The sequence below is a fragment of the Macrotis lagotis genome, chromosome 3, assembly GCF_037893015.1.
Source record: "Macrotis lagotis isolate mMagLag1 chromosome 3, bilby.v1.9.chrom.fasta, whole genome shotgun sequence".
Taxonomy (NCBI): Eukaryota; Metazoa; Chordata; class Mammalia; order Peramelemorphia; family Peramelidae; genus Macrotis; species Macrotis lagotis.
Window position 1 is genome coordinate 41,121,166 of NC_133660.1, and position 72,089 is coordinate 41,193,254.

The following is a 72,089-nucleotide window of genomic DNA, read 5'->3' on the forward strand; positions in this document are numbered from 1 at the left end:
TATCACCCAAATTAACAGTTGAAGATTGTCTAATAAGATTTTTTATACTTAATGATTTTGTGAGCAATTTAATGTATTCTAGGTTTTACTTTTGACATCACAGAGTTTTTGAAAAAACAATTTGCTTTCATTTATTAAAATAATCTATTTTTCTCTGAAAAAAGTTGTCTTGAGTTGCCCATACATTTCACATGCACATTTTCAAGATATAACTTCAATTTATTGTTTCAGGCCATCTGCAGTCAAAACTATTGTGCCAAATAAACACAGTAGCCTTTCTTCTCCATCAATAACAGTACTAGTGAATTGTAATTATAACTATAATGTATTGTATTTTCAGAATTTGGTTTTCTTAGTTTGTCTTTATGCTGCTTAAACTGTGCCTATTGTCTTTTGCATGCATCAGTTTCAAACGTTTCAGTGACATTTCTCCTCAAACTGGTTACATATATATTTGCTCATATTAAGAGAAATTATCTCATCTTTTTAAAAGATAAAAGTTAAAATTTTCAAATCTATTACTCTTCTCAAAACATTTCAATTTCAAACATTTCAGTTTTAAATTAGTTTATTACATAAAAAACCAAAAAATTTTCATAGTTCTAACTTTTACATTAAAATTACTTGTGAATTTACACAATACTTATTCGAATGCAGCAGACAATATGATGACACAAACCATCTGGTGGGAGCCTACTCTGATTGATTGAAGACAGTAATGATGGTGGAACACTCTTGCGTTGAGATTGGACACATGTTGAATAAATTTGATCTTGTTGATGTATATAGTATTAAATTATCATTTCATTATATCCACTGGCAGCTGTAACAAAATCATCATGTTAGTCTTACTTTTCTTAACTTTGGTCCAAACTTTTTTTTAGTCAAAGTCAATGTCTTTCCCTCCAACTTACTCCTCTTTCATCTTTCTGCCAATCATCCAGGTGTATAGTCTTGGAGTTATCCTCAACTTCTCTCCCTTCTTCTTAAGCATTGCACATGCTCAATTAAACTGCCACTTCTTGCTTTGATTTCTATAATAGTTCCCTGGTCATTCACATTGCCTACCTGCTTCAAGTCTGTTCCTATTCCAATGCGTCTTACATATAGATGTCAAAGTGTTTTGTTTTGTTTTGTTTTGTTTTTTGTTTTTGCAAGGCAATGGGGTTGTGACTTTCCCAAAGCCACCCAGCTAAGTAATTATTAAATGTCTGAGACCAGGTCCTCCTGACTCCAGGATCAGTGCTACCCCGGTGGCTTTATGTTTTGTTTTGTTTTTTTTTTCTAAAGTGCCGATCTGACCATCTTTCTCTCCTAATTACCCAATTACCAATTACCCCTAGGTACAAAATATCTGTGGAATTTAAAGCCCTTTACATCCTGGGTCCAACTTCCTTCCCAAGCTTCAGTTTGCATGCCTTCATGAACAACATGGTCCAAACAAACAAGATTCTTGCTGTTCTTTATCCATAGAACTCCATATTCCTTTCCTGTGCCTCTTCGTTGAATACTCATTGTTGGAATGCCTTATACTTCCTCTTCTTCCCCTCTTAGAATCCCTCAATTTCTTGAAGCTTTAGTTCAAGTGTCAGTTTCTACTTAAAATGTTTTTGGATTTTCCCAGTTGTTAATGTCTTCCCTCTCCAAAAAAAAAATCTTATATGAATCTTGTACAAATATTCTATATGCATATACAGGTAATTCTCAAATTAAGTAAGATCACATTGTGCAAATTCAAATTTATGAAAATATTTCTACTTAAGGAGAGGTATAAGAAGAAAGGCTCACACAAGAGTGATAGGTATGTAGCTTGGGAAAAATACCTCAGAAACATGCACTTTCCAAGAGGAATTAAAGAAAAATTTGTTTAAAGAAGAAAAAAAGATGTACAGATGTAATAGAAATGTGTATTAAAAGAATTTGGAAAAGGGTGTTCCTCTAGTTCATTCCAATTTTTTGTTGATTTGACAAAGATGAAACATTCAAGAAGTGAGCAACAAGATTGTAAAATTAGCACAAGAATAGATACTCAAAGTGAATGAGAATATGGAAGAGTTGATTGAGTCCCAATGAAAAGAACTATCAAATAAGGATCTGATTAAAATGTTAGTTGCTAAAATTACAGAAGAAAAAGGAAAGCTCCAGAACCCAAGGTAAAACCAAAAAAGTTCACCATGAAACAATTTGTAGAAGCAATATACCATTCAAATGAATTTTTCTCTTGTATTGAAAATATGTATCCAAATACTTCAAAATTTTTGAAAGTTCAAAGACCAGTGAGGAGAATATTGCTTACAATCGTCAGAGATACAAGGCGGAAAAAGTGCCACTCTTCAAATATCCCTTGATAGCTTAATAAAAATGTTACATACCCGGTCACTAATGATAAAGGCTAGGTTCTGTGGGTGGGGGAGAAGTAGCATACTCCACAGATATGTTAACTTTACTGTACTGTACTTTATCATTAACTTTGTCTTTTATTTCTATATTCTGTTTATTGTCATGATTATAGTTCCAAATTGCTCTCCAGAATGGTTGTATCAATTCATAACTCTACCAACAATGCATTAGTGTCCCAATTTTCCTACCTCTTCTTATCTTTTTCCTTTTCATTTCTCTCTGATCTAGAACACTTTTTCATGTGCTAAAAGCTGCCTGTTCATATTCTTTGACTTTTTATCAATTGGGGATTGCTTTGTACTTTTATAAATTTGACTCAGTTCTCTATATATTTAAGAAATGAGGGGGCAGCTAGGTGGCACAGTGCCCTGGAGTCAGGAGGACCTGAATTCAAATCTGACCTCAGACACTTAATAATTACCTAGCTGTGTGGCCTTGGACAAGTCACTTAACCCCATTTGCCTTGCAAAAACCTAAAAAAAAATGAGACCTTTATCAGGGCCTCTTGCTGTAATAGTTGCTTCCTAGTTTTCTGTTTTTTTTTTTCTAATCTTGGTTGCATTAGTTTGGTTTGTGCAAAGTGTTTTTAATTTAATATAATTCAAATTATCTGTTTTATGTTTTGAAATGCTTTCTTTCTCTTGTTTGATCATGAAGTCTTTCCTTCTCCATGGGTCTGGCAGGTTAACAATTTCTTGATCTTCTAATTTGCTTACAATGCCACCCTATATGTCTAAATTATGTAACTGTTTTGACCTTATCTTGGTAAGCTGTGATGATGTTTGTGTATACCTAGTTTGTGACCTGTTGATTTCTAGTTTTCCCAGTAGTTTTTGAAAAATTATGAGTTTTTATCACAAAGTTTGGGATCTTTGGGTTTTTTAAAACACTAAGAATCTGTGGCCATTGACTTCTGTGTCTTGTGTACTTATTTATTCTACTGATCCATCCTGCTATTTCCTAGTCAGTATCAGATAATTTTGATTATTACTGTTTTATAATATAGTTTAAATCTGATATTACAATGCCTCTTCTTTTGTATGTTTCCCTATTAATCCCCTTGGTATTCTTGACTTTTATTCTTCCAGATGAATTTTGTTGTTTTTTTCTAGTTCTATAAAATACTTTTTTTGATGGTTTGATTGGTATGGCACCCACTAAATAAATCAGGTTAGGCAAAATTGTCATTTCTTTTATATTGACAAGATCTACCCATGAGCAATTTTGGAAGGACTTATTCATACAAAAATATCTATAGCAATTCTTTTTGATAGTGACAAAGAATTGGATATTGAAGGGATGTCCATCAATTGAGGAATGGCTAAATAAGTTATGGTATATTATTTTGATAGAATATTATTATGCTATAAGAAAACATGAGCAGGCTGATTACATAAAAACCTGGAAAGACTTAAATGAACTGATGCAAAGTAAAAGGAGCAGAACCAAGAAAACATTGTACACAGTAATAGAAATACATTATGATGATCAACTGTGAATGACTTAGCTATTATTGGAAATACGAGGATTCAAGACAATTCTAAAGGGTTCATGATGAAAATGCTATTTACCTCCAAAGAAAGAACTATGGAGTTTGAAAGTAGATTGAAGCATGCTATTTTTCACTTAATATATTTTTATGGTTTTTTTCCTTTGCATCTGTGTCCTTTTAGAATATGACTAATATGATTGAACATATGTTACATATAAAGTTCTTCACCATCTCAGAGAGGGGTTAGTAAGGGAAGGAGAGAGAAAATTTGGAACTCATTTCTTTTAAATTGAATGTTAAAAATTGTAACCAGGGGAAAAGAAAATATTATTTAAAAATAAATATTAAATTGACAAAAGAATTACTCCCACTCTTCTCTCCTCTTCTCTCTCTCTCTCTCTCTCTCTCTCTCTCTCTCTCTCTCTGTTTCTTTCAACACAGTAGATCAATGTTTGTTAATTGAGTTAAATGTGTAAAAAATTTACACAATTCTAATTTTAGTTTAGTTTGTTTGTTTTTTTTTTTTTTTGCAAGGCAAATAGGGTTAAGTGGCTTGCCCAAGGCGGTACAACTAGGGAATTATTAAGTGTCTGAGGCTGTATTTGAACTCAGGTACTCCTGACCCCAGGGCTGGTGCTCCATCCACTGCGCCACCTAGCCTACCCCACAATTGTAATTTGTTTGGCAATTGCATTTTAAAAATATGATCATTTTGGCCATTTCTTCGTGCCATCTTACCTCCCTTTCCAGTAAAAGAAGGACTTACATCCTCTAAGTAAGGCATAAACCCAAGTTTGTGAAATCAAGAAAAGCAGAACTTTAGGGAAAATTATTTTGAAGCCTCAAAAGGTCTCTGAGATATTAATATCTTAAAGAAAACCTAAGCTTGTGTTCTTACTCACTTTCATATTTCTTCCGGCTCTGGGAGTCTATGAATCTATACCTAATTTATTCCCTAGGCTGGAGTAATTTTCCCTGTGGACTAATATGAAGAACAATACCATTCTGACTGCCTCAAGTTTATTCAATGATGCTTTGTGAATATAAGGTATTCAATAAATATTTTTTTATTTGATTTGGCTTGAGACCATTTTATATTTACCAAGGTGTTTGACTGATGACATGCACATTTTCGTAGAGAAAATTTTCAAATGAACTGTATAACAAAACATTTCACCAACCTAAAAATAGTATGGCAATAGAAGTGAATTTATGACCCAAGGGCTACACCCATCACTCTTAATTGTATGATTAGGGGTTTTTCATGATTAATTATATATGTATTTGGTTTAGAATGATAATGGCTGCCACTGACTCTCTCCTCCCCATTATTTGCAGGTGAAATATTGATAGAGCAAATGCTATCCACTTTTTCCTAGAAATATACTCAGATCAGATAGAAAGCCAAACAAAACCAAAACCAAACCTTTACTGCTTCTGAGGCTTAGTGTCTTCTTTGGCACATAGTAGGTACCATCCTAAATGCTTCATATTCTTAAAAGACTTTATATCTTGATTATTGTAGGTAGATGTCTAATGTTCTACCCTCTAATGTTCTCGAAGCTACCAGACTTCCATTTCTAGTTTTTGTCTTTGAGGGACTTAGTCACATAAGGAGAATTCCCTTCAGCTGACCACTGGACATTTACTAAGACTGAATTTTACGTCAAGCCAGATAAGAGCTCATCTCACCTACTTGATAGAACTTTGCCTCATCACCCGATTTAAAAAAAAATCCTAATAATTAAAACATTGCACAATAGTTCTTTGTATTTTATCCCTACAAAACAGTACAGACAGTTATTAAGATGATCATTCATACTGCTCTCATGAGCTATCCTGTTCCCTGTACTTTGTGAATAATGATGAGGCTTTGCTTTTCCCCAAAGAGGCGGGTTGATGAAGTCACACTGCAAAAAGGCAAAAGCTATGGAAATTGAGATTTTTGAGAATGACAAACATTACAGGCATTCACTTCCTACCCCCACAATCTTTGTCCTTCCATTTCTGCAGACTGAGAACAAGAGTAGCTCAAGAACTTGGGAAATAGTAACACTTTTGAGATAGCCACCCATACTTACAAACAACTCCTCCCTATGACCTCATGCAAGCCAGATAATATCACGAAGACAATGAAAATCCTTGAAGGCTACATGTAATTCTGCAAACCTCTTGGTCCAATCCAAAGGAAAGGAAGGGATGGCTCTTGCATTTCACTCCCTGCCATAATACATTTTAAATCAAACATTTAAAAAGCACCAAAGTGGAAACAAATTAAAAATCATTTAATGGTATTTAACAATGTTATTTTTAAGGCACATTCTCAGGCAGATGGACTGGTGACAGTTCACCAGGGAGCTGACAAACTAATCAGGAAATGGGAGGGAACAAAATACTGTTAGAAAGGAAGCTTGAATTTCCAGGGGGAAGAAAAGAGACTGTTTACAAAAAGTCAGGGTGCTTTCACATTTAAAAATAAATGAGGGACAACGTGGTGGTTGGTACAGTAGATAAAGCACCAGCTCTGGAATTAGGAAGACCTGAGTTCAAATGTGAACTGTGATACTTATTAGAGTTGTGTGACCCTGGCCAAGTCACTTAACCCTATTTGCCTCAAAAAAATGAGACAGAGACAGATACAGAGAAACAGAGAAAGCCCAGTCTTGAGAGTTTGTAGTATCAAACTACCAAAATAATTTCATGATTTGTGAGCAATAGAGGAAGAAGTCCTGCACTTTATTCCATATTAGATTATGAAATTGGTTAGAGGAGTCTGTGGGTCATGTTATAAAACTACAAGGACAACAGAAATTAGCCCTTTAATCTTTGTTGTCTATCAGAAAGTCCTCTTGTGAATTCAGCCTTTGCTCTTACCTCCAAGTGATATTGTTAGCAATTTGTACCATACTGAGAATATATAACCAACCACCTAGTCCAAAGCTACCTTTGATTCACAGAATCTTGGGTGCTGAAAGGAAACTCAAAGGTCATCTAATATAATCTCCACCCAATGTATTTCATTAATATAAAACCCTTCTCTAAGAGAGACTTGTGTTTTTTTTAATTTTCCACCAGAGATCATCAACCAAGAAGCACAAAATGTCAATGGTTATAAGACATGAATTCAAATCTAGTTTCAGATACTTACTAGCTATATGACCCTAGGCAAGTCACTTAACTGCATTTATTTGTAGTATCTAATGCTTTAGGTTGTTGTGAGAATAAGATTGAGATAATATTGCAAGGCACTTTTTTCCTTAAAAAAACAAAATGATATATATAAATATGAATTTTTATTATTACTATTATCTGCTGTAAATTATTAAGTAGTTTGTTTTTTATTTGTTTTGTTTGGGGTTCACATTCCCTTGGCATGTTTTGTCCCTTGCAGAAAAGATAAAAAAGGTTGTCAACCATATTTAGGGAGTTTCCTGTTTTTCTAAGTATTTCCATGTCTGTTAGTGATTCTAATTAAACCTCAATCGGTTTCATGAAATTTAAATCTTCCCATTTCTCCTGAATTAGAAGCAACTATTTAGAGGTCTTAGCCCTGAGGCAGCTCACCCCCAATCCTCACTAATAATAATCTTCAGTTAAACCAGGGAAAAGTGATATTAGGACGGTTACTTCCCTACCCAGGAATCTTGTGACATCTGAATTAGGGCTTGGTGGCAAATGAAGGAGATTTAAAGTGCTTTCCAGCACAAACCTCAAACTACTTGCTTGGGGGTGACTTCAGTTATAAAAACATGAACTGAGATACAATTGGAAGCCACTCAAATATTGAAATAATTGAAGCAGGAGCGGGGTTATTATACCAGAATTTGGAGGGTTCTAGGGAGATTTGGAAGGGAAAAGGAAGGAAGAGAAAAAAAAACTGCATTCTTCAGTAAGAGGTGCTCTGGTATGGTGGCAATAGCCATCCTGGAGGGAGATGTGGGTAACATCCTCTGGGGGGAAGGGCAAGCTGCTAAAATTTGGACAAAACAGGAAATGGGACTTTTGCCTCAAATGAACAGTACACATTGGAAGCACAATAAAATCTTAAAGACACAGAGCCAGGAAGGAGGGGAACAAAAAGAAATGTAGGCCTTTCCCTCATTTTGAAGTTGCATCTGATTTTATTTTCCCCTTTCCATCCATTTTTTACAGAGATAGGCAAGCCTCAATTATCCCTGCTAAGAAGACATAAGAACGGTTCAAATCCCATTGTCATCAATTCCAAAAAATATCTGCTGTACAGGAATTTCACTGAACCAAATGAATCATGAAATGGGCCTTGGAAATCTGTTATACAAAAAATTCAGAATTATTAAGTAATTTGGTTCTCATTGCCAATATCATGTGCTACTTGAATCTCATTTATAATCATGATTTCTTTTCCTGCCAATTTTCAAGACCATCAATTAAATTACTTTTCAGTTGTTTCTTTCTCTTGATTGTCCTCTGAGGTGGGGGTTAGTTAAATGGTAAAACTGTCAGAAATACAGACTAGAAAACAAGAGATGCAATGTGGCTTGGTTCCTGGGAAAAACTCCTTTGAAAAACTGATAGCTATCCACACTGTCCTTTTCTTATATGGTAACTCATGGACATTTAAACTCTTGGTCCCTATGGTTACTGTGTGACTACTCTTCTATGACAAAAGCCACTGTCTTTGGAAGAACCCCAAGGATTTGACAGAAGAATGATCTTATCCCATTTTTTAACAAAGTGAGAAAGTAAGCCTTCATGGATCCAGTAGTTTGGTTTTATTTTTTTTTTCCTTCAAGGTACTGGAATACATTTATTCTTAAATTTCCTGAGGTTTTCCTCTTAAGTCCTCCAAGGGGACCAATAGAACTTGCAACATTCTGGGACCCAAGAGACTTGTTAGAACCAAAATGTTTTGCACCAAAGTTTATTTCTCATTAGATGATCAAGCCAACACCGGGGCAGACAAGTCCAGACAACAGAGGCACTTATAGATGACCCTCGGCTATCGAGGCTCTAATTTGACTCATCTGAATTGACATGTTCAGCTCGTTTAGGAAATGATTACACAAGCATTTTTGGTTTCACTTACAAATCTGGTTTTTCAAACAAGGGGTCACAAATAGATACATAGGCATGTCCATACAGAATACCATAGGGATTAAGGAGACAAAATTAGCTTATTTTTTTAAAGGATCTGTGAGATAATTTGGAAAGATAAATGCTGAACCCCTTCTGTGTGATATTCTTTCTTGTCTAACAGTTCTCAGGAATACTTTGTTTTATCTTTTCCCTATGGTCATGCTTGTTGGCAGTAGTGTGTTAGTGACTATTGTTAAATTTTCAGTGGGGGGGGGGGCAGCTAGGTGGCGCAGTGGATAGAGCACGGGCCCTGGAGTCAGGAGTCCCTGCCTTCAGACACTTAATAATGACCTAGTTGTGTGGCCTTGGGCAAGCCACTTAACCTCATTGCCTTGTAAAAACCTAAAAAAAATTTAGTGTGAGCATTTAGATCTCAGAAATCAAACAAATATTACAAATCAGGGCTTGATTTATTTATTTTTATTTTCTGGACTTAAGAAAGTGACAGAGAAAATGTGAATAGCACAAATTAAACTTAAAAGAATAACATGCTTTTTTTTTCTTTGTAAAACACCCTGCTTATATGCAAAAATTAATGGAAGGATTAATAAAAGGAATGTACATTTCATACAGTGATTCACCAGACCCAAATTAGGATTCCAAGAATTTTGGGGTTATTAATATTCATAAATTTTCTTTGAAAATTTTTCAAGAGGACTAATTAATCTGATCCTCATTTACATATCGAGAAATCTTTCCTTCAGCAAAGAAAACTGGCAGAAGAAAATTGACTGGAAGGATTATAAGTAGTCAGTCCTAAGAGTTTGAGGGGGGGAATGTGAAAAAAGAAAAATGCAAAGGTCATTTGCAAGCTTTTTACCTCTTGAAAAATGCCTCTATTTCTCCTGGCCACTGAAATAATACTGTTACTTAATATTTTATAAAACATCACAGGGGCCTATTGCTTTACATTTAACTCCATATTTTTGTCCCTCTCTCTTTCTCCTTAACTTCATTCCCATTTTGTCATCTTCTTGCTAGAATCTCCTCTTGGAAGACCCCTTGTCACCTAAAACTCAACATGACTACAATAATACTGGTTACATTTTTTTCAAAACTCATTACTTCTCCAAACTTTATATTGTCTGGCATATTTGATATTGAAGATACTATTGCCCTTCCAGTCATTCAAGTTCTCAAACCCAGGCTCATTCCTGACTCTTTCCTCTCCTGGAATCCACAATTTGAATCAGTTGCCAACTCTAATTAATTCTATCTCCACAATATCTCTCATATCCGTCCCATTTTCTTTACTCACCTTGCCTCTATCTTAGATGAAGCTCTCATCATCTCTTGCCTGGACTAGCCTTCCTCCAATTGTAACCAAAGCTTCAAGCAAAACACATCTCATCATGATGTTTTCGTGTCCAATCCCTCTAAGTATACTTTCTCACTCTGTGTCTATAGTATCCCAACCATTGGTTGTGGCATTATTAAAGAATTTTTAGTTCAACCATTTTAACTTGGATCCTCTTTTAGGCTTTAAAGAGAGCAATAGATTAGGAAAAAAAAGAGGGTGGGGGCAACTGGGTGTGCAGTGAATGGAGCACTGACCCTGGAGTCAGGAGGACCTGAGTTCAAATTTGACCTCAGACACTGAATAAATACCTAGCTGTGTGACATTGGGCAAGCCATTTAACCCCATTGCCTTGCTAAAAAAAAAAAAAGAAACAAAAAATGAAACTTTCAATACCCTGTACTTATTTCTGAACTTCAGTTCTCCTTTTTAAAAAATGATTCAATGATCTTTTCTTCTTTTTTGGTTATTTTATCATTAACTCCTTCTCCCATCTGAATCACCATACCCCTTACTACTCACTTCCCCCATACAGAAAGAAAAACACAATCATTGTTGATATGGAAGTCCAAGCAAGCAAAACAAATCCAAAAAGTGGTGACATCCCCAAAATGAAAACCTAATTCTTCATCTTTACTTCATCGCCACCCTTTCAATAAGTGGATAGTATGCTCCCTCTTCTGTTTTCTGGAATCTTGGTAGGTCACTGCATTGATCAGAGGTCTTAAACCTTTCAGAGTTGTTTTTCTTTTTTCATTTTTTTCAGAGTTTTTTTTCACTATATTATTATTACTACAGAAATAATTCTTCTGACTCTGTTCATTTCATCCTGCATCATTTCATATAAATCTTTCCAGGTTTCCATGAAACCATCTCTTCATCATTTCTTATGGCACAGTAGTATTCTTTTACACTCACATACCATAAATTGCTCAATTATTCTGTGACACACATACTCATTATTTTCAGTTCTCTCTCTATACACACACACACACACATATATGTATATATGTATATATTTATACACATGGGTCTTTTTTCCTCCTTTTATCTCTGGAGTAGAGGAACAACCAACCACATCTCTGGGTCAAGGGAGTATTTAGTGACTTTGGGGGCATATATCCAAATAACTTTCCAGAAATGTTAGTGTCTTCTGAAATTATTTCTAATCTCATATGTCTTGTTTATGTAATCTAAGTCTCAAAACACCCATGATATGGAATTCTCTTCATTGGTGGAGTTCAATGTTTCACAGATGCATGAGGGGCAGAGAAAAAGTGACAAGAGAGTAGAGAGAACCTGTTTCTCCAGGCTCTTCAAGTTCATCTGGCTTTCAGCCTTGAGAGAGAAGATGTGTTATGCCAACCTTTCTTCAGATCACTCAATGACCCGAAGAATGACCCTATGAAGAAGCCAAACAAAGAGAAGCTGTTCAATCTCTATTATGTCTCTAATCCCAGCTAACTACACCAAAGATTTCAAATAATTTCTTCTGGGCTAGATCTGAAACCCTTTGTTTCTCTTGGTGGATCTAAGTTACCTCCCTCCTAATGGGAGAGTTTCTTTAATTTATATTGTCTGGTATATTTTCTTATATATTTCTTATATGTATTTCTTTGATTTATTTTTTGATATGGATAAATGAATTTATCTGCTTATTCTTTAGTGGGAAAGGGAATTAAGCCTTGGATATAAAATTTGGGATCCTCTTTTTCCATTGTGATAAGATAATTAGCTAGCTGTGTGACCTTGGGCAAGTCATTTGACCCCACTGTCTTGCAAAAACCAAAAACCAAAACAAATAAAAAAATAAAAATAAAAAAGAAATAGTGATGGGGAGTCTAGCTTAATATGAAAAATTATATCACCTAAACTAATGATATTTAAGAGAATGGATAGATAGAATTCTATTATTTGTACCTCCTCTCTCTGAGGAGACCAGAGTGACCAACCTTTGGCTGCAGCTTTCTGCTTCACCTCCTGACAAAAATCAAAGCCTCCATTTGAGAAAGACAGACTTGAGATGTCTACGCTTGCCTTCCTGACCCAGATCAATATCTCTTGTTTTATTTACACATGAGTTTTGTATATTATCTACCTCTGTGAGTTCCTTGAGTACAGATGTTTTTGACCTTTGCATTTTCAGCATTTAGCACAATATTTGGTGATAATAGGCACCTAATAAACACTTTTTGACTTGATTTCAATTTATTTGAAGATTTTTACTCAAATCTTTCAGAATTTTATATTTGTAATTGGAATTGTTAAAATAAGCAATATTTATCTTTGAAATTTGGAGAATAAAGTGTTTAAGGTCTTAGAATATAAGGAACATACTTTTATTTGTGTTTCTATATCTTGTGTATATCTATATCTGATTCCATATTGACTGCATTCCCCTTCTCCATTTAAATTGACTTGGTGGGATAATTCCCAATGAGAACATTTGACTCCTACCTCTCTGCCTTTATCCCAGGTAGTCCCATATATCTAGAATGTACTCCCTCCTTGACTCTTAATTAATTCTTAGCTTCTTTCAAAGAATATCTTAAATGCTACCTCCTGCATAAGGCTTTCCCTGATTTGTTTCATTTGTCAGCATTCTCTTCCTTCTGTATTTACTTTGGACATCTTTGCAAATGTTTATTTATTTCCTTATCTATGGATGTTTTGGACACCTGTAGTATAATGTAATTTTCTAAGTCAGAAACCATTTCTTTTTTGTTGTAATAGTCTCAGAACCTGACAGAGTGCCTTGTCCATAGTAGACTTTTTTTTTTTTTAGATTTTTCAAGGCAATGGGGCTAAGTGGCTTGCCCAAGGCTACACGGCTAGGTAATTATTAAGTGTCTGAGGTCGGAGGTCGGATTTGACCCCAGGTACTCCTGACTCCAAGGCCGGTGCTCTATTCACTGCACCACCTTGCCACCCCTATAGTAGACTTTTAAAAAATGTTTGCTAAATTGAACCGAATATAACTCTTACCTTATTTTAACTTCATATCCCTATTTACATGTGTAGAAATATATATAACTATATATATACATATATATATACTATAGAAATGAAAAGCACTGTGATAAGCACTGTGCCTCACACACAGCATGCTCTTGATAAATATATGTTAAATATTCGATGCATGAGTAAATAAGTGAATTAATGTTGATTTTTGAGGCCCAGAAAGCTGAGAGACTTTCCCCAGGTCACACAAGTTAAAGTGTAAGTTGGTGATAAAATTCCGGCTTTCTGATTCCTAATCCAATCTTCCTTCTTCTATGTCATAAAAGTTCTTTCTCCATATTAATGTCACTTTCTTGGTTTTCTGCTGGCTAAAGAAGGCCCTTCATGGTGGACCTAAACTGATGGCCTAGCATAACACTGAACATACCACAAAAGAGTTTGCATTCATTGGCAGCTCTCCCAGGGCTCCCATAGCAATGCAGTGCCAACAGCTATTGTCCTTGACAAGTGACTCTATTGGCAACACAGGATTCCTGTAAACAAATTCTCTACATGGATAGCCAGTAAGGAGTTCCATTTCAAGCAGTGCCCAGTTCTCTCACATAAGTAACGTATTTATTTAATCTTGGAAAATGTACCAGAACAAGTCGGTTCTATGGACATTGTTGTTGTCTAACTTGAAAGGTCAAAGGTTTAAGGTTAGCAAATGCAACTTATTTTTAAGGAAACGTTTTGCTGAATGAGAGGATTTTTCTTTTGAGAAGGCTGAGAAATGGTCCCAGTCTTGAGAAACTAAAAGCAATCTGTTTAATCAAATGACTCAAAGGTGAGTTTCTTAAATGAATAAATTATTTGGGGAGGAGGCATCTATTGCAATAGGTGCTAACTGATTTGTCTCCCACAAATTTCTCCACACTCTAGTCCATTCTCCCCCAAATGTCAAAGTGATCTTCCTAAAGCATAAATCTGACCAGCCATGTCTCTCACCCACCCTCATCCCCATTCAATAAACCCCAGTGGCCTCCAGAATCACTTCTAGAATCAGATATATAATTCTCTGTGTAGTACAGCATGACCTCCAACCACTTTTCTAGTCTCCAGTCTCCAGATATTTTCACTATCTGTCCCTCATCCCTGTAATATTTTTCCTCTTCATCTCTGTCTCTTGGATTCCCTGGCTACCTTCCAGTCTCACCTTTCCTGACCCTCCTTATTGCTGATGCTTTCCCTCTGAGACTACCCCTGGTTTATCCTATCTATATCTTGTTTGTACATGGTTCTTTTCAGATTATCTCCCCACCCCCTCACCAATTAGGCTGTGAGCTCCTTGAGAGCAGGGACTATTTTTTGCTTTTTCTTGAATTCCCAGAACTCATACCAGTACTTGCAACATAGTAAATCCCTGTTCCAATAATTCACATCACTAAGAAAACACAATCCAGGTCCAGTGACAATTGGTTCTTTCCTCAGACTCCAATCCTCTGCTTCTGACTAAATCTTGGAATTTGTCACGAGGAAGTCCAACATAATCTTGGTCATTAATTACTAGGAATCAACATCTTTTTTATTTGTCAGAGCAGTTTTCTGGTGATATTTGTATGCCTTTTGTATGATAATATACAATGAGGTGACACAATTGATAGAGCACTCACTGGACCTGGAGTCAGAAAGACTTATATTCAAATCTGGCCTCAAACACTTACATGCTATATGTGACTTTAGGTAAGTCATTTGCCCTCTATTTGTCTTAGTTTCTTTAACTTTAAAATGAAGATAATAATAGCACTTACCTCCTAGTTTTGGAGAAGATCAAATGAGATAATATTCATAAACCACAGGGCTGGCATATAATAGAAGTTTGATAAATGATAGATCATCTGATAATAAATACTAGAAATATTTTACAAAGAATTTTTGATTGAACCAGTAACCCTACTCTCTCTCTAACTAGAGTAAAACAAAATCTTGGTTCACCATTCAGTTAATGGAAGGAGACTTGTTTTCAACTTACTTTCTTTCCTCCCTTCTCTGTCTTGCTTTACAGACTGTGAAGGAATATTCAGTGAATGAACATATATAATCTCTATCAAATTATTCACAATTTTAAGGAGAGGGTAGGTGAGAGAGGAAGGGGAGAAGATTTTTAAAAATATGACTGTTAAAAGTTGGAAATTTTTTTTGGAAAATTAGAAAATAACTGGAAAAAATAAACTACTATTTAAAAAGAATACTCAACAAATTCTAGAGACAAATTTTCTTATCTTTTACTGAAGACCACCCTCTGATTTTCCTTGTATAGTATTCTCTGACATAGGCACTTGTTCATCTGGAACTTTAACAATACATCTTTTCCTTCAAGTCTGAGTATTATTTCCCCCTTGATCTGCACTACAAAAAATGGTCTCCCCTTTCTTAAATGATCCTTTGTCCAGATTTCACCTGCTGCTCCTTTTCATGTATTTTATTTATCTGTGTGCACTGGACAATGAGGGCCCTGTCTTGAGAGAATACTCATGATTATATTTGGTCAGATTACTTCTGGATGTTGGTGCTGACGTGTAATGAAAGGACTCAGCTCTCCATTTGAGAGCATTTTTGGAGTATACATGGGGATGTTTTGTGATTGTCTTCCAGGATTGGGCTATCTTTGACCCAACTACAGCCCATTTCCCCTCATCACTACCATTTAAATTTGTTTACTTTACTCATCAAACTTGAGAATTTTCCAGAAGGCAGAGGGTGGAGTAATAATTTATATATCAAAATATAGATCAGTTCTACCTAAGGTCCCTGAGAGGCATGAACATTGTGCTTTTATTTGCTTCTTCAATACAATGCAGGAAAGTCACAAAACGGTTAAGATGACATAGACATCATATACCTTATGGTAAAAAAAGCCACTATTATCCTCAATCATAGAGTTATGCATATTGTATTAAGAGGAATTTCCTTTTTCTGATCTATACCTCTGATCTGCCTTCTGGAAAATTCCACCCATCCTTCCTACCAATGTGATTCAAAACCTTATATATGTTACTTAAAATGACTGCTCAGGGCTCAATTGCATACATGTAGGTATCTCTATATCTGGGGATATGTAGGCTTATATGTGTGTATGAAAATATAATAGATATGTGTGGGATAGAGAAAGAGAGATGAGTTTATTCTCTGAGCATAATCAATCAGTTTCTCCATATCTCTATGTCACTGATTATTATGATTGCCCATAGTACCTATCAATGAATCCCTGAATGTAACAACATTCAACAAAAAGAATATTTTATAAAAAATGTAAGTACCTACTGCTTACTTACAAAAGCCTTTCAGTATTAGAAATGGCCATCTCCAACCCAAAGGCAATAACAAAAAAGAAAAAGGCAAAGAAACTCTAGTTTCCTATCTCAGGAAGAAAACTTCCTAGACACATGGAGCTCTTTCCAAAGAGAGGTAGAAAATGGGGATCTCATCTATAGATAAATATGAGAAACCAAATCTATTTGACTGAGTGTTTTCAAACTGACACTGGCTCCTAAATTGCTGGGGCTGAAGCATTATTAAGCTTTTCCCTCTTTGTCCAAGTCCCCCTCCCACCTCTACTCTGAACCTGCACTCACAGATTGAGTGTAATACTGTAAGTCTCCTTTGCAGAATTTGTAGGGATTCTGTGACCATTTCTTATTGCTATGACAATGAAAAGTCTTTTGCCTGACTGCCTAGCCAGAATTGAGGGTGCCTACAAAAGGTTCCAGCAATGAATCTTTTTTTTTCCCCCACTAGGCTTCAAAATGTAAAGATGACCTTTGGAAAGCCTCTCTTCATGGTCCAGCCCATGAGCTCATGGGCAGTCTTGTGTCTGAGATGTGACTATTTGTTTCCTATTTAGATCTTCTTTCCTTTTCTATAGGGCAATACGATATTATTAAAGGCAGAGAGATTTCCCAACTAGAAAATAGGTGTCCTACTCATATTCCTGGGAGCAAGTCCTATTGGCCAGGCTCTTATTACATAAACTTCTCGAAGATGAGGAAAATTTTATTTTTGTCTTTGTAATCCTAGAGCCTAGCATAGCATCTTGTAGGTGGTAGGTGATAATGAATATTTGTTAAATTGAATTTAGACTTAACAAATGAATTCTGCTTTGAAGGGAGTTCAAGACTCTGAGGTAGAGGTAGGAAGGAAGGACATTCTAGTCCCAGAGGATCATCCACAAGCACATTAAACACCTCAAAGACACAAATGTGAATTGGAACATAGAATATATGAAAAGGAGTCACATAAAATCAACCTGGAGAGATAGGTTGGAGTCAAGTCATGAAAACCTTTAAAGGTCAAGTAATGGCTTTTATCCTGAGACAGTGGGGAGCTATAGATCTTTTTTTTGAGAGAAGTGGAAAGATCAGAGATATACTGTAGACATATCAATTTAGCAGCGGGGTGGACAATGAGATGGAGGTAAATGGAAAAATTGGAGGAGAGAGAAATCAATTAGAAGGCTATGGTGGGGTGTCTAGGTGGCACAGTGGATAGAGTACTGGCCCTGGAGTTAGGAGTACTTGAGTTCAAATCTGACCTCAGACACTTAATAATTGCCTAGCTGTGTGGTCTTGGGCAAGCCACTTAACCCCATTGCCTTGCAAAAAAAAATCCTAAAAAAATTATAGGACTACTCAAAAGTCATGACCAAAAAAATCAGACTAGATGTCATATTTCAAGAAATTCTCCAGGAAAACTAAAAGCAGAAGGAAAAATAGAAATTGGAAGTATCCACGCATCACCTCCTGAAAGAGATCCCTAAATGAAAACTGCCAGGAATATTATAATCAAATTTCAGAAATCCCAAGTTAAGGAGGAAATTTTACAAGCATCCAGAAAGATAAAATTCAAATATTTTGGAGTTACAGTCAGGATAAAACAATATTTAGCAGCTTCTATATTAAGGGCTCTTGATATTCCAGAAGCAAAAGAGCTTGGATTACAACTGGAGAATCAACTACCCAGAAAAATTGAACATACTTTTTCAGGGGAAAAGATGGATATTCAATGAAAATAGGGGACTTTCAAACTTTTCTGATGAAATGACCAGGGCAGAACAGAAAGTTTGATCTTCAAATACAGGTGAAGCATAGAGAGGGTAGAAAGGAAGAGCAGATTATGAGAGAACTTAATGATGTTAAACTCTGTGTTCCTGAATGGGAAGGAGATACTGATAACTCATATAAACCTTCTAATTTATTAGAACAGTTAGAAGGAGCATATATAGGCAAATCACAGGATGGTGTTGAATTTGAAGGTAAAATATATTAAAATATATATATATATATATAACATATATATTAAATATATTATATTAAAATATAAAATATATTAAAAAGATTGAATTAATGGGGGAGAAAGGAATGTACTGGGAGAAAAGGAAAGGAGAGCTATAATGGGATGTTAGGTTACATAAAAGAGGCAAGAAATTGCAGTAGGGTGGAAGAGGGGGAAGGTGATGGGGAGTGAGTGAATCTTAATCTCATCAGAAGTGACTCAGAGAGGAAATAATATACACAAACAATTGGGTATAGAAATCTATCTTACCTAAGAGGAAAATAGGAGAGGAAAGGGATGGGAGAAAGAAGACATGGGGAGAATAGGAGGATGTAGGTGATAGATGAGAGGGTAGTTAGATACAACACACTTTTGAGGAGGGACAGGGTGAAAGGATAGAGAAAGAGACTAGAATAAATGGAAGTGGGGCGGGGAATAGGATAGAGAGCAGTTCAGCTACTATTTGATATTTAGAATGCTATTCATTCCAAAGACAGATCTGATGGTGAATACAGACTGAAGTATACTTTTTCCTCCCACACTTTGTTTTTCTTGAGGTTTCTCTTTCTTTGTGTGTGTGTGTGGGGGGGGTATTTTTACTTATAATTTTTTTTAATTTAAAGCAATGGAGTTAGGTGACTTGCCCAAGGTTACACAGCTAGGCAATTATTGTCTAAGGCTGGATTTGAACTCAGGTACTACTGATTCCAGTGCTCTATCCACTGTACACTTAGCAGCCCGTTATGTTTACTTTTACAGCATGATTATGTTTTTTCATGGCTACACATTTTTAACCTACACCAAGTTACTTGCATTCTCAATGGGGCAAGTGAGGTAAGAGGAAGGGAGAGAATTTGGAACTCAAGGTTTTGGAAGTAAATATTGAAACTTGCTTTTGCATGTAGCTGGGAGAAAAATTAAAAATAAAAAAGTCATGAGAATAGTTCTAGGAAGCACCTTTATGATCCTTTAGCATATGAGCAATCTTCATAATCCCATAACCTACTCATGCAAAATGCTAGTCTGTTCATAACTTAAAAAAAAAAGAAACTCTGCTTGTGTTTAAGGATTCCTTGGATAGGTACTAGCCCCATTTCCTTGTTTCCTGATCTTTTGTCTTATGGGCTTTAAGAGTAACCAAGAATACTTTAAACCTAGATCTGAAATTAGAAGGGTTATACAAGTAAGCCTCTGGATTAGAGAGGTTCCAATATGTCAAATTCATTCTTGAGGGACAAGCCAAAAGACCAGTTCCATTCTGTAAACAAACTGGGCATATGGATTGAGTCATGAGTGATCTAAGGATCCAATTTCATTCAACTTAGGAGCATTTCTAATATATTGTTGTTAACAGGCTTTCTTTGAATTGCTCTCTATCTTTTATTCTATGATGATGCTTTCCTTTGCTGTTGTATGACTATTCACCTTAAACAACTCCTTTTGTGATAACTTCCTTGGTATTAACATAACTCAATCTTTTAACACTTACAGGACTCACAGTGGTTTTCAGGAACTCAGCTGACAGTATAAATTAGTTTTTAAAAAATCATGAGCTTCAGTTCCCTGTCTCACTGATTTGAGAAAGCAAGATTGAGAAGTTTGATTCTACCCAACTCCTTAGGAACCTTGCTATTTTTTTGATTTCCCCTCAAAATAGCTGCCTCTCTCCTCTTGCTCCTTTCCTTTAGTGTATAATCATACTTATTTCCTTTAACTTAAAAAATTTCAAAATAAATGTAAATCTGACTTGATTTGGTATGTCTAGGACACCTAACACAGAGGTGCCCTTAAAGGGCCTTTGGAGCATGTCCTGATGTCCAAGTAGGAAGACCTCTTCCTTCATTTCCATATGTCGTTAGTCACTTTTCATTGACTGTCTGCATCTTTGAAATGGGAAAGTCTGAGCCTGTCACTACTCTCTATTTGGCCATTCTTATCTACTGTAATTCAGGGGTAAAGATCCCAGTCCACTCACATCATGGACACCATAAACCGAACTTCTTTCCCCTTAGCTTTGAGAAATGGAACCAGGAATGTTTGTTTTGTTCTGTGTTATTTATCTTTCTCAAGTTCAGATATCAGAAGTGATGCTCATGGGATCTAGGAGTTCAAGGCATGATGACCTTGGAGCCAGGATTGTAGGTGGGATGAGGTAGTCAGGTAACCTGGCAAAGTTTGCAGTTCCTGGTGCCTGAAGCTAGAGTTCAAGATGTGATTATATCTTCTTCATGATGGAGGAGTGAGTTTGTATATTTGTGATATACTTTTTGAAGAAGCATTGCTGTATAAAAGTGAATCAAATTGTCAATTGCTAAATGGAAGTAGGATATAGGTAAACATTCTCTACAATTGAGAAAATAGCATCAATAGGGGCTAGAGTCATTTTCAGAGAGCCTACATACTCCCAAACCCCTTTAAGGGTACCAGATAATAGGGCAAGGAGGAAATCAGGTTTGTCTTTTAAGGAACCAGTCACTGTTATCCTCACTGTTAGATTATAAGTTTCCTGAGCACAGACATCATGGATTTTTTTTTTTTAGTTTTTGTATTCTCAGTCCCCAGTGTGTTAGGAAGGGATTACCAAATATTTAATTGAGTGAGGGAATTCTTTCTTGAGAATAAATAAAAACCTGGATAAGAGACTTAGGAGGAAAGTATTAATTAAGAAGAGGTAAATATGTCTATTTCTAAAGGTACAATTTGACTCAGACTCAGAGGTAAATCTAGTACTTCATTTACTCAATACTTTCCCTCTTTATACATAGATCCTCTCTCCTTCCATAGGAGAAAAATGCAGTACTTTTTGGCATATTTTTTGTCTTGGGAAATTTCCATATGCACTGATGTAGTTGAAGAGAAATAAATTATTTCCTCTGATGAGCTTGACTTCTCTGGTGAGACCTGGGAGAGTTCTTTCAGGAATGGCAAGACTCAGTCAAGTGGAGAAGCCAGAGAAACAAGGTGAATGACAATGTGGAAGCAGGAATTTTCATAGCTTGTTTTGGAAAGGGTATAGCTGAATGCTTTTCTGAGTAAGAAACTGGTTCAGTCAGTTCATGGGTGGCCTAGGAGGTAGGTATACTTAGGTACTGAGCTACTCTAAGGGCAGAAATGACCCATTTTATTATTCAGTCATTTCTCAGTTATATCTGACTATTTGTGACCCTATTTGAGGTTTTCTTGGCAAAGACATTGGAGTGATTTGCCTTTTTCTTCTCCTGCTCATTTTACAGATGAGGAACTGAGGCAAACAGGGTCAAGCCACTTATACAAGGTCACATAGTTAAGTAAGTATCTGAGGCCAAATTTAAATTCACTTAGATGACTCTTCCTGACCTCTGGTAGGTATGACCTTCTTTCCATTGTACTACTTAGGTATCTGAAATAACCAATAGCCATCTCAACTTATATATGTTGGGGAGAGTAGACAAGAAGGGAACTGGAAATGGGACAAGCAAAATTTCCCTTTCAACAAAGAAGAGAAAGTAGGCAGTGGGAGACAGTGGGGGTGGGAGAGATCTAGTCATTATACAAGAGAAAATGAAAATTAAGAAGCAATCAAGAATGAAAACCACAATGGGGGAGAGACAAATCAAGATGAAATGGAAATTAAATTCATTAGAGGAAAGAAACATAGCATTTTGTTGATTAGTCAGAGAAGACAGTTCATATTTGTTTTCAGAGAAAATGATAGTTTGGTGACCTGTTTACTTTAAAAAGGAAGAGGCTTATCCTTTACTCAGCATTAGATGCCATTGCCAATGTACATCTTTCATAATCAAACCAGAAAATATTTGATGGGTTCCTATGAAGTTTCTAGTCCAAGGAAGGGCTATAAAGGATGTGTAAGGTATATGAAACTTGCTCTCTTGTTGGAAAGGCAAAATAATGTGAATAAAGATGACATTAAAGCTCAGAAAAGCTTTCAGCCATAGCCTTTCCAAAACAACCTAAAAGAAATATTATGTACCATAAGAATGCAGAGGAAGGAGCAATCCACTTAGCATATATCTTTTTTGGTTTGTTTATTTGTTTTGGATTTTTGCAAGATAAGAGAGTTAAGTGACTTGCCCAAGGTCACACAGCTAAGTGAGTATTAAGAGTGTGAGACTGGATTTGAACTCAGGTCCTCCTGACTCTAGTGCTGGTGCTCTCTCCACTGTACCACCCAGCTTCCCCCATTCAGCATATGTCAATGAAGGATTTCTAGAGACTATTTAGATATCTTTCTAAATTAGAGAAGTCGACTTCCACTGACATTTTTTTGTCTAAATCTTAGGAGCCAGGATCTGCCAGAAAGTCCCTCTGGAAACAGTATTTACTATTCTTGGAGTAGATACTAATCTAGGTCACTGCAATTGCCAAAGAAAATAATTTGACAGGATTCACAAAGTTCTTTTTCTTGATTGAAGTCTTAGTCATATTCTACCAAGAGTGAGTATGATCTAAGGTTTTTCTGTGTAATGAGAGGGTCCAATCCTTGGATCATGCTAGGAGGTATCTCTCTTGGGGATTATTCAAAGCACGTTCAATATTCCCTTCCTGGTTGACCCAACCTCTGGCAACTTGGTGAGTTAACTTTCAGTCATGAGTTAACTGGTACAATGAATATACAAGAGTTTTCCGGTTGGGTAAGTTCACGATTAAAAGGATCCATAAGTCAATAGCTTGGTTCTTTTTGTGGCCTCTTCCCTATTGACTTTTGATTGAAATAGAATTTCTGTGAGTCAGTGAGTGGGGATGAAGGGCATCTGACTAGTTTTTGCTCCATGGAGATGGTCTGTGTTTCTGATGGCATGATGCCTGCTTCTATTAACCTTTCCTAATCTTAGATGAATGAGAATTAGGAGATGGAGCTGACTAGGTGAAAAACTTGTGAGTATTGAGAGGTCAGAAGAACCATTAAATGTCCCCTCAGCTATCACTAAAACTGGTGGCACCAAAAACTGGGGTTGTTGAGGGACTACCAAGGCAGCTAAGTAACCTACTTTAACCTAGCCCAACTGTGAACTGACCCATGAATTAAGACAGGGCTGTCCAAATTGTGGTCACCTGTGATTTTACTAAATGCTTTAGTAAATGAAGCTGAGCTACCACAGAGCTCTCACTAAAATGGCAAATCAAAATATATTGTATATTGTTTCAATAAAATACTTTTAAAAATAAGGTTGGGCAGTGCAGAATTAAGACACAAACTGGAAGATACTAGCCCAAGTAAGCAAGTTGGTCATCAATAATTACTCAACCCAAAAAGAACTTGGTGGGGACTCAAAGAAAATAGGAATACTCTCAAGGATCATACTAAACCTAAATCCTGAGTAGTAATGGACTGGAAATTTAGTAACTAGGCACTTAAAAGTATTTTTCAAGCATCAGAAGAAACTAGAAGAGTAGGAATATTTGATAAATATTTTCAAGTTATTTTATTAAAGACAACATAAACTAAAAGAAAAAATAAAACAATTATAGGAGTCTTTGGATATTACATTGCCCTTGGTGGGAAAGGATGACTACAGGAGAATTTGGGGGGGGCAGTAAGATATTTGACAAGAAGTGAGAAGTTGAGCATTATACTACAAATATTTTCACTGGCAAGTCTGCCAGAGGAGATCATGTGGGAAGTGAAGCTGACATCACTATGAAACAAGTCTGTGTTCTATCCTCTGGTTTCCATACATAAAAATGGTAGAGAATCCCTCCACTTTTTTTGGCCCATCTGACAACTCTCCAAGGAATCTAGGCAAGTTATTGTTTTTGTTCAAGTTGTACTTCATTGATATTCCTTCTAGAGGGTCTCTTTTGATTACAAGGTCTCCATCTTGTCTGGAAGCCAAGGGCATAATTCAGTTCAGGTCCTGCCCTTTTTTATTTTTTTTTATTTCATGGTTTTGGCACCTCCACTTGGGCTATCACACTCCTAAACCTGCCCTTTTCACAATCAGCTTTGTGCCTTGGCATTAGCATGCAAGACCTTCAATTAGGAGACCATGAGAATAAGTTATGCCCTTAGTTCTCTCCCCCCCCCACACACACCTTGACTCCCTCTTATTCCTTTTCTGGGATACCTAAGGGTTTTATTTAACTTCTGTGCTATTAAATTCTAAGAAGGGCACCAAGGTCACCAATTTCAATAATTTTGTTATGAGATTTAGCTTCCTTCACTATATACTTCTTTTTAGCATCTTAAGGTAGAGACTAAAAATAGAAAGAAACATCCTTTTGAAGGCAATAGTCTGAATCTGACAGTCTGTAACTGTGGCTCTTCACCCGTCCTAGATGCAAATACCATAGCATCTAAAATAGAGGGTTGTTGTTTCTTATTCAACAGTTTCTGTTCAGGTTTTAGTCCCACTGAAGCTTCTTTTTCCCCTTTCCTCTTTTCTACAGAGCCATCCATCAGAGCTGATGAATATGGACTCAAAGACCAAGATTTATTTGAGTTAAAATTATAGCATTCCACTTTTTCAAGGGGCTTCTATATTCATATTTTCATTTCATTTTCACAACACCCATGTAAGGTAACTAGGCAACTCTATTTTGTAAATGAAGAAAATGAAACTTGGGAAAAAATGGTTTATCTAAATTCATAGAACATATGTTAGTGGCTGAGCCAGGACTGAATCCATGTGCCAGATCACTAAGGCCAACCCAGACATATGTTCTCAGGACAATCACAAGACAGTCTCAGAATATGGTGGACCCAGAAAGCAATGGTCAAAGGTTTAATATTCAGGAAAATGACAACTGCCTAAGAGAGCAGATAATCAAGGTTATAACTGGGACATTTTTGTTCAAATTAGTCACACAGAGGTCAAGATGAGAGTAGTTTATAGCACTAAAGGCAGAAAAGAGATTGGGATTAAAGTTAGTGATTCCAAACAGAAAAGAGAGACTGAATGAGGAAGTGAACAGGCAGGAACCAAACTGAGACAAATAGTGATTTAGGAAACTCATGGGTTACAGTTTATGACACAGAAAGGAGAAGCTAAAAAGGTAGCACATTTAGAGCTTGGTCAAAACACTTAGATGGTTACAACGTTCTGACACTGGCTCATGATAGCTTTTCCTATTCTCTACTGGCCTCACTTATCATCTGAACTGGCAGTGCTACAAAGTACTGTTTTTTTTTTCTATTGCAAAGTTTCCTTTAAGCTGATAATTAGATGATATACACTGTAGTCACATCATTAAGTTACCATAGCCTGTTTATATCCCTCAGAGAGTTGAGGAAAGCTAAAACGTTGTTGTGAGAGCTCTAAAGTAAACAGAGGAGCTTTATGAGTCTTCCATATGAGGATTTAATTCATCAGCTATAACAATCACCTTTTCTTTAAACTATCTAGGTGTAAATCTTATTCTCTACTTCCTTCACTTCATCTTAAAATATTTCATTTTCCAATGCATGAGCTATATTTTGTGAATTTTCCCCATTTTTTTAAATGAAGAAGGAGGAGGAAGAGGAGAATTCATAACAAAAAATGCACAGTCAAGCAAAATAAATTTCCACTTTGATGACATTCCCTGCAAAATTGAGGGCTTTATTCTTGATCTAGCATCCATCTCTTCTGGGAGTGGGTACCTTGTTTCATCATGGAGCCTCTGGAATCATGATTGGTTATTGCATTGATCAGATTTCTTAAGAATCTCAAAATTTTAATTTTTACAATGTCACTGTAGACATTTTTCTACTGGTTCTACTCAATTCATTATGTATCAATTTATAAAAGTCTTCCTAACTTTCTCTGAAATCACCCCAAATATGATAATTTAGAATTTAACCTTCTTCCTAATCTCTCACTTCTTCAGATTCTTTAATAATGGCTTATCTGGAGGGTTAGTGACCCTAATATCTTTAACTACATCAAAGATACATATCTTCTCAAATACCCATCTATCAGCAGCATTTATTAACTCCCTACCATTTACCAGGTTAAAGTGGTGAAGGGTCTAATGTGAAGAGCAAATGAACATGGGTTGGTCAGTCCTGAGACATAGGCAAGTGCTATACTAAAGGGATAGATGATGGCTTCTGCTGCTCTCAACTGATCAAAAGGGAGTTGAGTTCAAGTCCCTAAATCCAAAGAGACCCAGATGGACAAAGTGGAGCATCCAATCTAGGAAAAGTCAGCAGGAGCCCTGGGGAAGGGTTCTTTTTTCTTTGTGAAGGACAGGACCACCCTAGGATGGGTTCACCTGAGACACAGGCCTGTGCTTTGGAAGCAATCTCAGTTCTGGCAGCATCCAGTGAGATGGAACTCCAGTGAATATACTAACAACAGAGAAGTATAGCCCTATGAATGACAAGCTGACATTGTCCTAGTCTGAAAGTTATTGCCATTTTTGTTGTACTGATGAGTAGCTCACAACGCAAAGACAGAAGGTTGAGAGGAAAACACATATTGATGATTAGTCCATTGAGAGACAGGTTAGGATATATCAGGTTGTTACATTCTGTTCCCAAAGGTCATATGCTAGCACTTGCCAGGAGTTGTTGGTACACTGTGAGGCCTAGCTCATACCCAAGGAAGAGGTGTAAGGAGAGTCAAGGAAAGTTGAGAAGAAAGACAATACTGACGATTAGTCCATCGAGAGTCAGGTTTGGATATATCAGGTTATCTTATTTTATCACCAATTATCACATGCTGGTACTTACCTGGTATTGATGATTCACTGTGATATCTCATTGATTCAGAAGGAATTGAAACTATTTAAGGCCAAGAGACTCCCACATCATCCAGACCATCTCCAATAGTACTGTTTTCTATAAATCTAGCCTTGCATGGAAAAAAAAAAGATTCTGCTAAGGCAAGTAAGGATACCTTGAATAGCACACCTCTCACTGTAATAAACATAATTGTACAACTCACACCTCCAATTATTTGGTTGATTGGTATGGCCCTCTTCAATACTGAAACTATTAATAGTATTAGTTTCCAAGGATAGAGATGAAAATAAAGCAATTCCTGACTTCATGAAAAGAATATTCCATAGAGACAGTAGGATCATATATATTTATATTTATATTTTGAAGACAATATGATTTCATTAGGCATTTGTTGTGGTCAGAGAAACTAGAAAATTTTTAACATTTACCAAAATGGTGGCAGTTACAATTCAACTCAAATATCTATTAAGCATTTACCATGAAGAAAGCATTAAAGATAGAAAGACAAAAGAATACTTGATTTCTATGAATTTATATGCTATTAAAGGATAAAATAAAGTATAGCATAAAGAAGAATGAACAAGACAAGAATGATATCAAATGGGGCTTCAGAAACGATTTCACAGAAATGGAAGCACTTTGACCAACTTTATAGGAAGATAAGGATTCTGAAATTAGAGATTAAGAAGAAATGAACTCTAAGCAATAGGAGTGCTCTGATCAAAGACAAGGAGGTAGAAGATGCAGTATTGAATTGATAGAACAGTTTATGGTTCAATTTGTCTGGACCTTAGTTTATTAATCATTCTACAAAAATAGGAAGGAGTCAAACTGAGAAGGAATGGGGAGTTATTCTATGTGAAAGGTCAGTCTATAGTATAAGGAGGACAACAGTACAAATATAGAGGAAGGTTTGTTGAAGGAAGAAACAGTGGGTTGAAGTCTGAACAGACTCCAACACTGGGTAGTTGGTGGAACATGCTTTTTATAGAATAAGTGCTATAGAAAAACAGGGTATTGTGGTTTCTATGGGAGTTAAGAGTTCTCTGGGGTTTTCATGGTGGATAAGAATATTTTTCTCAGGGAATGATACTTAACTGAGCTCAACTGGGCAAGAATGAAACCCAGACCTGAATACATCATTCCAGCCTTTTTGCTTTAACTTTTTTTTTTATGTTTTTGCATCTCCCTTTAGTCCATTTAAAACTTCAGTTTGCGGGTAACTAGGTGATGCAGTAGATAGAGCACCGGCCCTGAAGTCAGGAGTACCTGAGTTCAAATCCAGCTTCAGACACTTAATAATTACCTAGCTGTATGGCCTTGGGAAAGCCACTTAACCCCATTTGCCTTGTCATGACTTTTGAGTAGTCCTATAATATTTTTTAGGGTTTTTTTGCAAGGCAAATGGGGTTAAGTGGTTTGCCCAAGTCCACACAGCTAGGTAATTATTAAGTGTCTGAGGTCAGATTTGAACTCAGGTACTCCTGACTCCAGGGCCAGTGCTCTATCCACTGCACCACCTAGCCACCTTTTGTTTTAACTTTTTATGAAGAGAGGTTGGGGTAGAAGATACGTTACTGTCCTCCTTATACCAAGGATTGATCTTTCACATCCAGTCCTTCTCAGTCTACCTTCTTCCTGCTTTTGTAGAATGATTTATAAACTAAGACCCAGACAAACTGAACCATGAGCTGTTTTACCAATTCAATACCGCATCTTTTACCTCCTTATCTTTGAACAGACCACTCCTATTGCTTAGAATTCATTTCTTCTTAATTTCTAATTTCAGAATCCTTATCTTCCTATAAAGTTTGGCTGAGGCGCTGCCATTTCTGTTTTGCTTTGTTTTTAAGGTTTTTGCAAGGCAAATGGGGTTAAGTGGCTTGCCCAAGGCCACACAGCTAGGTAATTATTAAGCATCTGTGACCAGATTTGAACCCAGGTACTCCTGACTCCAAGGCCAGTGCTTTATCCACTATGCCACCTAGCTGCCCCAACTATGCCACCTAGCTGCCCCTGACATTTCTGTAATGAAGGATGAGACCTAACAAGTGTAACTGTTGGTTAGGTGGAAAAGCAACCACATTTGTGCAGACTGTGGGAGACTGATTAGACCAACATCTCTGGACAGTGAGGGGACAAAGTGTTGCTAATCACACGTCCTGCTTGAGAGTTTCTAGCTACTATTCTAACAGTACAAGATGAAGGAGGTTTCTAGTTGCAAAAGGGATGGGGGTGCCTTAAAGGATGGTGGGATGCTTCATGGGAGTTGGGTGGATGACCTAGTCTTCAATGGGTGCTTCTAGCACAGAAGGGTGATATAGGTATGTAGAAAGGACCAGAAAGTGGTGGCACTTGATCTTGGCAAATAGGGTGTGGAACAGCAGTTAGAATTTTGCCATGAGATGGTCATTTTGCAGTACTATTGTGTGGAAGGGTCTAGAGGACCTCTGGACTGGATAACTTGGGGGCTAGAGATGTGGGTGGTCTCAAAGAGCTGTCAATCAATAGGTCAGGGCTTTCCTGGTCTAAAGAAGAAGAAATAAGTGTAGAGAGAAAAGATGAGGTTTCCAACATCACTTCCCATGGAAGAAAAGGCCTGGAAACAGGAAGGGTATTGAGCATGCTGGGGTGAGGACGGGTAGAAGATATCAGAGGTGAGGATGAACCATAAAATATGATTCCAAATGTAGCTAGTTCCTGAGAAACGTTTGTCCATAGGTTCACAGGGAGTTTGCTAGGAAGATAACCCCTTACCATGGTCTTTGGGTCCCAAATTTGTCACTTTGGGGGTTACACATTAGAGTTAGGGTTCCTACAGTACAACCAGCAGGAGGTCAGGCTAAGAAAATGAATAGTATCATTAGCAATCAGAAAAAGAGAATGTGAAGGAGAAGTAGAGTAAGGAGTAACCACAAGTGACCATATCCACAAGGGTATCAATGATACTTGTATTGATGATTCTTTTAAGATTTTATGTATTCTTAGTTTTACAATTTTTCACCTAATCTTACTTCCCTCCCCCCACCCACACAGAAGGCAATTTGCCAGTCTTTACATTGTTTCCATGGTATTCATTGTGTGTCAATGATTTTGCAGAACAAAGTAGATGACAAACAAAAAGACAAGCAAAACCAGTAGCACTAGGAAGCTTAGCAGAGGTCATCAAAGGCAGGCATTTTCCTCTTGAAGAGAAAGTGAGGCTCTTCAACTTGTGGTCTTTTCCATGGTATACTCAGTCCAGAGTCCAACCTATTGGGAATTGATAATTTATATTTAAATATATACATATATTTTAATATAAATTATATAAATTAATATATATATAAATTATATATAAATAGCAAAAAGGAAGAACAACAATAAAAAAACAGAAGGGGGGGATAGTAAAATGATACTCCCCAACTTTGGTAATTTATAGTTGATATTTGGATCAATATATCTTGCATATATCATATGGTTACTCAATCTAGGAAGCATTGGTCTTACCAATAGGTAGGGTACATTCATGGTACCAGGACAAGTTGTGCATGCACCCATATCTTTCATTGACTACTTGTTTTGATTGTGGAAATCTGCTGAAGAGAAGAAAGGTTGGGACATGATTAAAATCAAATCAAATTAGTCCTGGGTAACTCAGCACATACACAGTAAGATCAAATATCCTTAGTTCTGTTAACTTTAGGTAAGTGTCACAGTTAACAGTTAGCCATGCAGTGATAGCTCAGAAATAACTAGGCAGGAAGCACTCCTTTTCAAAGAAGTAGAATGAGGAAACTGAGCCAGAAGAAGATTATTTTGGAATGAGACTGAAGATTGTCCTTTCAGCCAGTTTCCAGGCACCCACCTATAACAGTTTTAGCATCACCTTTCCTCCATGGCCTTATCCTGTAGAAGTTCTTCCAAATGGTAAATTACTGACTTAATGATACATCAGACAGCAATGCCCAAAGTCAAACCTTAGAACAAACTTTATCATAGTCCCAAATATTTTTACCTCAAAAAAACAAATTCCACAAGTTACAACTTTAAGGCTAGATACAGTTGTTTTCACTCACGGGTTGCAATAAACAATAAAAGTTCCAGTTCAAACATATATAAGAAATTTCACTTAACATTCTTCACTTGTTTTTCTTTTCTCCTTCATTTTAAATTTGTTCTAGTCTAAAGAAAAATCATTTGAAATCATTTTTGCATTAGACAGGAACTTGCAAGTCTGCAACAAGCTAGATTCACTGTTTAGAAATTGAATGAGTTTGCTCATCTCTTCTCTCTCCATATTGATGTATGCTTGAGAGGAGACAGATTTTCTTTCTCTGTGGAAAACACTGCATACATATGTCTTCCCACTAACTGGGCAGGTTGGTTCCCTGAGCTACCTCTCACCATACATTGAGGTGACCTCTAACAATAAGGTCCTTCCTGTCACCCTCAAGATGCACACAAGGTACCAAAGGGTCCCCACTCTCATACCTTTCTTAATGGTTATTGGGATCCTTTCTGAAGTGAGCATGGGTATAGGAGGCATCTCAACTTCTCTGTATTATTTCCATCAGTTATCACAAGACCACCAAGGAAGTTTTGATTAAATAGCCAAGAGTCTTCTAAAAATTCAAGATCAGCTAGATTCCCTGGTTGCCATAATCTTACAGAACCGAGAGAGTATGGACCTACATCTGACCTTACACTTTAGACAGTCTGAAAGCAGCATGGTCAGACTTGGGATGTATTAAAGAAGGGAAAGACTGGAAGCAGGAAGATAAATTATTACCATATTCCCACGAGAAGAGAGGAGTCAAATGTGACAGATGTATTTTAGATGGAGTTGACAACTGGCAGCTGACTAGATGAGTTGACATGAATAAGAGGGTCAAAAATAATTGTGAGGAAGTGAACCTAGGTGATTAGGAACCTGGTGGGGCCTCAACAAAAATAGCAGAAGTTGAAGGGAGAAGACATTAACATCGAATTTGAGATATCCATGAGACATCCAGTAGACAAGGCATGATTAGAGTTCAGGAGAGAGATGCATACATACACATATATCTATACATTTATATCTATCCATAAATCATATTTATCCATATTTAGCTACTATTTATATGATCTAGTTGTTGGTGATGATGTTTTTCAGTCATTTCAGTCATGTCCAACTCTCTGTGACCCCATTTGACATTTTGTTGACAAAGATTAGAATGGTCTACCATTTATTTGTAGTTAGTATTTATCTTTCTATAGCTAGATATATGGAAATGAATCATCTATATAGAGATGACATTTGAACCAAAGGGATCAGATGAATTTGAGACACACACACACACACACACACACACACACACACACACACACACAGAGTAATTCTCTTTCAGTACAAGAGAAATGGTCCCAGGAAAAGAGCAGTAGGAATCACTAACACTAAGTATAAAGGTTATAAATTATTTTATCTAGGAAAAGAAACTTAAAAGAACCGAACTGATAGGGAGTAGAGAACATAGAGAACAATAATATGAAAGCCAAGGGAGGAGAAATATCCAGGGTAAGAAACGTTCCACCTCATCAAAGGCTGCAAAGTCAGTAAAGATGAGGCCTGGAGAGAGGGCACTGAATTTGCAGTTAAGACATTGTCATACCAGGAGCTAAGAGTGCCTAATGAATTTAATATGGAATACTGTATAGTCAAGTATTTTTTCACAATATCCCTGAATTAGATGGTACAAGTATTGTCACCCCCATTTTATATGAAGCCTCTAAACTCACTCCAGTTCTTATTTTTACATGTATTGGGGGGGGAAATATTGCATATATTAAAAAAAACTTCCTCTTTTCCAGTGTAAGTTTAACTCCAGGTATGTTCTATTCTCTCTCCTTTTTAATTTACTTTTAATATATGCAATAAAACATCATTTCTATTGCATATAGTATCATAAAAATGGTTGCAAATGAAACTTCATTGTACACAAAACTGTATAATTTGCTATTCCTTTCAAATATACAGAAAAGTTGAGTTCCCTAGAATGGGACTGACTACTTCTGCCACCAGGGTTTTAGGGGTAACCTTGAAGTATTGAGGCTTTTCCAGCACAGTCATTCACAAGCCATCTTGTCTATTCCCCAATGATCATCAATTAGCCAACCAGAGATCATTATCTTTTTTTTAAAATGGAATATTTACTTGCCAAGTATAGCAAGGGCAGTTGTTATAGAAACATCTCCCAAACAAGGAATACTCTCTCCCCTTGCTCATAACAAGCTCCCTAGAGAGAACAACGGGCTTATTCTTAACTCTAAGATTTACTTAGAGAGCTCATTTTGTCCAAAGGGTAAACTCATAGTTCAAGGCTTTTGGAAGTCTTTTCTTCATGGGAATCCTCATGAAAATTCCTCTTTGGTCTAATTTTCTGCTGAGTTCTGAGGACTGCTTACCCCCCCACACCCCGAATCCTGAAGCTACCTTTCCTTACTCTTACTTTCTGCCATTAACCCCAGCTGCTCTGGAGACTGCCACAGGTTCAGTGGACACTGCCACTGAGGCTAATAAAAACTTCTCTTCCCACCTTTTGAAGTACACAAGGTTATTCTCTGGTCAAAAGAGAAGGGAAGAATAGCTTGTTTAGTCACCCCTCCCCCCACCTCCCCTTTCTGGCTGCCCTCTGATACAGGAATTGCTCACTCTCCAGAAGCTTGAATGACTCCTATTGGAAATCCTTTTTCTTATATGCATGGGCAGATAAATGTGCTTAATTCTTTCAACTGATCCATATACATTTCCCACATAGGTAGCATTATCTGATTTAATCCATTGCCTAGAAGTCCTCAAATCCATTAAGATATGGTTCATATCTAATTTTTCCCTTGATTGATTCTGTAATTAAAGAATCAAGGAGGTGTTCTTACCTGATAAAAGTACTAGATAGAGCATCTTCTTAGGTTCATTAATTGGGGTTGATGGATGTGAAATACTTCTCATGTGTAGAAGAGCAAACTCTCCCATAGAGATGAGTTCAGAGAATTAAAGGCAAATGTGAGGATATGGACTCAAATCTAATTTTGTTTGGTTTTATTCAAAGTCAAGTTCTTTTTCCTTTAGGCCTTCTAGTCAGTGAGCAATATTTCATGACTGGTGAGGAGTTGGTAGCCACACCTTTGTTATCAGAGTTCAGTAAAGTTTTTTTAACATACTGGTGCAGAGGCTGATCCTGCTACATAGACCACAACCTGAGAGAAGAGGTAAAGAAAAATTTAAATAAACCTAGCAACCTCTTTTCTGTCACAGAGTTATACCACAGGGCAGTGGTGACAAAGTCAAGTAGAAAAAGATCCCATGAGCTTTATGAGGACTTAGAAAACAACAAATTAACATTATCTTATGTTTCATTTTTACAATTTTTATTTTGTTAATATTCATAGCAGTTCATTTTGTAGTGGTAAAGAATTGGAAATTGAGGGGATGCCCAAAACTTAGAGAATGACTGGGCAAGTTATGGTATATAATATTATGGAGTACTGTTGTTCTATTAGGAACCATGAGTGGTGGGACTTTAGAGAAGCTTGGAAAGAATTACACAAACTGATGCTGAGGAAAGGGAGCAAAACCAAAAGATCATTTATATACATTAATAATTACCATTGTGAGTTGATCAGCTTTGATGGATACAGCTCTTCTCAGCAGTTCAGAGAGCTAGGATTAGCCTGCTATGGACAGCACCATCCACATCCAGAGGACAAAACCAAACCAAACCAAAAAAAAAAAAATCCCAAGAATCTGGATGGATACTATGCTCATGTTTTTTTCTATCTCATTGTTTTCTTCCTTTTCCCTTAGTCCTAAGTCCTCATACACAAAATGATTAATATGTAAATATGTTAAACACAAAAATACACATACAACTTTTACCAGACTCTTCACCACTAAGGGGAGGGGACTAAGAAGGGAGGATGGTAGAAAAGTATGTAACTTATAAATATTCAAGTGGATGAATGTTGAAAAACTTTCATAACATGTAACTGGAAAAATAAATAAAGAATTATTTTGTTAAGCATTTCCCAATTTCATTTTAAACTGATTCAGTCTGTACTCAGAGAGTTTTGTAGCAAGCTTAACACCACTGCAATAGATTGTTTGCTTGTTCAATCCCATCTCTAATACTTATATTTGTGTGAAGTAGTTTAAGCAAAACCACTTCACCCTAGTAGGTCTCAATTCCTTTTATCTATAAAGTGAAGGAAATATAGACCTCTGAACCTTAGATATATAATCTTCTAATCACATCATTAAAAATAACAAAAAAAATATATCAACATGTGATGTTTTATGACACCTTAATTTTTCAAATCATTATCTCTATCTCCACTTTCTCTGCAAAAACTGCTCTCAAGAAACTCATAGTCAGGGGCAGCTAGGTGGCACAGTGGACAGAGCGCCAGCCCTGGAGTCAGGAGGACCTGAGTTCAAATCTGACCTCAGACACTTAATAATTACCTAGCTTGTGGCCTTGGGCAAGCCACTTAACCCCATTTGTCTTGCAAAAACTAAAAAACAAACAAATAAAAAAAAAGAAACTCATAATCTAAAGAGGGAGACAGTGCACAAATGTCTATGTATAAATAAACCAAAGACTGGATAAACTAAAGGGAATAGCAATGGAATTAAGGGGATCAGGAAAAAGCTTCTTGTAGAAGGTATGACTTTAGCTGGGATGTGAAGGAAGCCAGGGAGGTCAGGAGATGGAGATGAGTGGGGAGAGAATTTCAGAGATAGGGGACAACCAATGAGCATTTGTTTGGGCAAAAGATGGAATGTCTTATACATGGAACAGTAAAGAGTCTGGTGTCATTGGATACAGAATGTAAAGAAGAGTAAGATATAAAAAGGTTTAGAAAGGTGAGGCAAGAGGCAGGTTATGAAAGACCTTGATCATCAAAGAGAGGATTTCATATTTAGTCTTAAACCTAATAGGAAGTCCCTCGAGTTTATAGAGTACAAGTAATTGCATGTGACATGATCATATCAGGCTTCAGGAAAATTAATTTGATAACTGAATGGAGGATGGACCGGAATAGGGGAAGACTTGAATCAGGGAGACCAACCAGAGGGTTATTGCAATAGTCCAGGAAAAGACACTGAGGCTCTGCTAAGGAGGGATGTTGGATCCAGAGGAAAGGAAAGAGAAGAAGGAACATTTTAAGTACCTATTAGAAGTACCTATAATGTGCCAAGCCCATAGTGGTGTTTCCCAATTATTATCTCATATGCTTTTCACAACAACTTTTTATGGTGGGTACTTTTCTGTCCCCAATTTACAACTGAGGTAACTGAAAAGTTACATGACTCTCCCAAGAGAAAAAAAAGAGAGAGAGAAAGAGCAGTATACAGGAGAGACATTGTGAAAGTAGAATTGATTGCTCTTGTCAAATAATTGAGTAAGAGGAGAAGAGGGAAAGAGAGTGGGGGGTTGAGGATGAAATCAATATTGTGAACCTGGAAGAATGGGAGGATGGTAGGACCTTTAATAGTAAATGAGAAGTTATGAAAACGGGAGAGTTTGCAAGGAAGGAATGAGTTCAGTTTTAGATGGGTTGAGTTTAAAATGTCTATGTGGCCTTGGGTTTAAGACACTTGAAGATCAAGAGAGAAGACTGGACAGATACATCTTAGAATACTCTGCACAAAGATGATTATTGAGTCCATGGAAGCTGATGAGAAGTCAAGAGGGATGAGGAGTGAGAAAAAGGCTGTTAGATTTACCAAGTAAGTGATCACTGGAAATTTAGGGGAGAGTAGTAGAATGATGAGATTGGAAGCCATATTGAGGAGAGTTAAGAGAGTAAGAGGAAAGGGAATGAAGGCATTGTTTATAGATGGCCTTTTCAAAAAGTTTAGCCATGAAAAGCAGGAGAGAAATGGAATATCTAGTGGAGAAGGATGGATTAAGTGAGGGTTTTTTATTTCTTTTCTTTTTCTTTTCCGATTAGGGAGAGCTACGCCACTTGAGTAAATACTTTGCTAAAGAACTGAGTCTCCTGACTTTTAATGGGAAGCACACTAGCAGGTCCTGATGAGGTAGTATAAGGAGGCTAGCCACCAACAGGATTACCCAGAGAGTCTGGACAGTAATAATATCCACCCCTTTGGAGATCCAACCTATTAGCTCCAGTATAAATTGGGTGACCAACCCTGAAGGAACATAATATTTCATAGCAACCCCATCTTAGCTCATTTCACTGAACTTAAGTTCTTCCCAACTTCTCCAGTCTTCTGTTTCCTATGCCCTATGGAACCAGAAAGGGATGAGACCCTCGTGGTTTAATCATTTTGGACAATTTCCTAGAAAAGGAAAGGACCTTCTATGTTAAGTGAGCCCTGGAGAAGACAGAAGTCCTAGTAGGCAATCCTTAGAACCCTGGGATGATAGAAAGGATGAGGTGGCAAAAGGTGATTGTGTAACACCTGTGCTGACAATTCTTGGAAAGAGATAAAGAGGGAGTTTTGTAGTTTCAGTTGTCAAGCAAGAGAGAAGAAAACCCTTAAAAGTACAGTTTCACTATCTTCCCTCTAGAGATAATAGAGAAAGGAGAGAGGAGAAGACAGTCTATCTCAGTTCTCAATTGTGTCCTGTCACAAGGGAAATCTCAATAGGAAGCCTAGATGGAGCAAGGATGTAGGTTAGAGGAGTTGAAGGGGCAACATCTTGTGATAGAAGGTGGGCTCTAAGAAAGAAACAATCATAGCAGTCACCTTCTACGTGATAAAAGGGAGAAAGGGACATGGCTAAAGGCATGCCAGGTGGGTCCTTTAGATAGGACTCTTACAGCTGAAAGGAAAAGGACTCTCACAATATAGTTGTTCCAGGCAATCTCTGAGCAAGGATACCAGCATAGTGGGGTACCTGGGCAATCCCTGAAGGAGTTTGGGGAATGGTGATAGGAAGCACATGAGGCTTCCTAAGGAGCTATGCCTGACTTCCAGGAGGGAAGATGTGGTGACCAGGTGGACTCTGTGGCTCTGACCCATCACCATCTCTGGAGAGGTGGCATGATGGAACCAACCCTGGAATAGGTTTTATAGGACACAAGCTGAGCCCTGCACCAGGACATCTGGACTGTCCTCCTAGGTGGAAACTTAAAGGGAAATAGAGGTCAAGGCTGTAGAAAACATCAACAAAGTCTAACAGCTGATGAAATGGGAGGTGTTTAGATCAGCAGAAAACTGGGTACTTGCTCTTGGGGGAACCCCACCTTTGTGGAGGTGGAGTCACCCTAACCCACTTCCTCCTTTCAGCCTGGCTCAGCAGACCTTTCCCTAATCTGATGCCTCAGCTCCACTCCTCACCCTGGGGCAGCTCAGAGAGCAATGGGGACATGGAATTCATTGGAACATTGGCCTACTTAGCCAGCCTCTCTTCCCTAATCCACTGTTTTAGCTTGGCTAGGCCCAGGTGGAAACCAGGGAGAACCGCTTTATAGGTCTTGTTAGGGAGTTCAGAAAAAGAGTAAAAATCAATCAAATTGTCTCTTAGAAAGGTCTTGACCCCACTGTGGGAGAGTGTTCCCACCAGCAGCCCCTGCTCTGCCCGCCTAACAGCCAGGGCGCTCACATACTGGGGAGGTGGGACCCCTCACTTCAGAGGATCAGCAAGTTCAAAAATAAGGCCCCAGGAATTAGGAGGGGAATTGGAAATACTAGAGATAACTTTGGAATCAGAATATACTCTCCCTGAGGGAGGGAAGAGGGGGAGCAGGAAGGTTGTTAGGCCTTTAGGAGGGCTCTGGCAGCACCTATTCCATACTTCAGAAGAGTGGCTGAGGTGTCTCTCCAGGCTCAAGCCCTCCCCTCCCCTCCTCTCCTCTTCAATCTTTCCCCTTTATTCTCCTCTCCCCTCCCTTCTTCTCCCACCCTCTCCCCTCTCCCCTCTCCTCCTCTCCCTTCCCCCTGCTTGAGTTCTCTAAATTCTATCCTATGACCAGAGTGCGGACTGCATCCTTCTTGCCTCAGGTGTTCCTAAGTAATTGACCTCCTCGTTTAATGGGTGGTTAACCACGATATTCCTGATAAAAGTGTCCATGATATTGTTTAAATATTCTTATCAGAGAGTTCACATATGTTTAACAGTTTTTTTTTGAAAAAAAACCACATGTTATTCACTACATCAAACCAACTTTTAATTTTGAAAAAAATATCTTAAAGGAAGAATAGATCTCTCCCAAAAGATGTCAGTGAGAAAATCCAGCCTTAAAACAGAATGGAGTCAGTGTTGCTAGGTTGCTATATTAAGGTACTAACTTATTCTCACCACACACATGCACTCACACTCACACACATACACACACTCACTCACACAGATACACACTCACATACACTCACACACATATATTTACACACACATACAACCACATTCACACACACACAGACACTCACACAGACACACACTCACCCACACACACATGCACTCACACACAATCACACATACACACACACACACACACACACACACACACACACACACACACACACACAAACACACCCGCATGGTTTCTCATGCTGAGATTTCCATCTTCCCCCTCACTCACTTCTTTGGGCCTTTGGTCAGAAAGACAGGTCCAAATTTAGCTTTAGAAAGTTACCAGCCATGTGAACAGAGGAAAGTCACTCTAACCATCTGCCTCAGTTTCCTCAATTGTCATATTAGTAATAAACTCAATCTCATAAGATTGTTGTGAGGATCAAAAGAGATTCTATTTGTAAAGTGTGTAACATCATTTGTGGCACATGGTAAGCTTTAATAAATATGTATTCCCTTCCCTCTTTCCTTCCCCTTTCTCCCAGGAGAACTGGCCCGGTTACATAAACCCTGAAATCTCCAATATAAGGGTGGATCCAGACAAGTTTGCTTTTGGTGACTCTCCACTGCCAGATGGATTGTCTGGAAAAACCTCTCAAAGCAGAAGATGACATGTTCTTTCTACATTTTGGGGGTGTGGAACAGGCACACCATTCACCTCAATTATCCAGAACATTCTAGGAAAATTCTATTTAGTACAAGGTTCTAGGAAAATTCTTGTACACTCACCAACTTTGGAAGTTTGGGTCCCTTCTACTCTCTGTTGGGTTCTAAGAGAAAACTTGGGGGCTAGAAGTAGTTTCTAGAAATATCACCCATAAGCCCCAATCTGATGTTTCCTTTAATGATTATCAGTTAAAATCAATTAACCAGCCTGAGTTAATTCACTGATTATTTTCTAAGAAGATATAGCAAGCATTGAAGCACAATAATTCCAGAGTTAGGAGCCCACTCTTCTCTTTTTCTTCAGTTCCTGGAAAGAGGGGACTCTAACTTAAAGAACATCTCAGTCACCAAGTCACTTTGGGATGTAGCACAGACAATGGACAAAATCACCCTCCAGATTTGCATGAACTGATGCTGAGCGAGATGAGCAGAACCAGAAGAACATTGCACACCCTAACAGCAACATGGCGGTGATGGTCAACCTTAATGAACTTGCTCACTCCATCAGTGCAACAATCAGGCACAATTTGGGAGTATCTGCGATGGAGAATACCATCTGTATCCAGAGAAAGAAATGTGGAGTTTGAACAAAGACCAAAGACTATTACCTTTAATTTAGAAAAACTCATTATCATATCAAGTAATCTTGCTATCTCTTATACTTCATTTTTCTTCCTTAAGTATATGATTTCTCTCTCATTACATTCAACTTAGATCAATGTATACCATGGAAACAATGTAAAGACTGACAGACTGCCTTCTGGGGGGGGGGGGGAGGGAAGCGAGATGGGGGGGGGAATTGTAAAATTAAAAATAAATTTAAAAAAAACAACAAAGTCACCCTTCAGGGCTGACTTCTCATTGGGCTCAGCAGTTGACTCTGAGGTGGATTCTACTTGCTGGGCTTTGGATAGCTGATCCAATCTTTTGAAGTTCACAAGATTGTGTCCTGATCTGATCCATCTGTGGAGACTCGTTCACCTAAAAGAGAGGTGAACACCTAGCACAGAGACAGGCAGAAGTGGCACCATGCATCCATGGCCACATGGCAGCTGTAGATGAAGAGAAAAGCAGAGTTCTATCTCTTCTACCACTGTGTATCTTTCTAAATTCTTGCCCTTTTTGCCATTAGGGGAAGATGGAGAGCTTTTATCTGTTAAAATATATTGTAACTGGGGTGGCTAGGTGGCGCAGTGGACAGAGCAGCAGCCCTGGAGTCAGGAGGACCTGAGTTCAAATGTGACCTCAGACACTTAATAATTACCTAGCTGTGTGGTCTTGGGCAAGCCACTTAACCCCATTGCCTTGCTTATAAATATTTATATAGTAACCACTTCATTCTGGTCCAGCAGCCAATAAAAATGAATTTTCCTTACTTTTCAGTAAGTTCATAGGAAATAGTTAGCATATGTCTGAATGCTCTGAAGCAGAGAAGGAGAAAGACCCTTCCATTTTGCACTTACTGAAGCAGACTCACCAAAGTCCCATATGGATTACAGTAGGCATAAAATACTAAGCAGAATTGAGCTTTAACAATTTTAAAAGACATATGATGGAAAATACCATCCATATCCAGAGAAGAAACCATGGAATTTAAATGAAGAACAAAGCTTATTATCTTCAATATTTAAAAGTTGTCTATGTATTATGCCATTTTTTTCCTTTAATGCTTTCTTCCATTTCGATTTCATTCTTCTCTCACAAGATTAATATGATCTATTGTTTAACAAGGTTATAAATGTAAAGATTGTTTTCTGTTAGGGGGAGGGAAGGGAAGGGGGGAGAAAAATGTGAAACTCAAAACTTGCAAAAACTGAGTGGTAAAAACTAACACTGAATGTAGATAGAAAAACAAATAAAATATTTAAAAAAAAGAACTGGGCTTCATTGGCCAATGCTATTACATCCACATATGGAATCAGCTGTCTTATGTATCCTAGCCTAGTTTTATACTATTCTACTTGTCTGACTTCTTCTGTTTTCTGGCCCTTTTCCCAGCCTTAATTGGGTATTTCCAAAACAGATCCACACTCCATGTGTTGTCAAGGTGATTACTATACAAGTATGAGTTGAACTGGATGACCTCAATTTCTTGATTCGGATTCTGTGAAAAGTCAATTTAATGATTGCATCTAAATTCAGTCAATCAATCAATAAGCCAACTGGGAACATGCCAGGCTATAAACCCCAAAATTAAAATGTCCTTGACATTAAGGAGGTTTTTTTGTTGTTGCTTTTATTCAGCTCCAGACTGAAGGCTCCCTTCCTTATTCTCCAGTCTTCTTTGTCCACCATGCTATGACAGTCGTCTCACCTTGGTAGCTCATTTCATCCCTGTGGACTCTTCCTCTGAGCAGAACATCTGTTTGAAGGAAAATACCCAGACAAGCACTGATCTCCTTCTTTCTGCCTTCTCCACTTGGCTATCCTCCCTAGACCCTTATCGGTTTCCTTTTATGTGAGATCTTTCCCTGTAGGACAGGCATTGCCATTCTTTTTGCTTGTGTTTATAATGACCAGGGTCTATAATCCAGTATCTGGCTATTATGGAGTGTTTGATAAATGTTTGTTGACTTGACTTTTTCTACAAAGAAATCTTGCCAAATTCAATGATCATTTCTCAACCATTGTAGTTGTTTGGTCACATCTGACTTTTCCTGACCCCATTTGGGGTTTTCTTGGCAGAGATATTGGAGTGCTTTGCCATTTCCTTTTTTGACTCATTTTACAGATGAAGAACGGAGGCAAGCAGGTTCAAATGACTTGCCCAGAGTCACACAGTTGGGAAGTGTCTGAGGTCAAATTTGAACTCAGGAAGCACTCTATCCACTATGGCACTCCTTGACTATATAGCAAACTTTGAAACAATGAACACTAACTCTATCTTCATATCTTCTCTCTTCTTTGGCATACATATCACTATCATAGCTACTTTAGTTCTTCTGCCTTTTTGACATCACTTTGAGTCTTTAGCTGGTCTTCATTCTTGTCCTATTGTCTTAATTGGGGGTGTCATCTAAACTTTGTTCTGTGACCTTTGTCTTTTTTTGTCTTCCTCTATTCACTTGCAGTTTTCAAAGTCACCACAAACCCAATAAATCCCAAACTGAGTTCATCTACCACCTCACCTTTAAATGTTGCTAGACTTGTACAGCTGCTTTAACTTCTGCCCAGCTGTTGTTCTAGTCAGGGCCAGAGGGGAAATGAAAAAAAAAAGATTCATGTATTTCCCCTTGAAAACTAGAGAGTGGAAAAAAAGTAGTTGTAGAAATCACATGAGTTTATTCAGCTTTTCAGCTATATCCTTTGAGCCATTCCTTTCCTCTCAATGGTCTGTAATTTTTAATTCTTCCAAATACAGGATTAGGAACTAAATAAGTGTTCATTAAATTTTTTTTATTTAAAAAGGGTCAAGAATTCAGATTTGTTGTAACAACCAGTTTTAACCCCAGAGAAAAAGCTTCTGTGGTACAATGGAAAGAGTGATGGTTTGGGAATCAGAGTACTTACATTAGATTCTTTGTTTTGCTGCCATTTGTAAACTGTGATACAGACCAAGTGATTTAATATCTCTGGATTTTGCTTTCCTGATATCTTAAAATAAAATAATATAAAATAAAAAAGATCTTTAAGGATCCTTCTAGCTTTAAGCTATGATCCTTTGACCTTCCCTGTGGGTGTAGGATGTCCTATTATGTATTATGTCCTATTCCAAGTTGGAATTCTGGGTGTAGGATGTCCCTATTATCAGGTTTTGCTTGAATGTTTTTGCTATAAGGGAAAATTTAATGAGGAGGTGGGCAGATTGAGAAATGATTCTAATATTTAAAAGGGTATTTATTAAGCATCAATCATGTGCTAAATAAACACTTTACAATTATTATCTCATGTTCCTCACAACAACTCTGTGAGAAAGATTTAATTATGCTCTCCATTTTTTGTTGAGGAACCTGAAGCAAACAGAAGTTAAGTGATTTGCCCAGGGGCATACAACTAGCAGGTGTCTGAAGCTGAATTTGAACTCATCTTCTTGGCTCTACCTCCAATGTTCCATCTACCATCTCTAAATAGAATGTATTGTTTGAGGTTGGAAGAAAGAAAAGAATCTGTTTCTGATATTGAATTCACTGCCCATTCTCTAACTCCAAATTTCTAAACTTATTTATCCTGTGACACACCTATAACGTCAGGCTGAGGTTGTGTTAGGCTTGTGTCATTGTAAAAACCATCCAACTTGAACAGTTTCTGGTGATGAAATCATCTCTGTTCTGGGACTCTCAGAGGTCATCTAAGCTCATATGAATGTGTCATGATGGGTTTTTTAAATTTTTTTGGAGCTTGTTTCATCTCTTTTCAAATCTTAGTGACTTTACTTATTTATTTATGATCATTAAAAGAACTCTAAAGGATTTTGATTTTAAGGTTACTAAGATTCTTAGAAGTTCAAAATGTGACAGATAGGTAGACTGGTTCTGAGGATGAGCTCACCAGGTGGGATCCACCATTGGGAAAAGCAGCTGTATTGATCCTTACCTTCACTGATCTGCTACTGAGTTCTCCTCCTGAGGTGGGAGTACCATGGTCAATTAGTGATCAAAAAGTATTTATTAAATTCTACTATGGACCATACACTGAGTTGAATATCAAGAATAGATAGATGAGAAAGAGAGAGAAAGGGAGATCAGAGACTGTGACAAAGACAGAGAGAGAGAGAAAGAGAGACACAGAGGAGGATAAAGGGAGGAAGAGGGGAAGGAAGAAAGGAAAGAAAGAAAGAAAGAAAGAAAGAAAGAAAGAAAGAAAGAAAGAAAGAAAGAATTAAAGAAAACAAAAACATAGACCCTTCTCTCAGAGAGTGTGCATTGTAAGGAGATAATATGTAAATAATTAGATACATTTGAGGTGTTTACAAAAGAGGTGAGTGTATTTGGGGAGACCTGAAATGACTTTCTGCAGATCAGCTTTCAGCTGAGTTGTGAAGGAAGCAAGATTAATGAAGAAGACATAAGATGGTGTGAAATCACAGGTTTGTTGTGTACGACGTAGAGCAACATCACTGAATCATAGACTATATGGAGAGCGTTCTGGAAGAATGTAAGAAGACTGTAACAACTCTTGGGTTAGCCACTTGCAGGGAGGTTGGTTCTAGAGACCATGGGAATCGTATTTCTTTCCAGGATAGTAAGAGAGGAAGAGATTTGGACTGGAGTTAAGCTTTCCCCCTCTTTAGTAGGAATTCTGGAGAGACTCGGTATGGGAGAGTAGAAAGGACATAAAAAGAGGAGATGGTAGGACTTTCTCTTGACACCTGAACCAAAGGTCGACCTTTTCAGACCTATTATTCACCGAACTCTTCCATTGCTTGTTTCTCATCCCTGCCAAATGGGTGGGGGAGGGGGTAAGGTGTTGTGCCAACTATTCTTACTGTTTTGGCTTGGTAAGTGCCCTATTCTAAGAGTTACTTAATCTTTCTAAAATGGCTCTCTACTGACAGTAATGCAACGAGTTGGGGAGGATACACCAATGCGGGCTCAAGTTGACACTTTAGGTGATAACTCTCGACTCCTCAAGGTACTTCTAGAATCCTGAAGGGGAGATAGAGCTTTTCTCTGGGACCTGAGATGCATCTTTGAGAGAGAGAAATGGGAGAGGGATCCTAAGGCAGCACAAATTCCCATATTTTGTTTGAGTCTGCATTATTTTCTCAGTTATTCAGTTTTTCCCTTGATATTTCACTCTCCATAAATCCACTTGGTTATCAAATCTCATTTCTATCTCCACATTATCACTTATATCCACCTCCTTCTCTCCATGCACACAAGCGTCACCTAGTTCAAGCACCTCTCTTCTGGACTATTTCAATAATTTTCTAACTGATCCTCACATTTCTCACCTTTCCAATCCATTCTCCACAAAGCTGCCAATGTGTTAGTCCTAAAACAGGTCTAGTGATGTCATTCTACTTAATAACCTACCACCTTGATAAACTTCCATGGTTCCTTTTGCCTCTACTAGCAGGTATAAATCCCCTCTTTGGGTCCTTTAATATTCACACACCCTGGCCCCATGTATTTATTCCCATTTGTGTCCATTTTGTCTATTTCCACATTGTGGGCAGATTTTCCTTTGCCAGACACCTTGAGGACAAAGAGACCTTTACTTTTGTCTATGAATTCCCAGAGTTTAGCATAGTTTTAGTTAGACTGTTACCAGATGCTTGCTGAAATGGGAGCAAATAGAGCAGTAGACCTGAAAACTGGGTTTAATTACAGATTCAGACCTTCCTAGTTGTGTGACCCTGGGTTGAGCAACAATCTCTGCTTGCCTCAGTTTCCACAACTGTAAAATGGGGATAAGAAGTACCTACCTCGGGGCGGCTAGGTGACACAGTGGATAGAGCACCGGCCCTAGAGTCAGGAGTGCCTTAGTTCAAATCCAGCCTCACTTAATAATGACCTAGCTGTGTGGCCTTGGACAAGCCACTTAGCCCCATTGCCTTGCAAAAACTAAAAAAAAAAAAAAAGTACCTACCTCTCACCATTATTGTAAAGATAATGTGATAGTGTGATAGTCTGGCACATTTAATAAAGACCGTTTTCTCCTTTCCCCTCCTTTGTTCCCTTTTGCTTTGTTGGTTGATGAAACCAATGAGATCATGGATCCGTGTGAGCAACTTCCCCAAGACTTCCAAAGCTGCTCTAAGGAACATTTCTAGCAATCAGAATGAAACAAAAGTGGAATGAGCTATTCTAGGAAGTAGAGGGGTCCTTCTCATTAGAAATCATCAAAGAAAAACTGGATGCCCATTTGCTAGGGACATGGTAGAAAAAAATTCTTTTTCATGTATAGGATGAACTGGATCAGGGTTTAAAAACCTGAGGCTGCCTGCCTTTGGAGGCCCCAGTAGCAAAGAAGAAAGGTTTCCACATTTTTTTGGTTTCTCTTTCTTTTTTGCAAGGCAGTAGGGTTAAGTGATTTGCCCAAAGTGACACAGTTAATTATTAAGTATCTGAGCTAAATTTGAATTCGGGTCCTCCTGCCTCCAGGGCAGGTGCTCTATCGATTTTTATATTTTATGATACAAAAAACTTTATTTAAAAATCTGTGAAGCTTTCTTAGATTGAACATCAGATTGGACAAGAGCAGATGGTAGATTTGATTTGTCCCTAATCCAGTATTTTGCTGTTTCCTGGGCTAGTTGGTCTGAGAACTATACAACTCAGAAACCAATTTCTGATTGTGTGTGTGTGTTTGTGTGTTTGTGTGTGTGTGTGTGTGTGCATGTGTGTGTGTGTGTGAGAGAGAGAGAGAGAGAGAGCAAGAGAGATAGAGATAGATAGATAGAGAGAGAGAGAGAGAGAGAGAGAGAGAATGTGTGTTTGTAAGAGAGAGAGGGAAAATGTGTGTGTGTGAGAGAAAGAATATATATGTATGTGTGAGAGAGAAAGAAGGTGTGTGAGAGAGAAAATGTGCGTGTGTGTGAGAGAGAGAAAATGTGTGTGTGTGAGAGAGAATGTGTGTGAGAGAGAGAATGTGTGCTTGTGAGAGAGAATGTATGCTTGTGAGAGAGAGAAAATGTGTGTGTTAGAGAGGGAGAAAATGTGTGAGAGAGAGAATTTGTGTGTGTGAGAGAGAAAATGTGTGTGTGTGTGAGAGAGAGAAAATGTGTGTGAGAGGAAAATGTGTGTGAGAGAGAAAATGTGTGTATGTGTGTGTGAGAGAAAGAGAGAATGTATGTGTGTTTGTGTGTGTGTATGAGGGAGATAATTGTGTATGTGTTTGTGAGAGAGGAATGTGTGTTTGTGAGAGAAAAAATGTGTGCATGTGAGAGAGAAAATGTGTGTTAGAGAGAGAAAATGTGTGTGTGTGTGTGTGTGTGAAAGAGAGATCCCTTCAGTTACTCAGATTTACAATCTTGCCATGTGTTTCTAGAAACACATAAATGCATTCACACATAGACACATATATGTTTGAGTATGGATGTAGTAACCTCCTTCTACCCTTCTCCATTTAAACCAGGCAGTGAAAATATTAATGAAAGTAGCAAGGCTCCTTTTAGGGGGCAATGATCTATATGAACTGAAGCCAAAAAAGCAGTTCAACAACTGGGGGGAGGACCGTCCTCCCTCTACCTCATCAGAGGATATGGCTCTCCAGACTATTAATCCAGGGACTCCAGAATACATACCTACCCAAGGTCTGATGATCCCTGGAAGCACTTGGTCCTATCTTGCTGGGAGACATACTCTATTTCTGTTCTGACTCCAGGTCTCACCTCTGGCAGGTCCTAGGAAGAGCAGGGAGAAGTTCCTGAGCCTTGTGTGGGGACAGCCCAACAAGAATCAGTCTGAAGGCTGTTCTGTTGCTTAGCGCTGCATCTCCCTTCTTGGAGGAACTTATTTTTTTCCATCCTGTGACATAAAGAGTCTCCAAAGGCAAAGGAAAAGGAAATTTGGAATTTAGAGACATATGCATATTCATATATCTTCTTATTTCCCTATTGATTCATTCATCTTTTTCCTCAGGTTAAACTATAAGGGCCAGAGCCATCAGGAACATTGTTGCATGATAATAGAGGTAGTAAGTCTAATGGAGAGAGGGCTGGCCTCAGAGTCTGAAGTCCTGGCTTGGAATCGTGCCTCCAATACCTTGCAGCTACCATTGGGAAAGTCTCAGCCCTCTAGATCACTCTTAAAGACCCTAAGTTCCGCAGTGGATAGAGTAATGGTCCTGGACTCAGGAGGACCTGAGTTCAAATCTGGTCTCAGACATTTAATAATGATCTAGTTGTATGACCTTGGACAAGTCACTTAACCCCATTGCCTTGCAAAAACTTTTTAAAAAAGGGAAAAAAGTACCATAAGTTTGTGCTGAGTTATTGACAATTTACCCAGTAAAGGCAGGGTGTGGGGGGCAGTGGTGGCCACAAGGATTTTCACCACCTAATGCAACTATCACAATGTAATTCATTCCCTACATCTGGGAATTATCTGGGTAAGGAAAATTACAGCCTCCACAGCCATGCCTTCTTCCTGTAAGTCCTGAATTCTAGGGTTACTAATCATTTGTGGCCATACCCCACCCACCAAAAAGGCTCCCATTTGAATACAACAGTCATAATTCACTTCTATATCTGATCATCCACAGTAAAAGCAGAGTAATTATATCGGGACAAAAACATTATAATAGCATGAAGCATTGTGACAACCAGTAAAAACTGTCTCGTCAACAGTTGAACAGTAATGGTAACTCATGGTTTCCTCCACTCCCCAGGGTGGAGTTAGTTCCCTCTTTATGCTGTCACTCTCCCTGCTGTTCCTGAGTTGTTGGATTAAAAGTTTAGAAGGCCAAAACTTATCATCAAACCTGTTTTGTTTTTTGTTGTTAGAATGGGAGTTCCTTGAGAGCAAGACTATCTTACTTTTCTGTTTGTACCCCAAGGGCTTAGAACAGGGGTTTGGACACAGTAAATGCTTAATTATTGCATTATTAATTTGTTTAATCATTGATTTTTCTACCTCATCAGTAGTAGAGATGGCAGGACAGCAGTGTCAGGCTCAAGAATATTGTAGATGGTTCAAGAATTCTCTGAGAAGATTGGATCATGACCTCTATGAGAGCAGGGACTATCTTTTGGCTTTCTTTATGTCCCAGGGTTTATCACAAAGTCTGTTACATATTAGGTTTTTAAATTTCTTTTGGCTTTTGCAAGGTAATGGGGTTAAGTGACTTGACCAAAGTCACATAGCTAGATTATTATTAAGTATCTGAGCTCCAATTTGAATCCAGTTCCTCCTGACTCCAGAACCTGTGCTCTATCCTCTGTACCACCCTAGCTGCCTCACATATTGGGTTTTTGATTGTCTGACTAGGAGACCTACTGGGTGAAAATTAGGTCTTGTCCAGCTGTTCCTCCAGGGTCCGGGCAATTCTAGTTCTCTCTAATGCTGTCCTAACTTAGGTCTTCCTAGCATAGAAGGGTACAGCCTCCCACCTGGGGTGTCCTACCATAGAAAGCTATTGACTGAGAAAGTTCTGAGAGTCTTAGAAAAAAGAAATAGAAAGATACATCAAGACTGACAATCTAAGATTGGAGCAAACATGGCAGGTGGGAGTCCAAGTCTACACAAACCCTTATCTATATCTTTTTCCCTTCTAACTCCTTCCTTGCTCTTCCGCTTATTCCCACTGCTTATCAGTCATCACTCTTGTATCACTTTGACTTAACCAGGCAGTTGCTAGGGACACATTGCCCAGAGAATCCAAGGTTGCATCCAAAAGAAATGTCCCTTACCTTGGAGACAATACATATTAGGTCTTGGTAGGAAAGAGTCCATGATGGTTTTGAGAGGTAGGAATAATATATATAGCAGGATCCCTGCCCTTTAAGTCAGAGTAGTTTTTCTTTAAAAAAAAAAAAAAAGAAAGACAGTATCTCTGAAATTTGATGGTTCTGGAAACTACAAGATTCAAGGGATTAATGGAACTTCCTTGTCACTTAAAGGCAATAAAGAGGACTGCCCATAAGGGTCGGTGCCCTTCAGATTTCCAACTGTCAGTCACCATCCATTTCTGTATGGACACAGTTGGGGCCATGAACCAAATCTATGTTATCTTCCTTTTTTAAACCGTTAGATGGTCTTCAAGTTTCTTATTTCATTCCAATCTCAAATCTTAGTTCCCAGACTGGCCTGAATCAGATCCAATCTCTAGCACATTCTTGTTAGGAAAGATTGAATTGAAATGGTTTACATCATGGTTGAAGTGGGGAAAAGGCAATACACAGGTGGAGGATGAAGAAACATAGGACCATGTAGCAATGGGACAGAAGACTCGCCAATGTCGTGATGCAATAAACTGAGTATATGCTAGAAGACAGAAAGAGGATAAAGCTGATGTCAAGGGAAGCATCTTCTAGTTGTTGCTAATAGTCCTACCAGGAAAAGAAAAATAAAAGTAACCTGGCCAACTGCATTTAGCAAAGAACTTTTGAATTATTTTAAGGACGATTTCATGAAGACTGTTGAAAGACTTAGAAAAAGGACAAGATAAGGGGAAACATTGATGGAGGCTGGGAACACTGGGCTAGGGGAGGGAAGTTTTCTTCCAATTCTGGCTTTGCTAGAGAATGTCTTAAATCTTGATGGTATATCAGAGATGTAAAAAAAAGAGATTGGGAGCCAAAGTGAAGAGGAGAATTGGGAGCCATCCATCACCAGAGGCAAAATAAGAAAGTCTCTGACTTACCCACCTAAAACATGATTTCTTTTCACAGTGGGGTTGGTGGTTTAAATCACTAAGGAACCAGGGAGGTCATGGAATCTTAAACAACAATCTGTGAGTCACCAGAACATGTTTGTTGAAAATGTGTTACAAAGGAGCCAATTCAAAAATCCTCTCCAAGCAGAGTTCCATGGACTTGGAATGCTTGCAAAAGACTTACCACTGCAAAGTAAACATACTGAGGCCAAACTTCCTGAAGACATTGATGCATACCACTGTATTGATGACATAATATTGACCAGACCAGACAAGGTCAAGCTGGCAGATACCCTAAAATGTAAAGTACCCGTTTTGTTTCTAATTTTAACTGTATTTACTATGCTTGTGTAAAACTTTTGAAATTCTATATAATCAAAATCATCAATTTTAACTACTGTGGTTGCTTCTATTCCTTATTTCGTCAGGAACTCTTCACCTATCCTTAGATTTGTAAGATAATTTCATTTTTCCCTTGTAGTCATCCATTTGGAACTTAGCATGTAGTATGAAATGTTGGTTTGGTCCAAACCTTATTGCTGACAGATGCTCTCTAATTATTCCTGAAGTTGGAAGTCTTGTGGAAATAAAGACACACAAATGCATTGTTGGTGTAGCTGTCAATTTGTACCATTTTGGAAAACAATTTGGAATCCCAAGATTCCATTACTGAGTACATATCCTAATTAAGTCATTGACTTTTTTCAAAAGGTCTTTATGTATACCAAAATATTTATAGCAGCATATTTTATGGTAGCAAGGAACTAAAAGGAAAGTACACGTACAGTATTTAGGAAAAAGTTCAACAAATAGTGCATTAATATAATAGAATATTATTGTGTTGTAAGAAATAATATAGTAAATACAGAAAATCATGGAAAGACAAATGAATTGATGAAGAATGAAGTAAGCAGAGCAAAGAAAATAGTGTAAAATTTTAAAAAATACAACCCAATGGAAAAAGAATATTGCAAAATTATAAAGAGCAAGAATATCCCCAGAGAAGAATAATAGCCTACTCTTTTGCTGAGGGGGAACTTTGAATTTATTTTAAGACTTTTGGGGTCCATAGATCAGTTTTTCTGATTTTTTAAAAACATTTTTTCCTTTTAAAAATATTTGTTTTATGGAATAACTCTCTAGGAAGAAGAAAGAAGGGCAATATAGGGGAAATTCAGATAACAAAAGTTTATCCTTGTTCAGTTCCTTATTGTTACGTATTCATATTTTCCTTTTCATGCTTCTCTTGACTCTTTGCATTTCAAATTTTCCTTTCATTTCTGGTTATTTCATCAATAAAATTTAGAAGTCCTTTAATATATTAAAGACCCAATTTTCCTCCACAGAATTACATATATATTTTTGGGAAGAGGTAAGTAAAGTACTCTTGGTTGTAAGCATATATCTTTTGCCTTTTGAAATGGTTCCTCAGTAATTGAAATCTTTCTTTCTGATGATTTGTAGTATTTCTTTAGCTTGGAAGTTTTTGGATCTTAACTATGCTATTTCTGGTAGTGTTCATACAAAAGTTTGTTTAAGGAAGTGACTAGTGAATTCTTCCTATTTTCACTTCATCCTCTGATTCTATTAGGTCTGAGCAGGAGTCTGGAGCGGGAGTGAAGGGCATCCCTGAAGCACCATAGCATGGGGGCAGACCATAGAAAGAGTGTAATATATGGAATAGTCCGTTAAAGTGGCGGGAGGGGGACGGCTAGATGGTGCAGTGGATAGAGCACCGACCCTGAAGTCAGGAGGACCTGAGTTCAAATCTGAAATCAGACACTTAATAATGACCTAGCTGTGTGGCCTTGGGCAAGCCACTTAACCCCCTTTGCCTTGCAAAAACCTAAAAAAAAAATGATTAAATAAACAAACAAATAAATAAATGAAGTGGAGGGTGGGAGTAGATGTTTTAGAGGAAGTTTAAAAAGTTGGAAGATCAGGATTTCCATTATATCAGAAGGAATTTCAACCAGAACTAAGAGAAGCAGGAAGAATCTGCCTTGGGAACTGAGAGTAAAATCAAAGAGAAGTTAGCCACACATTTCCCAAGGAACTGATCCTAGGAACCCAGCAAAGAGTTAAGGTAAACTTAGCACCAATGGGACTCTGTGAAGGGATAAAAGTACCTCCTGTAACCATTCCTATGAGTTTATCATTTGGTCACATGTACTTTCTAAGTCCAAGTCCATGTTTCTTCAGGCACCTTGTGTGTTCAAGGGAAGAGTGCACCCCCCTCCCCCAGGTTGGGGGAATATTTCTGTAATAACCAACTTGTTAAACTTCTCTAAATGCTAATTATCTGACTGCTAATTAACAAAACATATACTTACGGGGACTTGTGGTGACATGATGAGAAACATGAGTTACATATCCAAGACATGGCTAGCAATAATACTTGATACCTTATAATTAACTTTATACTTTTCAAAAGTATCCTCATGTATTATCTCATCCAGTCTTTGGCAATAACCCTATGAATCAGGCATTAGTCTTATTTATAGACATGGAAGCAGAGGCATATAGAATTCAAATAACTTATCTAAGGTCCTTCATCTAGTTGGTAAAAGAACTGTAGTTAGAAACCCAGAGAAAGAGGCCAATGTCTTTTGCTATGCTGTCTCAGAAGATTTAAATGTTCTTCTCAAACTTGATTACACTCAGTCTCAGTTTCATCATCAAGACTGTTCCAATATCCATCTCCTTCTTTGAATAGTCTTCCTCATTTCAGGTTTCTCTTACTTTTACAGGAAAAATGAAAGGAGAGAGATAAAAAGACAGAAAGACAGAGGGAGAGTCAGACAGAGACAGAGATAGAGGCAGAGACAGAGAGATAGAAAGAGTTGAACACCTAGTGATCCTTTGACAGAGATCAAATGAGATATTTGTAAATAGAGCTTAGCACAATGCCTAGCACCCTCTATAAATGTTTATCCCTTTCTCTCCCCCAACCCTTCAATCTAACTCTAAAGCTAACCTCTTCTTTGGGTGTTGTTATTTCATGTGTAGATTTTAATAACACAGTAGCTCACAAATTGGACATGGAATCTAAAGGTAACCACAAGATCAGGATTTGAATCCTACCTCAGTGTTAGCTATTTAATCATGGGTAAAATACAATTTCTCAGAACCTCTGTCTCTGTCATGGCAAAGGAGAGTTAATAATATTCACACAACCTATTTTGTAGAGTTACTATGAGAAAAATACTTCGAAAACTTTAAAGCATTATAAAAATGTGAGTTTTCATTAGGATAATGATGTCTTACATTAGAAGGATCCTCCTTAGAAGGAGGATCAGGCAAGTCATCTTTGTGTCCTCATCGCCACTGAAGCAAATGGTGGGACTTGATAAAGAAATTACAGTAGTGAAAAGAAACCCACCCACACTCACATATATAGATATCTCACAGAACAAATGTGTCTTTTTTAAGATTAAGTATTCAAACTAATAGGAAAGCTATAATTGAGTTTACAGATAAATTGCATTTCAACCTAAGGGAGGAAATGTATTTCTCAAATGCTACTCACAAGATATATAGCTATCCAGGAAGGATGACTGCCCATTCCATGGGCATGGGAATAAAATAAGTTTCTTGTATAAATGGGAAACCATTTGGGTTTGTTAACCATTTGGGTGCCGTATCTCTATAGGCCTAAGTTAGGGGTTGGGGACCCTCTGACTAATTACAAAAGGTCCACTGGATGGAAAAAGATGATGCCACATGGGAAATAGCTACTGATTGGTTGAAGAGAACAAATCAATTAAGGAGTTCTGGCAGACTACCAATCTAGTATAAGTCAAGCTCTTCACTTGTAGTGAAATTCTCAATTCCCTATTGACATACAAATTATATACATTTATAAATCATCATTTGGTACTCTTGGGGAGAGTAAACCTGAGGTTAAAGAGAGACAATGTATATATAAATATATATAGTGTATATAATTCTTTCTCCTCGCATTCTTCCCTCAAAAGATGGCCTTAAGTGGGGGTGGCTAGGTGGCGTAGTGGATAAAGCACTGGCCTTGGAGTCAGGAGTACCTGGGTTCAAATCTGGTCTCAGACACTTAATAATTACCTAGCTGTGTGGCCTTGGGAAAGACACTTAACCCCACTGCCTTGCAAAAACCTTAAAAAAAAGATGGCCTTATTAGTTTAGGAGATACAGTGGTGCCAACAATAGTTCATGGACAATAATATTGATTAAGGGCCTACTATGTGCCAGATTCTATGGCAGCCATCAGAGGTCCCACCAACAAACAGGGCTCAGAAAGCTGACCACTAGAGCAGGAATGACCTTCACCAGAGGAAACATCTACAGATGGACATGAATAGAAAGTTACAGATCCCTGATGAGAGAATTAAATACTATGACCCTTAGAAAGGCTCTGATATTCAGAGTCCAGCAGAGAATTTCATATAAGGGAAAATCATGAAAGTTCTAGAAAAGGGATAGATGGGGCAAGGGAGAGTACTAGCCCCGGCATCAGGAAGATGAGAGTTCAAATCTGACCTCAGACACCTGATTGGGCAAAGTCACTTAGTCCTGACTGCTTTGCAGCCTGATCCATATCTGGTCACTACACCTAGATGGCTCTGGAGGAGAAACTGAGGCTGGTGACTTAGCATAGCCCCCCTGACTCAAATCCAATTTACAGGCACTCTTATGAAATAACAGTGTGGCACGAGTGTTCCCTATACAGGAATACGATGTATTCCTTAACTTCAGGTTTACTCTCCCCTGACAAGCATATGCACTTGTCTTTTTGCAATGTAACAAATTTTAGTAAAGCAATGGATATCAGAATTCTATGGTTAAAAGACAAAAATAATTTTTCTGATTTGTAGATAGAAAAAGATTTTTAGGGGGCAGCTAGCTGGCACAGTGGATAGAGCACCGGCCCTGGAGTCAAGAGGACCTGAGCTCAAATTCCGCCTCAGACACCTAACAATTGCCTAGCTGTGTGATCTTGTATAAGTCACCTAATCCCATTATCTTAAATTAAAAAAAAAGTTTTTGGTAACTAATTATAAGCTAAGGTGGAGACATTCACAGAGGGGCCCAGAGTTTGAACTCAAAAAGCTAAGAGGAGGAAAGATAAGATTTCAGATCTACAGCAGCAATTAATATTATAGTTGCTCCTGAGGAATAATTCCAGCTGAATAGAGAACATACTGGTAGGAGATAATCAGAACCCCACCTGGTAGATTGACTAGCTTGGCTAAGACATCAGGGCCAGTGAGGTGTTAGTCAAGCATAGTGTTGATCAAAGAGCTTGACCACAGAAGGATCTGTTCATCTAAGAAGCTCCTATTATCAAGGATCTTTTATGAGAGATTCTGACAAGAAACAGAACATCAAATTTAAGGATGTCATTATTTGGAATTACCTCAAGCACATAAGTTTTCTTCATTTATATGTCTCGTTGGAAGATCTCTGAAAAGGTCTTTCCACCCTCCCCCATAGATATATTCATGGGAGAACTTGACCTAGGTTAACGTGCAGCATCATCGTTTCTACAATTGTTTTAATATGTGAGTATAGTCTATGATATTATTTATTTTCCTTATTGCTATATAAATGATTATGTATAAACTTAAGAGTATCATTATTAGGTACTCTTGGGGAGAGTAAGCCTAAAGTTAAAGAGAGAGTCAATGTGTATATATATCTATATCTATATATATAGATATATATACATATATATAGATATAGATATAGACATAGATATAGATATAGATATATAGATATATTATATAATATTTATATAAATATATAAAATTTGTATATCAATGGGGGCTTGAGAATTGAAGTAATAAGTCAGGGTGTATAGTCCCTCATGTCAGGGACTCTGAAAGAATTTGGAATGTAATCTTTTAATAGTGGCCTTTCTTTGCGTATTTAGACCTGCCAATTTAAGGACAAGTTAGAGGGAGGGAGTCAATCTGGAATGAGTATGTGTCCACATATCTGGAATGAAAACTGTAAAATACAGCACCACATTCCTTTTTTGTGTGTTTTTGCAAGGCAATGGGGTTAAGTGGCTTGCCTAAGGTCACACAACTAGGTAATTATTAAGTGTCTGAGATCAAACTTGAACTCAGGTCCTCCTGACTCCAAGGCCAGAGCTCTATCCATTGAGCCACCTAGCTGCCCCTAGTACCACATTTCTTGGACAATTTTCTTCTTTTTCTTCTGACCCACTGCCTCTTTTGCTGGTACCATTGCTCACTGCTAAGTGAGCCTGCATTCTTATCCATAAACCGTATGTCTTCTCTTTCCAGGGGTGGCTCCAGCTCCAATCCTCACAGAAGAGGATAGCAAATACTGAGGCTAGACATTCAGGAAAGCATGTGGAAATGAATAAAGCCCCTACCTCTTGCAATGAGAGATCATTAACTTGTGTTCAGCAAGAGTTTATATGACTTCATTCTTGCCAGCTAATCTCTTTGAACCTTAGTTTAAGGAAGACATTTCTCAATGTGAGCTATTTACCAACTGGAACTCCAGGGTATACTTTCAGGCTCAATGAGATAATACATAGAAAGCTCTTTGAATTGTTTATACCAGGAGCTATAAATCTCAAATATTGCTCCTTGGCTTCTAGGTACACTATGAAGATTAATGAGAGATAGTAATAAATACTTGGGGCTTCTTAGATAAATAGTACCACCTAAATAGAAGTCCTTTTTTTATTGTGTTTTACAGATAGAATTCTAACAAAGAGCTGTACAACATACAACATAGGCACTTGATATCTTGAGGGTTGAGGGCAGAGGGCTGACTGATTATTATTGCCCAATGCTAAGGCAAGTGGTACTGCAATGTGGTTTTTCATCACAAGTCAAAATGTGTTAGTAACCGCCCTCCATTCGCAATATATTTATTCTGGCCACTTACATCCAATTTTGGGGAAGCGGTATTTTATGCTTCTCTTTTGTACATGTGTTTAAGATGCCTATGGGACATTAGGTTGAAAGGTCTGTTAGGTAGTTGGTGATATGGACCTGGAGCTCAGGAGACATAAGGGGACTAGATCTGCCAGTCATCTGACTAGAGATGCTAACTGAACATATTGGAGCTGATGGAGTGAGCAAGAGGAGACATAGAGAAAATGTGAAGTACACTAAGTTAGAGTACTGGGACATACTCACAATTAAAGGATATGATATAAACGATGGTTCAGCAAAGAAAGAAGTGTCAGAGCAATATGAGGAGCACCCAGAGGAATATTTAATATTTAGAAGGGGAAGATGGTCAATTGTGTCAAATTCAGGAAGATTGGGAAGGACAAAGTAAAAGACCAGTGGATTTTATCTGTAAGAGACCATCTGCTGGGGTGGCTAGGTGGCTCAGTGGATAAAGCACCGGCCCTGGAGTCAGGAGTACCTGGGTTCAAATCTGATCTCAGACACTTAATAATTACTTAGCTGTGTGGCCTTGGGAAAGCCACTTAACCCCATTTGCCTTGCAAAAACCTAAAAAAAAAGAGAGACCATCTGGAAACTTTGAAAAAAACAATTTCAAAAGAAGGTAGAAAGTGAGGACAATGAATGTAGACAGGAGTTTGATTGTGAAAGGGATAGGATGGTCAAATCAGGGTTTCTTTCAGAATGTTCTTTTCCTTTGTTTTCCAAAAGGACATAGACAACAGAGAAGGAACAACTAGTAGGGATAGACTGGGGTTTAGAGAGAGAAAGGGCAAATGGAAGTCAATGCAAAGATGGGGCTCCCAAGATCGAAACTCATCTTGTACTAAGTACTAGTCAGGCCAGCAACTCAGGATTGGGAGAATGGACTCAACATGGACTAACCCCCTAGAACTCCCAGTATGGAGGATTCTTCAGTGCAGATCATGGATGTAGCCTCCTACCCAGAAAAGCAGCTATTTGACAAGGGATAACAGAGTTTCCCCATGGACTCTGGGCATCTGAAATGACTCCCAGCTAAACTAAAATCATTGGATTACTCAAAGGAGATTGCTACAAGCAAACAAACAAAAAAGATAAGAGCTAGTTTGAGACGAGAGATGTCAGAGACACAAACCCAAAAGAAGAGAAAACTCCCAAACACCTATAAGCAAAGCCTCCAAGAAAAACATAACTTGGCCACAAAAAAAAGAGAATTCCTAGAAGAAATAATGTGAGTTAAAATTAGTTTTTAAAAGGTATTACAAATGAAATGAGAATGAAAAATGTAAAGAATTGAAAAGATTTATGAATGAATTAAAAGCTTGGAGCAAAAGATCTAAAACCTTACTCAAATAAGAGCTAACATTTATATAGAGCTTACTATTTTCCAGGGGGCTAAGCGCCTTTACAATGGTGATATCATTTGATCCTCACAACCACCCTGGAAGGTATATGCTATTATTATTATCCTCATGTTACAGATGAGGAAAGTGAAGAAATTGGAGACTTGTTGACTAGGCCAGGGTCACATAGCTGATTAGTATCTGAGGCCAGAATTGACCTCAGGTCTTTTTTTATAATTGAATTAAGTTATTTTTTTATTTAAAGCAATAGGGTTATGTGACTTGCCCAAGGTCACACAGCTAGGCAATTATTAAGTGTCTGAGGCAGGATTTGAATTCATGTCCTCCTGACTCCAGGGCCAGTACTCTATCCACTGTAACACCTAGAAGCCTCCATACTTCTTAAAAATTAGAAAGGATCAAAAAAGTTAATAATTCCATGGGACAGTAATTTTTAAAATAATTTTTTTTAGGTTTTTGCAAGGCAATGGGGTTAAGTGGCTTGCCCAAGGCCACACAGCTAGGTAATTATTAAGTGTCTGAGACCGGATTTGAACCCAGGTACTCCTGACTCCAGGGCCAGTGCTTTATCCACTGCACCACCTAGCTGCCCTTTTTAAAAATTTTAATAGAAAAAAAGGGTGAATGATACAAATAATGCCTAAGAACTGTGATGTTAGCAAGGGTGATAGAAAGAATCGAGGAAGATGAAGATCCAAGGAGTGATTTGAGGTTATGTTTTGCTGATCTTCTGAGTAAGAAGAAAAGTTAGGAGTGGGGGAAAGGATATACTAGGGAAGAAAGGAGAAGGAATGGAGGAGAGATTAATTATCTTACATAGGGAGGGAGTATAAATTGAAGGCTATATAAATGGAGGGGTGGAGGGAGTCATCACTAGAATCTTACTTTGAACTGATGCTGAATGAAGGAGCAGAATCATTGGAATAATTTATACTCTAACACACTGTAAAAATTAACAACCTCTAATGAAATAATTGTAGAGTGCTTAGCATGTGGTAGGTGCTATGTTTGGGTTAAGTTTTCGATCTCTTGTGCCAAGTTTTTAATTCTTTTTCATAGTCTCTGTCATGTAGATCTTTTTCAATTATTTCCTTTTGTTCATTCTCGTTTCATTTGTAGTACTATTTTATTATTTTTTTAAAAACCTATTTATTTATTTTGAATTTTACAATTTTTCCCCTAATCTCTCTTCCTTCCCCCACCCCCCACAGAAGGCATTCTGTTAGTCTTTAAATTGTTTCCATGGTATACATTGATCTAAGTTGAATGTGATAAGAGAGAAATCATATCCTTAAGGAAAGATAGTACTATTTTAAAACTAATTTTAAATTCATTTTAATTTGCATCATTTAGAACTCTGTTCATGATTAAACACAATTCCAGATAACTGATCTTTTAGAATGCTACCCACCCACCTCCTTACATAGAAGTGTTGGTCTAGATAAGCAGAGATGTGCATTTTTTGGATATGGCCCATTTGGAAATGTGTTTTGTTTCACTATGCACACTTATTGCAGGTCTGTTTTGTTTTTCTTGTTAATTGAAAATAAAGTTATTGTATCAAAAACAGTCCCTCCCAACTCCCCAAAACAAACATAAAATCTAGAACAATGCAAGATATTTAGTATATTGAGAGAAAGTAAGGATTTTCATTGGACAAGACAAAATACCATATTTATGAAGCTTTGTAAAGTAATAGCAAGAATCTGGGCTGGAGGAAAAGACAATGGCTTTGCTTCCTGAATTTATCTTTTGTTCTAGATCAAATTCATTTGCCTGCTAGGGGGAGGAAGAGGAAAGGAGGAGGAGAAGGAGGAGGAGAAGAGGAAGAGGAGGAGGAAGAGGAGAAGGAGGAGAAGTAGAAGGAGAACAAAGAGGAGGACAAAAAAAGAGGAGGAGGAGGAGGAGGAGGAGAAAGAGTAGAAGGAGAAGAAAAAGAAAATCATCCTCAGCTTCTGTTCAAATAGAATAGATCTCTGGAGAACAGTGACTACTCTTCTCAAGAAACATGCTAAAGAGAGTTAATACAAAAGTTCCCCTAAGAATCTAGTTCACACCTTCCCTTGTCCTGTGCTTTATCCATTGAACTACTTAGGCATCTGCAGCCATTGTCCACCAAGAGACCCTTTGAGCAATGAATGACCAGTAGAGGCTGCCATGTCCATCAACCAACCCAAGATCAACAAAAATCAGATCCTGCTGAGAACAGATGCTCAACAATTGCATCAATCATTCTGAGACCAGTGGAGCAACATATCTAATAAGGACACCACCCAAAAGGCTACAAATGACATCCCTAGAAGAAATTCATGGTCCTGAGATATCAAAGACATACATGACCATTTCAGACATGTGTCCTGGTCATACATGGTCCTTATGCTAATGCTTCTCATGTTTGATCCCAGTTACTCACTGCTGGTAGTCTATCTATCTATCTATCTATCTATCTATCTATCTATCTATCTATCTATATTTGTAGAGAAAAATGCCTCAGTTTAGTGGGAATGTTTTATTGTAAATTTTCTTTCCATGCTTATTCATCAATGCCTTTGTTTTGAGCTGACTGTACCATTTGGCTGAATTCAGATAAAGTAAATGCATTGGTGTAACTCATGAATTATGATTTTTGAGTGTATGTTGTCCCACAGTACCTTAAACTTAGGGTGATTATTGTGGGAGCCCCTCATGGGAGCAGATGGCAGGGTCTTTCAGAAACTCCAAATAGAAGAGCAGTCAGAATGGGAAATACAATAGTCCTCATGAAGAAGTGGTCAGAGTATTCTTGCCAATTTCACCTATCACCATTGCCCTATTAGAGAATGTTTTCTAGATCTAAGAGTTCACCAAATGCCTTAGAGTAACTTTGTTATTATATAGAAAGTCATACAAAAAAGAGTGTATTAGATATGGTTGGGAATCAAAAAATTTCATTGCTAATATTTGTGGTCAGAAAAAGACAACTCAATCAACTAACCTTCCTACCACCCCCAAGTCACCCCAAACAAAATCTTATTATTCCAATTATGGTGGTTTTTTGGAGAAAAGACAAAGCTTTAGGTTTGTGTTTGCAGAGCTGCCTCTATACTACAGAAAAGATGCTGAAGGGGTTGGTGTTGGTCAAAGGACAAAAGATCAATATTCAGTGAATGTCTCTAAAATATATGCCTCCATGACATCTTCCCAAAATAAAGACCATATTTACTTATTTTCCTTAGTTTCTGATTTCTGGCTGTCTGATCACACAATCGATGATGAAAATGGTAGTCAGCCAGATAGTCTATGTCTGGTATAGATTTCTTCTTCAAAACCTAAATTCCAAAGAAGGCTGCAGGAAAAAAAAAAGACATCCTCATTAAAAACACTGATAATCAACATATTAAGATGACTTTGACATAAAATTCCAACCTTGTAATATTTTCAGGCCCATTTATTTTTTTGTAGGAATGTTTGTCATCAGGAATGGGGGAAAAACTGGCAAGGGGCTACATTTATCTTTCACTGATCTACAATAATGGAATTGTCCTATTGAGAAGTTTATGAGAATTATTTCAAATTAGTATTGTAAGGGCTTATCCCTATCATGTTAGGTTGGACCTAACTCAGGCCAGTCTCTTGGTATTTTAGTTTTAATACTAAAATAAAAGAAGCCACTCAGAAATTTCCCATAGTAGAATATATATATAACAATAGACACCAGAGGCATTATTTGATTGAATTGGGTAAGGCTCCCTTGATTGAGTTGCCCATGGTGGCCAAGCCTCAGTCATCCCCTCCAGATCCTCATGGCTGTTCTGTGCTCAGACATCCTGGAAGCGATTTAGTTGCCAGAGCCAACCAACCCTCAAATATCATTTTGATACCTTTGAAGAAAAAACTAATCTAATTTTCATGGGGAGAGAGGGGTTAGGTTTACATGGTTTGATCCTGATAAAAAGAAAAATTCTCTCTACTTTCATGTCTCCTATCCTTTCAAGTTATTCTGATTAATCATGTTTGAATTATGGCTTATAGGATGAAAAAAATCAAAGACTAGAGCATTTCACTTTCAGTCAGGGAATAAGTATTTAACTTGCTCACAGAGGTGTTTTTATGGCTCTCAGGAAGAACATCTTGGGATTGCTTCCACTGAGTCATTTCACTTGTGTCCTCTACTTTATAACCCCATTTGGGGTTTGCCATTTCTTTTTCCAAGTCATTTCATAGATGAGGAAACTGAGACAAAAAGGATGAAGTGACTTGCCTGGGTTAGTATAATATAGGAGTCTTCTTGATGTCAGGTCTAGTCCTCTATTCACTGTACTACCTAGTTGAAATCAAGCACTAGTTCTTATTTTAGTATTTCAAGGACCTATGAGATCATGATATCTTTGATACAGGACAAATCTCCTATATAACTTTGAAAACTGTTGTGGAATGTTTCTGTGGTTCTATATTTTTTCCCTTTTTCCTAAAAGTTTTAATTTGAAAAATTAAAAATAAAACATAAACCTAAAATTTTGTGCCTCTATCCTTCCTTGTTTCCTTCTACCATGAATCCAGTCATATCATAGGATAGGATAAGGAACATGCCTTTGATGCTAGAAGTACCAGTGCTAGTCCCTTGGTTCTCTCTCTCTCCCATTCCTCCCATTGGGGAATCAATAGAGACACGGAGAAAAAGAGGCAATTTTTCTTCTTTTCCCAGGCCCAATCTTACCACATCATCTATTACCACCACAAGTAGGAAGAGGAGAGAAAGAGGGAAGATGCATCTCAGGCTCACAACTGGAAGACTGACCATATGAGAGGCACGCATGGCTCACAAAGACAATTTGAACTCATACAGAGTGAAAGCTAGTGAGAATAAAGAATCACATCAGGAACATCACCCAGACCAATGTGCCAGTGAGGACCACCAGTGATGAGGGGCAGGAACAAGGGAACTATGGGCAAAGTTGGGGGGAGAGTAACCATTATGAGAAGCCAAGGGCAGTAACAGTGGTTGAGGAAAACACAAATTATAGGAGGTAACATTGGTTAAGGACAAAAGACAAAGGTTTGGTAGATAGACTGATGGATAGGGGATAAGGGAGGAAAATGATTGCTGAATTATGATATTGTAGTGATCATCAATTGTGACTGTTTATAGGAAGGTGCTTCCTATATACTCTCTCTGTCCCCTTCCTCCCCCAAGACTTAATGGGGTAGGGTCTTAAGGTTGTGAATATGATCCCCTTCTCCTTTGCCCAGGTCTTCCATTCCCAGGATATCCTGATCTGTAGTGGACAAATCTGGCTTGACCTCCTTTAAGGAAGGAAGGGCTTTTGAACTGGGGCCAGACACTAGCGTTGAGTGAGTTGCAGGAAGGAGATGATGTCAGAGGTCCATTCTAATTCATCATCAAGTTGGATACATGGTGATGATGCTTTCACCTACAGAAACTTAGCAGGCAACTAAGGTGCGACAGTTCGGGTCTAAAGCCAGGAAGACTCCTCATTCCTGAGTTCAAATACAGCCTCAGACACTTATTTTTTCTTTTTAGGTTTTTGCAAGGCAAATGGGGTTAAGTGGCTTGCCCAAGGTCACACAGCTAGGCAATTATTAAGTGTCTGAGACCGGATTTGAACCCAGCTACTCCTGACTCCAGGGCCAGTGCTTTTTCCGCTGCGCCACCTAGTCACACCTAGCCTCAGACACTTATAAGCTATGTGGCCCTGACCAAGTCACTTAAACCTGTTTGCCTTGGTTTGCTCATCTCTAAAATGAGATGGAGAAGGAAATGGCAAACCACTCTAGTATCTTTGTCAAGAAAACTCTAAACGGAGTCATGAAGAGTCAGATAGAACTGAAACAATTGAACAACAACCACAATCAAAAGTTCTCAGACAATAGAGCTATACACCCCCCAATTCTTTTTTTTTCCTTCTAGTTTTACATTCAAGAATCCAGGGTTACCTCTGGAAAGAGGCATCCAAATAGGATCTTAGAGGAGGAAATGCAAACTCTGATGAAAATTATAATATTTTCTGCAATTTAAAATAAAAAAGCGAATACAATATGATCAATATTCCTCCTCAGAGTCAGAGAAGGAAAGTCAGAGACTTGAGAACAGTCAGCTGTTCTCCAGGTCAAGCTGTGGAATTGATCCTTAAATGAAGCCCAAGCAAAGTTGTCGAACCAATCTGGGCAGCACCCGGAACTGTTATTTCTGACTTACTTACTTTGGTGGGGGGACTGGAAGGAAGCCTGGAACTGGCTTTTATGGGACATCTCCCAAGTGAGAATGATTCACAAGTCCACAAATGAATAGTATTAGACAGGATGGTACATTATGTCCATAGTTGGAGCATTATAGTGAGTCCTTATTGGGCTCAGAATACCCAGAAAGCACCCTTTTTATAGTTCTTGGTGATGCTACTTTGGAGTCCTGCACTGGATAGTGTAGAAACTGGATTAGAGGGGCAGCTAGGTGACACAATGGATAGAGTACCAGCCCTGGAATCAGGAGGACCTGAGTTCAAATGTGGCCTCAGACACTTAATGATTACCTAGCTGTGTGACCTTGGGCAAGTCACTTAACCTCATTGCCTTAAATCAATAAAATTAAAAAAAATAAACTGGATTGGAATCCAGGAGGCCAAAAGTGAAGAGGATAACAGACACAGCCCCAAGTTCTGGCCCTAGGCTTTTGGTAAGTGTTCCTTTTATCTTTCTCTTCTTCCTGGCACTGTTCTAGTTTTTTCAGGGTCATTTCCTGAGGGGAACCTTTGTTCTGCCTTTCCATTTCCTTCCTCTTTTCTATACAGTGTGGCTGAACTCTGAAAATTACTCAAAGGGGGAATGGCTGATAATTGTAAACAACTGTAACTTTAAACTTGGCCGGCACAGGACACAAGAGAAAAAGGGTCAGAGAAAGAGGTAATGTCAAGAGTGACTGTAATAAGAAGAAACAGAGAATGAATGGGGAGGTTTGATGTTCAAATGAATGCAAGGATGCAGCTGAAAACTCTTCCTGAAGTAATTTTGAAATTCAAAGGTAATAGAAAATAGCACCTTTCTCAAAGCTTTCAGTTCCAGTGACCCTCACATAATTATAAATATATGCACATACACATATAAAGGTCAAATGAATATATTGTAAGAATAGATAATTTCTATTATATAATATTTTATAGAAATTATAGCTATATAATCTATAGCATACATGGATATCATATATAGTATATGTAGGCTATTTATATGAAAATATTGAAATAGTATATCTAGATAGTATATCAATATAATATTTTTATCTAGATAAATGTCTGAGAGTTATACTGAGCCTTGCAGTTTGCCGAGTGTTTTACAATGTTTCTTATTTTCTTGTTAATTTTAAACTTAACCATCAATAAATACAAGCATTTTAAGACACAAAGAACAAAAATCAAGGACTGTGTATGAAACCATGGGCTTACATTTCACGTTCATTTTTGGGGTTCTTCTCTCCATCTTGGACCTTTTTGAGGGGTCTATGACTCTTCTACTGGGTCAAAGGGTAGTTACAGTTTAACAACATTTGGATATCAGATCAAACTACTCTCCAGAATGGTTGGAGCAATTCACAGCTCCACCCACATTGTCTCATTGCCTCTTCTTCTGCAGCTCATCCAACAATCACCATTTTCCAATTTTGTCATTTTTATTATTGGTGACATGAAGCATTTTCACTTTGTTCTAATTATAATTCTGTGACATAAGTGATAAAAATATTGTTAGTCCGATTTGACAGATGAAAAAACTGAGGTTCTGACTTGCCCACTAAACCCCAAGTAGTCGCAATTTGATCCTAAGTCTTTTTGGCTCCAAATCTCGTATTCCTTCTACTTTTTACCACATGAAGTTTTTCTGAATTGGTCTCAATGGATATAATAAAAATAATTTTAAATTTCATTGATATAACATTATATGACACATAATATAAATATAATTTATAATATGATGTAATTTAATATATTATTCCCATTTAAGACTTTTTTTACTTAATCATTTTTATTTTTCACATTATAGGTATGATTTTCCTTTTATTGTGACTCTTAAGGCTCATTGTTGCTAAAAAACAGTAATGATAATAATAATAAATGATATTATTAACTAACTCAATACCCAATTGAAGCTACATATCTGACTTATCACCAGTTAAATCAGCATTCTCTTAAATGGGAATAAAAGGAGCTCCTGGAAAAATATTCTTCTGTGAATAACTTTTTTTTCTCCTATCCCCAGGAGGGAATATACAAAAAAATTACATCAGAAGGTAATTTTGGTAAAAAATTTTCAAAAGGGAAGAGAATTGGTCACTGAGGAGATAACCTTCAAATGTTGGAAACAGTTCTGTAACTTGCCCCACAGAGTATGTGGACATTTGGCTGTGTATTTACTTTGCTATCTGATTGTCTATTCCAGCTGGAGGAAGAATTTTAAACTAATGGGGTCTAGGAAATATAAGAATCTACCATTTCACAAATAACCAGGGATTGGCCATCTCAGTTCTGGTCTTGTATTTTACATATTACTTAATAAGTTTGCCAAGGCGTTGATAATATTGACAAGCCTGAGTACACTTTACTTGCCCATTACCACCCAAATCTCAAAGAACTATCAAAAGAAACAAAGAAACTGAAGCAGTCATATAAATTGTTGACTTTTTTAATTGTTGATTTTTAAAAATGTTGAAATAATAAGACACGCAAGTTAAAGAGACTGAATCATTAGGTGCTAGCAACTGAAGAAACTGGCAGACATTCCGTAAGTGCTAAACTCATGTCGTGTATGACCTGGACTTCCCTTCAAGAGTCAGTCTGACATCTCCCCATATAAAAGTTCTGCAGTATTTTGCAGGGTATCTCATTTCTATTGCCATAAGTTTAAGCCTCAACTGGCAAGTGATGCAGTGCCAGGTTTGGACACTGGAAAATATTCCAATGCCAGGTTTGGACTCTGGAAAACTCATATTCCTGAGTTCAAAACCAGTTTCACTTAACCCTGTTTGCCTCAATTTTCTCATCTGTAAAATGATCTGGAATAGGAAATGCCAGACCACTCCATTATCTTTGCCAAGAAAACTCCCATAAGGGAGTCAGAGAGTCAGATACAGCTGAATAGCAGTGCTCACCTTCCAGTTACTATGTAATAATAGATAGAGGTAGTAATAATAGATAGGAGTCTATTTAACCACTGCCCCCGGAATGGCTTTTCCAAAGAGATTATTTATTTGAAAGACATATAATACTGTAAAATTCTATACAGAGGACATATACCTCCTCTATACCATGTCAGGTTCTGGGAGGGCTGATTCAACTTACCTCAGTTCCAATATAGCATTGGTCCTACCAATTTCATATCCAGATGTTGCACAGGACTGTGAGATGAGTTTGCAGTTTGGCTACCACTGATCTACATCTCCAAGTCATTTCCCTTCTATTCTCCTGAAAACCAGTTCCCTAGCTTCTTCAGGAATGGGGATACCATCCCAAGTTTTCTGCATGTACAACCAACCCCCTATTACACATTTATTAAGCACTTTCTACATAACTTCATGCTAGCTACTGTTTATATGGATGAGCTGAAATATGAAAATACCTAGCCTCTTTTACAATTCAAATGGGTTCAGAAGTCTTATTTTTAAACATCCAAATTTTTCATTCACTGTCTCCAGAATTATTTCTTTTCAAAATCTTACAAAAGAGAATGTTGAAAACTATCTTTCCATGTAATGGGAAAAAATAAAATGTTATTAAGACAAAAGAAGTATTTCTCATCAGTGAAGTCTGCACAGACTCTTCCTGCTCTATTGCCTTGCTGATCTGATGGACAAGATAAACCTTGTTTAGAAGGTAGATTTCCATCTGTGCGACTTAACAAGTCTCTTAAGGGTTGCACCAATGGATTTCTGGCATGTGTATTCCTGTACTTTCATGTAGCTCCTAACAGGCACCCTGAAGGACTTTCAAAGTTGAGATAGATTGTTAGGTTTAAAGGGAAAACAGACCATTACTTGCTATCTTATTGGGCAAAAATATATCCCAAGAGGCAGATGGGGAGAAGGGATTACAGAGGAAGGGGTGTAGGACGAACACAATGGCAGCAAATGAGTGGCAGTCTTTGGAGCACTACTGTTACCTGGCAACTTGGGGTATGGCACTCATGCCCCAGAGCAATGTCAATGCCTTGAATGAGGGCAAGCACTAGTGCCCATTTCAAGTGGGTGCAAGGTTTATTTGTGGTTTTTATTCAGGGCTGCCCCAGTTTAATAAGAGATTCAAGTAAAAGAGACTGAATACATTGGGTGCTAGCAACTGAAGAAATTGGCAGACATGGTATGCCTAATTCTCTTTCAGAGTTTAAATAGGTAGAGATCTTCTGGCATCAGATGTTTTGTTAAAAAAAAAATGAGTTTATTTTAACAATTGTATGTATGAATATATAAAAAATGTATTCCTTGCCAATAAAAGAGGATGGGAATCTGATGTATGTGAACAGAATAGGAATAATAACATGGTAGGCACTAGAATTCAATGATTGTTCAAAGAGGCACTCGTTTTGCATGAAAAAAGTGACTTGTCTATAGGGAGTCTCCTTCCAGGGGAATAGGATTCAGTACTCCAGAAAACAAACTGCCATTTGGTTCTTGAGTCATTAGAATAATCCTAATCCCTGTTTTTTTTTTAAGGAAAGAATCACAGAAATATAGAGATTAAAATTGGAAGGAAGCTCAATGGCTATGTAGACTAATCCATGGCTGAATGGAGTCTCCAAATAGAATATATATGTTAACTGGACATACAACCTCAGCTTGGATTTTAGTGGAAGTTATTATTTTTTTTTGTATTATTAACAGTGACTTTGGGAAGTATGGGAAAGTTTCTCTCTGGGAAGCTTTCTGGGAGTACAGCTTTCCTGCCATCCATGGAATGATGACAGGAGAGTATTCCCCACTTTAGAAAACAATATGGGCTTTTGCATTGCAGTGTAGTCACCAGAGACCTCCCTTTTCCCATGTCATCTAGTCCCCAAGTCTCTGAACATTGCTATTTCAATCAGATTACAGGATCTGGAAGGGTATGAATGAGACCTGGAGATTCCCACCATAAGATTGTCCCCCTAGGGAATGTCCTTTCCACAGCGGGAGGCCAGGGAGGAGGGAGGGGGCAATTTAATGACAGGTCTAGAGATTCCCAAGACCTTTAAACATAGGGCAAACCAACATGGAGAGTAATGCTGCACTTATTGAGAAATCTTAGATCATAGGAAAAGAAAACCATAGGACTATTTTTGACATCTTATAAGTGCCTTTCTTTATTCAGGTTCTCTGTTGATTCATCATGTCATTGAGGCAACCCTGATTGATCAAAGGTGGTCATTTATTATAACCTTGAAATATAGACAAGGAAGTTAAGGATTTTGGGGGCTGGAAGGAGCCAAGTCTCGAGGAGACAATGTGGTATCCATCTCAATCCACACCACCTAGGTCTTGGATATATACATATATAAATATGTAAATAGGGTTAAATATGTATATATATATATGCATATATGGCAGGTACTTAGAAACTGATGGGAAAGTTGAATTAAGAATAAAGGAACATTGTCCTTTGATTTCTGATCTTGCTAATGATTCTGACACATCTTGATTTTGGTGCCCCAGTAAACAACAGCACTCCAGGGAAAAAAAATGACAAAATGGGGAATCCCACCTAAAATGATAAAATGGGAAATTCCACCTAAATTCATTGTGAAACTCAATTTCCCTAGATTATTAAGCAAAAACTGGTGTTTAAAAAATAGAAAGCAATGCCTACTGAGTTAACTAAATTATCCCACTATCTATTGGAAAGTCACTTCAGTATTCAATTAGTCTCAGGAGTTGAGCTTCTTCTGTTTCATTCCTTTTTCTCTGAAATTTAAAAGAAAATGGTGAATGCTCATTATATCCTCAGCATGGTGCTCCATTTAAGGACAAAAGAAGTCTAAATCTCTCTTGGTTCCTCTTTGGCTCTTGCTTGGAGCTCTCCTCACCCTGAAACTCATGTGAAAAAAAGACTAACTCAATCCTCGGTCACTAAACTTTCTGAGAACACAATTCTTCGATAATACACTTTGAATGCATCTTAAAATGTGATAGTAGGATGCTATGCATGAGAGCAGACTGGCTCTTTTCTCTTCCCATCATCATTGCCTTAGGAAAAAAAAGTTTTTTTATTTAATATTTTATTTTCCTTCAATTACATGAAAGAACAATTTTGCCATTCTTTTTTTTCAGATTTTGAATTTCAATTTATCCTCCTTCCTCA

At 37.7% G+C, this 72,089-nt stretch overlaps 2 long non-coding RNA genes across 3 annotated transcripts in view; one reads left to right on the forward strand and one right to left on the reverse strand.

The window, feature by feature from the left end:
• Window positions 1–30,312: 30,312 nt before the first annotated feature.
• On the reverse strand, window positions 30,313–34,328 carry LOC141516056 (uncharacterized). Of its 2 annotated transcripts, none has more exons than XR_012476598.1 (3): window positions 34,135–34,328; window positions 30,730–30,815; window positions 30,313–30,492 (listed from the first exon to the last, which is right to left on the reverse strand). It is a non-coding gene; the product is annotated as an uncharacterized LOC141516056 (long non-coding RNA). The 2 variants fall into 2 exon arrangements; XR_012476597.1 differs by having other exon boundaries at window positions 30,730–30,818.
• Window positions 34,329–66,596: 32,268 nt separating this feature from the next.
• The window catches only part of LOC141516057 (uncharacterized), a 24,344-nt gene continuing 18,851 nt past the window's right edge, over window positions 66,597–72,089 (forward strand). Inside the window, exons 1-2 of the long non-coding RNA XR_012476599.1 lie at window positions 66,597–66,796; window positions 72,059–72,089. The exon at window positions 72,059–72,089 is cut by the window's right edge and continues 15 nt beyond it. This is a non-coding gene — a long non-coding RNA (uncharacterized LOC141516057). The remainder of the gene's footprint in view (window positions 66,797–72,058) is intronic.